The 66,026-nt window shown below is 51.3% G+C and overlaps 2 protein-coding genes and 1 long non-coding RNA gene across 14 annotated transcripts; all 3 read right to left on the bottom strand.

The window, feature by feature from the left end:
* Positions 1-11,417: 11,417 nt before the first annotated feature.
* Positions 11,418-14,740, bottom strand: LOC118626001. 3 transcript variants are annotated; one of them, XR_004958819.1, is made up of 3 exons: positions 14,649-14,740; positions 12,699-12,858; positions 11,418-11,601 (listed from the first exon to the last, which is right to left on the bottom strand). It is a non-coding gene; the product is annotated as an uncharacterized LOC118626001 (long non-coding RNA). The 3 variants fall into 3 exon arrangements; XR_004958820.1 differs by lacking the exon at positions 14,649-14,740 and adding an exon at positions 14,361-14,403; XR_004958821.1 differs by lacking the exon at positions 11,418-11,601 and adding an exon at positions 11,792-11,894.
* A 3,629-nt stretch (positions 14,741-18,369) lies between these two features.
* On the bottom strand, positions 18,370-40,958 carry PDZK1IP1 (PDZK1 interacting protein 1). 2 transcript variants are annotated; one of them, XM_036256257.1, is made up of 5 exons: positions 40,824-40,958; positions 23,203-23,378; positions 20,853-20,961; positions 19,304-19,396; positions 18,370-18,755 (listed from the first exon to the last, which is right to left on the bottom strand). In XM_036256257.1, the coding sequence occupies exons 2-5, from the start codon at positions 23,267-23,269 to the stop codon at positions 18,683-18,685; spliced, it is 342 nt and encodes a 113-aa protein (XP_036112150.1). In that variant the 5' UTR covers positions 23,270-23,378; positions 40,824-40,958; the 3' UTR covers positions 18,370-18,682. The 2 variants fall into 2 exon arrangements, with proteins under 2 accessions (XP_036112150.1, XP_036112151.1); XM_036256258.1 differs by lacking the exon at positions 40,824-40,958 and adding an exon at positions 23,985-24,004 and having other exon boundaries at positions 23,203-23,364.
* Positions 40,959-41,842: 884 nt separating this feature from the next.
* On the bottom strand, positions 41,843-57,806 carry TAL1 (TAL bHLH transcription factor 1, erythroid differentiation factor). 9 transcript variants are annotated; one of them, XM_036255738.1, is made up of 6 exons: positions 57,724-57,806; positions 54,500-54,654; positions 53,085-53,250; positions 50,601-51,041; positions 49,163-49,257; positions 44,855-45,521 (listed from the first exon to the last, which is right to left on the bottom strand). In XM_036255738.1, the coding sequence occupies exons 3-6, from the start codon at positions 53,201-53,203 to the stop codon at positions 45,076-45,078; spliced, it is 1,101 nt and encodes a 366-aa protein (XP_036111631.1). In that variant the 5' UTR covers positions 53,204-53,250; positions 54,500-54,654; positions 57,724-57,806; the 3' UTR covers positions 44,855-45,075. The 9 variants fall into 9 exon arrangements, 7 of the variants coding, with proteins under 7 accessions (XP_036111631.1, XP_036111632.1, XP_036111633.1 ...); XM_036255739.1 differs by lacking the exon at positions 53,085-53,250 and adding an exon at positions 52,357-52,394; XR_004958884.1 differs by lacking the exons at positions 54,500-54,654; positions 57,724-57,806 and adding an exon at positions 41,843-42,013 and having other exon boundaries at positions 44,859-45,521.
* Between the last annotated feature and the right edge of the window lie 8,220 nt (positions 57,807-66,026).

The raw sequence follows: 66,026 nt of genomic DNA, 5'->3' as shown, positions 1-66,026 counted from the left end.
TTTCTACTATTGGGTATTTAACTTATTTGAAGTTTTAAAGACATGCTTATAGGCCATTTGTGTTTATTTTTTTGTTGTTCTCTATGCTTTATACAATACGTTTATCTATGGCGTTGTCTTTTTCTTATTAATTCATATGAGTTCTTTATATATTGTGGATAATAATCCTTGATTGTAACTTTCTTTCTAACTTTTGCCATTCTTTTCCTTTTTAAAATGGTACTTATGGTGTCAGTTACCATATAGAACTTTTAAATTTTCATGAAATAGCATATAGCATATATAGCCTGGCCAGTGTGGCTTAGTGGTTGAGCACTGACCCATGCACCAAGAGGTTGCTGGTTCTATTCCTGGTCAGGGCACATGCCCATGTTGTGGGCCTGATCCCCAGAGGAGGGCATGCAAGAGGCAGCCCATCAATGTTCTTGCTCATCGATGTCTCTCTTTTTCCCTCTCTCTTCTTCTCTCTCTAAAATCAATAAAGAAAATAAAAAATATATACATGTATCCTTTAAAGGGCAGGAGGGTCAAGATACCCAATAATTTTAGACTTTGTCAAACATGCAAAATAAAATTTTCTTTTTTTAAAAATGTTTGTATTGATTTTTTTTAGAGGAAGGGAGAGAGAGAAACATCAATGTGAGAGAGAAACATGGATCAGCTGCCTCCTGCATGCCCCCCACTGGGGGTCAAGCCCACAACCTGGCCTTGTGCCCTGACCAGGAATTGAACCAGGACCTCTCAGTCCATGGGACAATGCTCAATCCACTGAGCCACACCAGCCGGGCTAAAACCTTTTCTTTATGGTCTCTGGGTTTTGAGTCTTGGCTAACAAAACCTTCATTTGGAATATTGTCAAAATAATTTTACACATTTTCTTGGTGCTAACAACTTTTGTGAAGTCTGAATGGGAATTTCATAATGATTTTCAGGTTCATCACTTATTTGATGTTTACGTGCTTACTACGTGTCAGATATTTTGATACGCGTTAGAGATTCAGTGGGTTAATAGACATGCCCCTGCCCTCGTGGAGTTGGTATTCTAAAGCGGAAGATGGGGTAACAGATAGCTAGGAATTGTAGAAAGTGCCACGAAGGAAATGAGTGGGCTGAGCTAGACAGTAATCAAGGGGAACTTACTTGAATTGGGTCGTCTAGAAAATTCTTTTTAAGAAGGTGACATATGACATCCGGTCATGATGGCAGCAAAGGTAAACATGGTATTACCTCCTCCCACAACCACATCAAAATTACAGCTAAACAACAGCACAACTACCCTTCAGAACAGCCTGCAATCAAGCTGAATGGAAGTCCTACAACTACAAAATTAAAGAAGCAGCCACATTGAGACTGGTCGGAAGGAAGGAGGCGCAGACGGGCTGGTCCCACACCCACATGTGGTGGATAAAATCAGGAGGACACCTCGGCTGGGAAGGTCCTCCCCGAGGAGCAAGGGATCCCCAGGCTGCCAGCTCAGGGTTCTAGTGCCAAGAAGAGAAGTCCCCATCACTTCTGGCTGTAAAACCAGCGGGAACTGAGGCTGAGGGAGGCTGAGGCTGAGGTTGAGGGAGCTGGAGCCCCCAGGCAGCTCCTCTTAAAGGGCCCACGCAGGGGTTTACTGGGACTTGCTCCCTCTGAGCTCAGAGGGGAGGCAGCTTGAGAGGTGCAAGAGACTTACAGGGAAGAACTGAGCTGGTTGGCCTCGGGACAAGGGCTGGAGAGGGAGCTTTCTCCTGGACAGACTGCTGTCAGAAGCCTTTGTTCCTTTGGTGAGCCCTACCCTGGGGCGGCAGACAGCCACCATATCTGGGACTCCAGCAACCTGGCTCACACTGGTAGCCCCGCCCTGCAGACTCCCTGAAGCCACGCCCCGCCCAACTTTCAGGCCCACCCAAGCTGTTTCCAAAGGCTTTACCATAGGATTGGTCTGTCTTGGATCCTGCTTCAGAGTTTCCTAAAATATGGCCTTCATGACTACCTGAAGGCATGCACCCCACAGTCAGGATTGTGGCAAGGATGGTCTGGGTACCACTGAAGGCTTTAAGAAAAGAAAGAGACACATTTATTTAAAAGGAAGAACAAAACTGTCATTATTAAAGCCAAGAGGGAGTGACTGAAATTAAAGGGGGCTAAAAATACATGTGTCCTTTGAAGGGCAAGAGGGTCAAGATACCCAATAATTTTAGACTTTGTCAAACATGCAAAATAAAAATTTCAGGCACAGCTACTAAAGAACAGAAATCAAATGTATAAATTCTAAATCTGTAGAGGAAAGTATAGAATATAAAAAGACAGACTGTTTTTTAAAAACTCAATACATTCTCCCAAAAAAGTGCTGGAAAGGAGGAACAGAGAGCACAGGCAGGGAGGCCACGCAAAGCACTCAGTGAGGTGGCAGCGCCGGCTGGAAATACCGCGGGTCACCGAGTGAGCATGCAAAGGGCTTGTGAGTTGAGACACAGAGGCTGTCAGAGTGCACTTTTATTTTTCTTTAATCCTCACTCAAGGATATTTTTCTGTTTATCTTCAGACAGACTGGGAGAAAGGGAGAGAGAGGGAAACAGTGACGTGAGAGGGACACATTGACTGGTTGCCTCCAGCGCTACCCCAACCAGGGCCAGGGACAAGCCGCAACCGAGGTGTGTGCCCTTGGTCAGAATCGAACCCACGACTCTTTGGTCCTCAGTCTGACGCTCTAACCGCTGAGCCAAACTGGCCAGGACAGAGTGCACTTTTAGAATATAAGACATTCTTAAATCATAATGCCATGGAATTATCGAAAGTAAAAGGATGATGAATATATGACAGGAAATTGGAGTGGCTATATTAATATTATAAAATAGATTAAGTAAAAGCAAAAATATTATCTGGGGGGGGCACTGTATTTAAAAGAAAAATATTCAACACACCAGGAAGCTATAAAAATTCTAAACATATTTCTAAAACCTCAAAATGTATATTAAAAATTGATAAAACTACAGGGTCATAAAAAAATCCACAATTTTGGTGGGACCCCTTAATGCATTTGCTCAGAAATCAATGGACTTATATTTATAATTATAATACAGTACATATACATAAGATTCAATCTAACATAATTTACCATTTTGATTTAATGAATATATAGAACTCAACATCCAAAAATTAGAAAGACTCATACTTATGAAGATTCAACAACATTTACAAAAATTGAGCACAAACAACACCATATATCAATTCTCAAAATATTTCAAAGAATTAATTTAATATAAACTATATTCTCAGACAACAGTACAATTAATTCAGAAACCAATAGGAAAGGTCATGTGTGCCTAGCCCCTACTCTGGGTGCAGCTGCTGTCCTAGATTACAGCGGACAACCCTAACAGCCAGGTCCAGCATGCCTGCACCATTCTTGGATTAGCAATCAGTTTGTGGTAACCCCACTAGACCCTCATTTACGTCCAATGGACATGTTCTTTCAGCTAATGTTTCACAAGCTTCACTGAGTATCAAAAGAGAAAATGAATAAAAGGAAAATGTAAACCTACTTTGACACGTACAAAATGTACATGTCATTATCTGAAGGGTACCTCACACCCATTGGGATGACTACTATTTAAAAAGTCAACAGAGCCCTGGCCGGTTTGGCTCAGCGGTTAAAGCGTCAGCCTGTGGACCAGAGAGGCCTGGGTTCGGTTCCCACTAAGGGCACGTACCTCGGTTGCACTTTGTCCCTGGCCCCAATTGGTGTCATGTAGGTGGCAACCATTCAGTGTGTCTCTCTCACATCAATGTTTCTCTCTCTCTCTTCCACCCTCTCTCCCTCCCACTCTATCTGAAGATGAATGCAAAGGTGTCCTTGGGTAAGGCCGGTTTGGCTCAGCGGTTAGAGTGTCAACCTGTGGACCAGAGGATAAATAAATAAATGAATAAATAGTCAACAGAAAATAAGTGTTGATAAAAATATGGAGAAGTTGGAACCCTTGTGCATTGTTGGTGGGAATGTAAGATGGTACAGCCACTGTGGAAAAGAGTATGGTATGTATCTGAAAGAAGTGAAAGTAGAATCTCGGAGAGCTATTTGTACATTCGTATTCACAGAAGCACTATTCACAATAGCCAAGAGGTGAAAGCACCCCCAAATGTCCACTGATAGATGAATGGATAAATAAAATATGGTGAATACATATTCCGTGTATATTACATGGAATGATCGATGTAATAATGAGGTAGAGTTGGAGACATCATTATAAACTCATGTTTGATTTAATGTAGACACAGATGATTACATATAAAGGTATTTATAGATATGTGTATATACCTAGGTTAGCATACAAACACATATCTTTGCTTTGTCAGCTAAGAGGGCCTAAAAGAAATGACAACCCCGTAGCAATGATTGCACCTAGCACTCAGATCTTGGTTTCCAATATCCTTCTCCAATAAAAGGAAACAAGGATCCCTGGAGAAATTGTTGACTCTAGAACTGGGCCAGGATATATACAAGATTTGCCTGGAGTATCGTATAGTACTGGAAAGTAAGTTTTAAAAACAAACAACAAAAAAAAAAAACAGGCCCTGGCTGGTTTGGCTCAGAGGTTAGAGCATTGGCCCTAGGACTGAAGAGTCACAGGTTCGATTTCAGTCAAAGGCATGTACCTGGGTTGCAGGTTCGATCCCTGGTCCTGGTTGGGATCGTGTGGGAGGCAGCCAATCAATGTGTCCCTCTCACACTGATGTTTCTCTCTCTACCTCTTCCCTCCCTTCCACTCTCTCTAAAAAAAAAAAAAAAAAAAAATCAATGGAAAAATATACTCCACTGAGGATTAACAACAGAAAAGCAGCATCAGAGCCAGCTGAAAGAGCTCTCAATAGCTGGAGCCAGAATAATTTGAACAAGATAAATAAGGCAGTATTGCATTATAACCCAAAGTATATAAATTCCTATAAGTCCATACTGATATAAATTAATGATTGAATAAATTAATAAATGGGGAAAAGAGACAGATCTCCCATGCAGAAGAATTTCAAATAATTTATGTAGATTCTCTGCCTCAAGGAAGAGAAGTATAACTGCTCACTCCTTAGTGTGGGCTGTGCTTAATAGCTTCCTTGGAATAAAATTATAAACACAATTCCATTTACAATAGCAGCCAAAAGCATAAAATATGTAGGAATAAATTTTACAAAAACATGTTCAAGCCTATAGATTCAAACTATAAAACTTTGCTAAATAATTCTAGAACTTCCATTTCACTCTTTTTTATACATTAAATTATTTGATGAAGTTCTCCAATATTTCCTCTAAAACACATTAATCATGAATGTGGCAAAGTAGCAGGATACAAACTTAACGTCAAAAAATTGATGGCATTCTTTTTATCCTCGCTGGAGAATTTTTCTATTTTTGCATTTATGTTTAGAGTGGGAGGGGGAGAGAGAGAGAGAGAAGAGAGAGAGAGAGAGAGAGAGAGAGAGAGAGAGAGAGAAACATCGATGTGAGAGAGACACATTGACTGGTCGCCACCCACACAACCCCAACCGGGGTCGGGGACAAACTGCAACCAAGGTACATGCCCTTAGTGGGAACTGAACCTGGGACTCTCTGGTTCCGGACCGATGTTCTAACCGCTGAGCCAAACCGGCCAGGGCTCGATGGCATTCTTGTACACCAATGATGAACTCACAGAAAGAGAAACTAAAAAAAAAAAATCCCATTTACAATCGTGGCAAAAAAATTAAGATACCTAGGAATAAACTTAACCAAAGAAGTTAAAGGTCCTATTGGCAGAAAACTACAGGTCATTGAAAAAAGAAACAGAGGAAAATATAAAAAAATAGAAGCACATACCTTGTTTATGGATTGGAAGAATCAACATCATTAAAATGTCCATACTACCCAAAGCAATCTATAGATTCAATGCAATCCCCATCAAAATACCAATGACATACTTCACAGAACTAGAACAAATACTTCAAAAGTTCACATGGAACCAAAAAAGACCTCGAAAAGCCACAGCAATCTTGAAAAGGAAGAACAAAGTAGGTGGGATCACATTACCAGATTTCAGGTTTTACTACAAAGCCACTGTAATCAAAACAGCCTGGCACTGGCACAAGAACAGGCATATAGACCAGTGGAACAGAACAGAGAACCCGGAAATGGACCCAAGGCAATATGCTCAATTAATATTTGACAAAGGAGGCAAGAGCATACAGTGGGGTAAAGACAGCCTCTTTAATAAATGGTGCTGGAAAAATTGGACAGCTACATGCAAAAAAAATGAAACTAGACCATCAACTTACACCATACACAAAAATAAACTCAAAATGGATAAAAGACTTAAATGTGACCCAGGAATCCATAAAAATCCTAGAAGAAAATGTAGGCAACACAATTTCGGACATCATACGCAGCAGAATTTTCACTGATACATCACCTAAGGCAACAGAAACAAAGGAGAAAATGAACACATGGGACTACATCAAACTCAAAAGCTTCTGCACAGCAAAATATACAATCATCAAAATGGAAAGGCAACCCACTGTATGGGTGAGCATAATTGCCAATGATACATCAGATAAGGGGTTAATTTCCAAAATATATAGAATACTCATACAACTCAACAAAAGGAAGACAAAGAAACCATTTAAAAAATGGGCAGAGGATCTAAATAGACACCTCTCCAAACAGGACATACAAATGGCTAAGAGACATATGAAGAAATGCTCAACATCACTAATCAACAGAGAGATGTGAATTAAAACAACAATGAGGTATCACCTCACACCTGTCAGAATGGCCGTCATCAACAAATCATCAAACAACAAGTGTTGGCGAGGGTGTGGTACAAAGAGGACTCTAGTACACTGCTGGTAGGAATGCAGACTGGTGCAGCCACTATGGAAAACAATATAGTGTTACCTCAAAAATTTAAAAATTGAACTGCCATTTAGCCCAGTGATCCCACTTCTAGGAATATACCCTAAGAAGCCTCAGACACCAATCAGAAAGGATATATGTACCCCCATGTTCATAGCAGAACTATTTACAATAGCTAAGATCTGGAAACAGCCCAAATGTCCATCAGTAGACGAATGGATCAAAAAGCTGTGGTACATATACACAATGGAGTACTATGCAGCTGTAAGAAAGAAAGATCTCTTCTCCTTTGAGATGACATTGAGGGACCTGGAAAGTATTATCCTAAGTGAAACAAGCCAAACAGAGAAAGACAAGTATCATATGATCTCACTTATTTGTGGAATATAATGAATATAACAGTCTGAGGAATGGGGTAGTCCCAGAGATGTGGAAGTGGGGTACAGACTGACAATCCCCAGAAGAGGAGGCGGTGGGGGAGAGATAAACCACAGAACTTATATGCATGTATGCATGAACAATGGGCATGGACAACAAAGGTGGGGACAGGGTGGGAAGGGAGAGGGAGGGGGGAACCAGTGGGGGAGGGGAGGAGAAACATCTGTAACAAAGAGAAATAAATTAATTTAAAAAATTAAGTTGACCTGGCCGGTTTGGCTCAGCGGTTGGAGCATTGGCCTGCGGACCAGAGAGTCCCTGGTTCCGTTCCCACTAGGGGCACATACCAAAAATAATAATGATAATAATAATAATAATGTGAATGAAAAATTTAAAAAACACATTAATCATAGATTGTCTTTTTCTTGTTTTATTTTGCTTTTTGGTCAATTAGACTGTTTCTTGGTATTCTGGTCAGGTTTTTATTAAGTGCTATACATGGAGTACAGTTAATGAATGGTAGAGGCTCTGATTTGTGTTATCTTTAGTTGAAGAAAGTTGGGTTGTCTTCTGGAAGCCACACAGAATACTGGCAGAGCTTCATGGGCAATTGAGAGGAAGTAGGTAAGCAATTTCCTTTCAGTTGCTTGCAGGTTGCTTTGCTTTATAGTAGTTGTAATTATAATTTACATTTACTTTGTACCATCTACTACAGAATTTTTCAAAGAGCTCTAAAGATTTGAGGCTCCGAGACATGTAAGGAAGAGCCAATAGAAATGATCATATGTAGAATGTGCTTTTCATTTCTCTTTCCAAAACAAATGGAAGTGATGAATTACCCAGGACCCATGTCTAAAATTCTTTGAACACCTTTCCTGATGACCCTGGACACCACTATGAAGTGTGTTTTCAGGCACCAAGGCAGTGCCCAGGTAGACAGGTCAGTGACTAAAAGACAGGTAGTGAACTCATCCACCATGACCTATTTCACCCATGAGCATGCTGTTCCACTTTTTCTCTTCCAATATCTCCAGATCCCTCTTGGAAGCAAAGTTTAACGAGACCAAACTCATCCACTTTGGTCAACACACTTGCCTGCATCACAATGAAATGCTTTACAAATTTAACCATCAGAAGTTCCGTTTAAATAAATGTTGCCAGGTGGCCCATGAGCACACAGGTTTTTCTTGGGCTTTGCATTGCCTGAGACTTCTATAAAACAACCAGTTGCTTAAGACACAAAGCCTGGCGATGGATGCTTCCTCTGTGGTGGTTGGACAATATGTAACACACAGGAAGTCCTCAAGAAATAAATGGAAGCTAAACTTGATGCAGGGCAGGGTCAGTTCTAGAATCCCAAACAATTAACTTCCAGCCAGGGCTCTCTCTACTAGGGCCACCACCACATCTCCTCAGGGATCCCACCAACAGCCACTCCACTCAGACGCCCAGCCTGGACAGACTCTCCTCTCTGCACCAGAAAAGGCAGGTTGCTGGTCCAACATCTATCTTCCCAGGACGGTGTAAGCTCTGCCATCTGGTGGCTGTTCAAGATATTGCAAGTAATAGAGAGGAAAAAGAAAAAATAGAAACCAATGTTTGGCAAAAAAGATAACGCTATACTTTGTAAAATACTTTGAAAGTGTTTGGCTTTAGAGAAAACTGGAATCCACTGCCCCCTTCACTGTTTACCCTGTGGTGTAATGGAGTAAATATAAAAATATTCAACGCTTAGGGGAACCAACTGTGAGCATGTACATTACAAGAGCCACAAAAATGCTCATGCTCTTTGATGGAGGCATTCTACTCCCGGCAGTGTCCTAAGGAAGAGTCGTTACTTCAGAGACTTAATGGAAAGGACACAGTAACTGGGGCCATCCAGATAGAGGCAGCGTCAGAGTACGAAGTCCTTGGAGAATGTCCAGGAAGCAGCCCCTTCAGCCTGGCCCCAGGACATCAGGACATCAGGAACTGGGACATCAGGAACTGGGGTGGACGGAGAAAAGGAAGATCAGGAGCGCAGTCATTCAGGAGGATGGTGGGGTTTGGGGACAATAGGCTGAGGCTGTACTTTCCAGGAAAGTGAGAGCCCATTGGACTCAGCTGATCTGTCAACCACCCAGCCCAGCCGGCCAGCTTACAGATGAATTCCAGACTCTCTTGGTAAAGAAGGACTTTTGGAAAGAGGTGTAAATATTTTTAATACCCTCAACTGGGCCAGGTGACAGGAGTGAGCCTAAGGTAGACAATAGCTGGTGGGCAACTGTAATGAGCCGTGGCTGGCAGGCAGGTGGCTGTGCACGGTGGCCCTGCGTCTACAGGATGCCAGGTCTTTACACTGGTCTCTCACCAAAAATATGAAATAGATTCTTTTTTATAAATGTGCATTTAAGGAAAAGAAAACTGAGACCCAGAGAGGTGAAGTGGTTTGCCCAAGGTCGCACAGCTGATCTAAGTGGCTGAACTGGGACTGGTTGACATGTATTCATTCATTCAAAAACACCAAGCAGTCTGGCCAGTGTGGCTCAGCAGTTGAGCGTCAACCCACGCACCAGGAGGTCGCTGGTTTGATTCCTGGTCAGGACACATGTCCAGGTTGTGGGCCCAATCCCAGTGTGGGCCTGCAGGGGGCAACCAATAGATGTTTTCTCTCATTGATGTTTCTATCTCTCCTTCTCCCTTCTCTCTCTCTCTCTCTCTCAAATCAATAAAAGAAAAAAAAAAAAACTTTAAAAATACAGTGATACCTTGGTTCTCGAACGCCTCGGATTTCGACCAAATCGGTATTCGACCAGGAGATTCGAGAAACTTTTGTCTTGGAATCCGAACAAATATTTGGAACTCGAACTTCCGAGATGAGCCGAGTTGAGCCGAATGGCGTTCATTCGGCCCAGCGCGCCTTGCTTGCGCCATCAGTGTGAGTGCAGAGAGAGAGTCACGCTTTGTGGAGAGAGTCACGCTTTACACTGAATTTAACCCTTAGACATACTGTACACTTTTATTTCTTGTTGAGACTTATGTTTTTCTACATATTATATACAAATTAGGCCAGTAAATAGGCATTTTCTGGGGCTTGGAACGAATTAATCCAGTTTCCATTATTTCCTATTGGGTTTCATTGCTTCGGTTCTCGAACAATTTGGTTCTCGACCGTCCTCCTGGAACGAATTATGTTCGAGAACCGAGGTATCACTGTACACACACACACACACACACACACACACACACACACACACCCAAGCATTAGTTCTACGGAGGGACTATGCCAGATACCCTGGGGATGTTCTGCCCTCCAGGAGTTCACAAACATGGAGCATAGCCCACCCAGTGAGTATAACAGAAAAAGAAGTGCCAGAGAACCATGCTGAAGGAGGTGAGGCGCAGAAGGAAAGACCATGAGCCCTCAACATGAACAACACTGAGAGGTAAACAGCCTGGAAGGGGAGGAAGGAGAGATTGGAGTAGGTGGAGTCCAAGAGAGCCTCCAGTGTGGCCATCTAGTGACTATTCCAGATACTGCTGGCAAAGCTGAAAGGAAATGATGGCTATTGCTAACACTCACTGAACATTTACTATACGCTTTCTATACACATTTTAACTCACTGACTTCACCACAAACTACATGATAGCCATCATTTCTTCCTTGGCACTCAGTGGTGGTAGGGCAGAATTTGCCCAGGAAAGTCTGGCTTCCAGCGCATGTCCACAGCCACTGAGCTGCACTTGCTTAGAGTGCGGTTGGTGTCGCAGGCGTGCAGGGCTGGGTCCTGGCTGGCTCTGTGCTTGGAAAGGTCTCGCCAGCGGCAGTGTGGATGGTGGTCTGAGTGTGCAGCAAGAGTGAAAACAAAACATCCCCAGGCAAGATGGAGGCTGGAAGCAGGGGAGCAGGGGAGCAGGGACAGGGGTGAAGGAGGGGCATTCAGCGTGAACCCATGCCTGGTCTGGGTGGATGCGTGGTGATGCCACTAACAGGGACAAGGACTAGTTTGGTCAAGGACCGGGAATCCCATTTTGGGCCTGCGGTGTCTGAGGAGTTGAGCAGGAGGCAACTGGGTACTGGAGGGAAGGGGCTGAAGGTGCTGATTTGGAAGCCAATGCTTCAAAGGAAGTAATGTAAATAACGGAGTGGATGAAGTCCCCATATCATTCTTTGAACAAGTATTTACTAGGGCACACCTGTATTTCCAGCTTGCGCTGAACACACAGACACTATGATAAACAGGACAGATGGGGTCTGTGTCCCGCGGAATTCAGAGTTCACAGTGTTGTTCCGAGAGCAAGGCCGTGACCAACGTGGGAGCCTGGTGAGCTGGGCGCAGGTGGTCGGGAACAGCTCCTCGGAAAGAATGGCTCCTAGCCTATTATGTTGAAAGTAGAGGATCAAATAAGCCGTTGTATCTTGTAACAAGACGACGGGACTATAGTGCCCATGGTGAGAGCAGTCTGCAGAGTGTCCGGCATGAAAGACATGGAGGAGTAAGTGGGAAGGACGGCGGCAGAAACAGCAAATGGCAACCACCTCCCTTAGACACTTGAAGGGACTTCTCTCCGCCTGCCGGGGTGCAGCTGTCCGAGAGGGCTGGGAGAGCGGCATCGGCAAGCATTCTGTTTTCGTCTTCAGCTCCCCATTTCTCTCTCACACACACATACCCTGCAAAGAACCCGGTGCTGGAGTAGAATTAGCCATGGATTTAAAGTCAAAAGACCGGTTTGGCTCAGCGGTTAGAGCGTCAGCCTGCGGTCCAGAGAGACCCGGGTTCGGTTCCCGCTAAGGGCATGTACCTCGGTTGCAGTTTGTCCCTGGCCCTGGTTGGTCTTGTGGGTGGCAGCCACTCGATGTGTCCCTTTCACGTCGATGTTTCTCTCTCTCTTCCTCTCTCTCCCTCCCACTCTAGCTGAACAAAAAAATGGAAAAAAAATGTCCTCGGGTGAGGATAAAAAATAATAATAATAATAATAAATAAATAAAGTCAAAAGACCGGGGCCAACGCCACTAACTGGCTGTGTGACTTTGAGCCGAGCAAGTCACCTCCCTCTCTCTCCTCAAGACAATGGGTCCAGTTATACAACCTGATAGGATCACAATGCAGCTTCAGTTGCAGCTTCAGTCAGAAAGCGTCCTACAAGCCCTATGGCAGCCTTCAGCTGTCCTGTAGACCACCACCGTGCTTGGGTGTGGAGGAAGTCCCTTCCCAGTCTCTTGTTTCCGCTCATTAGCTCTTGGAGTGTGGAAGATGTTTTCATCAGTTTCTCCCCCCCCCCTCTCCCTTTTCCTCTGCCACTGAAGCTCCCTCCCCTCCTTGACTCTATCCCCACTTTGTCAGCACCAGTCCTCACCACCCTCATCCCACACCCCCAAGCTTACAGCTAGAACTGGTTAACGGTCAAGGGTCAAGTTATTCATTTGCAAAGTCCACGTACAGAACCGTACCGGCCTCAGCAATGCAGAACAAACCTGTGCAACCAGCCCCGTTGTGGTGGTGTCTCCGAGGTCCAGGGGAGCAGCTGGGCCCGGCCTCTTCTGTACCCACCAGCCATGCAGACCTCTAGCCTACCTCTCACCCGGACTTGTTACGTGACTTGGGCAGGTGCCATCCCCTCCTTGGCTTCAGATTCTGCAGAGCAAAATGGGATGGGCTTAAGGATTTTGCTAGCTCTTACATACTGTGGTCTTGCATCTAATTCAGTTCATCCTGTAATAATAATAGAAATAAAAAGCAATAGCTAAGCCATGAAGAGTGTCGGCCCACGGACCAAAGGGTCGTGGGTTTGATTCCCAGCCCAGCTGGGGTCATGCAGAATGCAACCATCAATGTGTCTCTCACATTGATGTTTTTCTGTCTCTCTCTTCTTTTTCCCTTCCACTCTATCTAAAAATCAATGGAAAAATATTCTCGGATGAGGATTAACAACAAAAACAAAAGTAATAGCTAATATTTATTATGCACTAACTGTGCTAGGCAATATTCTATGTATTTTTTAAATCCTCACCAGTGACATGTTTTCTTTTTTTAGAGAGAGAGAAGCGTGGGGAAGGTGAGAGAAACGTTGATGTGAGAAAGAAACATCAATGTGAGAGAGAAACATCAAATAGTTGCCTCCTGTACAAACCCCAACAGGGGACTGAATTTGAAACCTAGGTATGTGCCCAGACAGGGAATCAAACCTACAACCTTTGGGTGTACAGGACGATGCTCCAACCAACTTAGCCACCCAGCCAGGGTCTATTTTATGTATTTTATGTGCACTGTTTCTTTTAATTGTCACAACATCTCTTATTAGATAGCCACCATTCACTGCCCCCAATTTACAGATGAGTAAACTGGAGCTCTGGAAATGGAGTTGATTTATCCAAGGTCACAAATACTGTGTCAGGGCGGAGCTGTATCTGGGCTGCCTGACCCAGACCTGGGTTCTAAACCTCCTACTTGAGGGCAAAATCTCTGGCTCAATTAATAACTGCTCAACTAAGCTTCAGACCTGAGCTGTGAACCAACTGTCCTCCATCTCCTGTAGATGTCCCACAAGCTCCTACGTGCCACATGGCCATAAATGCACTGTCACACCCACCCCCACACACTCCTGCTTGTCTTCTGGCTCCTGCCATTCACTAGCCTATATTGGGCTTTTGTGAGAATCAGAAAAAACACCCCTCCCTGCAAGTTGACATAGGCCTGAGCCAGCTTGCAGGGCCTGCTTAGTGGAGGCACAGTCTGCAAAACCAGTGCAGTGTCTCTGGCTCCACCATCTCCCACTTTGCTCAGGACAATATGGGACTCATCCTCCTTGACATAACTCTCTCTCTCTCTCTCTCTCTCTCTCTCTCTCTCTCTCTCTCTCTCTCTCCTGCTTCTCTAGGGGGGGTGAGGTCTGCAGCAAACATGGTCCCAGAAATGTGATCAATCCTTTATCCTCTGAAATAATACCCCATGGCAGAAGCCACTGGGCTCCCAGACAATTTCTGAGAGAAAGGGCCAGGAGGAGGGCGCACTGGAGGCCTAGGTGCCCCTGAAGCCCGTGGGAAGACTGAGCTAGGAGCTGACACAACCTTAGTGGTCCCTAGGGACAAGCTATGGGAAGATCTCTGGTCCCAGTGTTCAAGGGAGAAGGGCTCCACCTGAAGCTCAGGTTCGAAGGCTCTGCCGACTCTGCTCTTCGTGTTGAGTGTGCAGTGACCAGATGGCAGCCAAGGTTACAGGCAGACAGCACCTTCCCCAAACAAAACAAACAAAACAAACAAACAAACAAACAAAAAACAAATTGAAGACCAGACGGAGCAGTGATGTTCAGGAGGGTTTGTCAGGGATCCCACAACCTTCAACCAGAGAGAAAGTGAGTGCACGCGTGTGGGTGTGCCCATGTGTGTACGCATCTGTGTGGGGTTGAGGGCTATGAACAGACTTACAGCTGGACAGACAGCTGAGGTTTAGTCCCTTCCTTTGAGTTTCTTCACCAAGGTTTCCCTTCCCTTGAGTCCAACCCTGTCCTGGGTGCTAGTGACACAGAGAGGGAAGTGAGCCCATCCTTGCCCTTGAGGAGCAATCAGGCCTGGGCTGGAGCTGGACACAGACAAGTAAACAGACAACAAGTTGGGGTGAGTGCAGGGAAGGCTGGGGTAGCCCAGAGGAAGCATCTAACCTGGGTGGGGGAGGAGCTTCCCACAGGAAGTGACATCTAAGCAGAGCCTAGAGGATCTTCTGGCAAATCTCTGTGTGACAATAACATACAGTACCTCTTTCCTCTCTCCGCAGCCCTGCAGGGGAGACGTGATAGAACCAATTTGTCTGGCAAGTGAACAAAATGTCTAAAGACTCCCACAAGCAGTGAGTAACATGGCTGGACTTCGAACAGAAGACCACAAGATTCTCAAGCTCATACTCTTGGCCACTGTGTGTACTTCCGGGGATTGAAAACTGGGAGGAGATGAGGGGGTTGTCCAGGCCCCAGGTCAGATGGGGGGGGGGCAGGTGCTTCCTGCCCTGGTCCAGAGCAAGTCTGACAGTTCCAGCCATCTGATTTACCTGTGAGGTTGGTCCAAGGGGACAGGGCAGAATGTGTGTGACTTGGGTTACATCCCCTCCCAGTGACACTCTGCACCCCACACCTCACAGCTATGCTGGGCTGGACAACACTGCCCAGCAGTAGTCCGGATCTGATGGCTCCTTGAAGCACAATAAGCAAGCAACATTTCCGTTCACGATAACCTGAGCACGAGGGAGGTGATCTTGAAAATCATCTGGATCACCTGGCACCCTGGCCTGTCCACAGCACGTGACACTGAAGACAGAGCTCCAGGCTGGAAGTCCCTCTCCAAATCTGTGCTGCAATCTACCTTCAAATCTGCAGTTCCTGGGTGGAGCCTTCAGTGCCTGAACGCGGGCGGGCGTCATTTACTGTCACCCAGTGAAATTCACACGTTTTAGAAAGGGGAGGAAAAAGAGAGGTGCAAGTCCTATTCCAGGAAGTAGGGGAGCAAGAATGTGCTATAGCAGTGCGAGAATCTTCAGGTCCTAGAGCCAGGGCCTGAGCCACCTGAGCGTTCTGCCCAGACAGCAGGCGGAGGGATGGGGGGATGATGCGGCACAAAACCGCGAGACTCCAGTGAGGGCAGAGGACTTTCCCTGCCACCGGCCACACCGGGGCGGCTTGGGCAGGAGCGGAGAGGCAGGGTGGGGGTGGGGGTGGGGGCACCTGGGAACCAGCTGCAAATAGAGAAAGGATGCAAGGGGGCACGGTGAGCACTGAGCTCAGGTGGAGGTTGCAGGGGGAGCCGGGACAGAGACAGGGGGATGGAGATAAAAAAAACAAAGGCCACGGGACGCTCTCAGAAAGAGACAGAAACAGAGCGACTGAGATCGGAGATGGATAACGGCTGGGAGCGCCTGAGAAGAGACACGGTCGGGTCGGGGTCAGGAGGAGCGGGAAGGCGGGAGGAGCGCCGGCCATTTGGGGTTTCCCCGCACGCACGCCAGTCCCACCGCTCGCACGGCCGCCGGGCCGCCCCTCGCCTGTCACTCCAGGGGCTCAGAATCCCCTCCCCGCAGGGCCGGGGGCGGAGAGCGCACCTCCCGGCCCGCCCCAGCCCAGAGGCTCCCCTCCCGGACCCGCGAGCGCCGCCCCCTCGGGACGGGCTGTGCTGCCCCGATAGATGCTGGGGGGCCCAGCTGGTGCGTTATCAGCCTCCTCCAGGAGCAAGCCCGGGCCACTCAGCGGCTGCCTGTCTGAGATTAGGCCCCCGGAGGGTCATTAAGCGCCGCCCTGGCCCCGGCCCAGCCTCCTTTCCCTCCCTCATCTGGCCAGTCGGGCAGGTGGGAACTAGTGATAAGGATTAGGGGCTCCTGCGGTTCTGGGGCCCGCCAGCCCCACGCCCCCTGCCCCCGTCAGGGCTGGAACAAGGGGCTGGGGATGGGGGAGGTCAGTACCAGCCTGACACCTGCAAGGACCCCCAGAGTTCCCGCCACCCTGGTCCTGCCAGCACGGTGAAGGAGCTCAGGAGTCCCAGGCTGAGTGCTGGGGACCAGCCCCAGGAACCATGGCGGGTCCCTGCTCACCCATCCCACCTGGTAAAGCCTAACAGGTGAGAGGGGCTGGCTTCACTTGCTGCAGGGAGACGGGGGAGTGGCTCTGCCTTTGGTCCCGAGCCAGTAGGGGCCAGACTCAAACCCGCCCCACCCCACCCCTTCGGGACACCTTAAGGGGCAGAAGTGGGAGGAAGTGTGGCTTCATGCAAGGAGAATCAGATCCGGGCAGCCAAAAGGTCCAGACCAGGAGGCTGAAGAGGAAGAAGGGGTATTTGTGGCCTCTAGGACCCTGCACCTCTCCTTCTGTAAGTGAGAGGCTGGGCTGGTTGGTCCCCTAGCTCTTCCCTCTGGTCTAATCAAGAAAGACTTCCCAGAGGAAGAGGAACTTTGGCTGGGCCAAGAAAAAAGGAATATGCAGAGTTTAAACTGGCAGAGGTGGGTGAGCAGGCATCAGCCCATGGGATGCCTTCCCGAAGCACAGCAAGCAGCATCTCTGCTCATGGTACTCCGAGCGTGAGTGAAGCAGTCTCGAAAGTCATCTCAATCACCACGTGAGCAAAAACCTAGAGTGGGGATCACAAGGACTGCAACCTCAATGCGCTGAACTGAAGCTCAGAGAGGAGCGGACTTGCCCAAGTTCACACAGCAGAGAAAGGGTGGACCTGGGGCACAGACCCTGCCATCCCTCTGCTCAAGGCTCTTCCCGCCGCTGCAGGCTGCAGACTAGACCTATGAGGAGAGAAGGAGCATTCTGATGTCAGATGGATCTCCCTGGGGGTGTGTCGGTGAAGCCTTAGAAGAGCAGAGGAATGGCTGTCATGGTGAAGTGAGGGGGCTGTGATAGGTTGGGACAGGTGGCAGAGGGAGATCTTGGGGAAAAGGTGGACTGCCCCACTCCTTGGGGACAAGGAGTACTCCCAGGTGAGTCTGGCTCAGGTTGTCACTCCAGACAGAGAGACAGAGGCTGTTCCCATAAGAATGACAGTCACAGAGGTGAGGGACCTCCAGGGTCAGCCAAAGTTGGAGTCATGCCTCCTCACTCTCCTTCCTGCTTCATCCCCCCTGGGACCCAGACTTCACCCCCACCCAGGACAGAATCGGTGGCATCAATGAGGATGTTTCTGCTCTGGTTCTGTGGTGAGACTGGCCAAACCCGCCACAGAGGGGAAGCTGAGTTCAGAGGACAGTGACTTTTCCCAAAGTCACACAGAAAGTTGGTGGAGGAATGGGGACTCAAATCTGGGCTCCTAAGTCCTAGCCCAAGACGCTTTCCTGGTTCTTCCTTGCCCAAGCCCACCCGGAGGCGGTGTGGAGTGGGGCAGAGCTGAGTGGGTGCGAGGTAAATGGACCCCCTAATCAGGCAGCATGGAGGCAGAGCGGAGGGTGGTACTGCTGGAATAAGGGTGAAGTGGGTGAGTGCCCTGGCCCCTGGGGCCTCCCAGGGACGGCTTCCCAGGTAACCCTCCACAGCCACCATGAGAGCAGCTTTGGAAGGCGATTGTCACGATGCAGACAGCAAGGTTTGGGCTGTCTGGGAGCCTGGGTGGCTATTTCTGAGCCCTGGGAACCTCAGCCTCAGAGGTATAAAACATCTTTATTCACAGAAATAAGGCCATGTCCACAGTGAGGGGAGGGAATGTGAGGCAGGATGGGAGGTGCCGAGCTATCTCCTTCAGAAGGGTCTTCTGATTTGAATTGAGTGGGAGACACCCTCCCAGAAGACCCAGAGCCCCAGCCGAGCCCCAGCTGAGCCCCAGGTAGACACAGTCTGAGTTCCGACATTGGCTGGGACAATTCAAGGGAGGGTGGTGCAGTGTGAGGTTGAAAAAATCGGCCCCTCAATGTAGATTCCCGCTCAGAAGAGTGGCACTGATTACAGAAGCCCAGGATCAGCGCTGGGGGCCACGGGAAAGCGGGGTCACATGGGGGTACTCCGGACCCTGCCCTCCTCCTCGGGGACATTCTCATAGGCATTCTCATGCTCACTGGACCTGAAAGAGGATGGCAGGGGTCAATACACCTTCTATCCGATGCCCTTCTCCCTGCCCCATCCCGCACTTGTGAGAACAGTATCTTTCAGAGTAAACATCTGCTTCCCAGAAGGGGTTCCTCTGACCACATCTGGCCTTGTGCACCTGAGACTGGAGGTCTCTCATCACCACTTCCCTGAACCCCACCTTCCTCCTCCACTGAGCCCCTCCACACAGGCACCGCTGAGCGCCCCCATTGAGGCCATCTCCCCACTGAGCTCTCTTCCTACACCGAGTCCCCCCACTCATCCCTTTAGAGTCCCTTTCCCTCGCTGAGCCCCTTTTCACAGCTGCATTCCTCCCTGAGTGCCAACCCAACCACTGGGCCCCTTTCCCCACCCAGGCCCCGTCCTCCTCCTGGGCCTTCTCCCCAAACTACTTCATTTTCCCAGGGAGCCCCACTGCTCGCCAGTTCCCCCTCTCTCTCCACTGAGCCCTTCCTCACAAGAGCCTGCCCTTCCCCTCCCTCTGTCCCTCGGCAGAAGCCCTTGGCTCTGAGGTCCGCTCACCTGAAGCTGGCCATGGAGGAGTACTTTCCTTCCGTTCCTGCCAGGATCCCGTCTTCCTTGTTTCCAACGGTCACGGCCACGTTCACGGGTTCCCTGGGGACAGGGCTCATCAGGAGGGCCCTCTGGATCCCTTCCCCTCCTGTCCCCCTACTCCCCAAGTCCAGTAAGGCCCTGGCGTGGGCTCTGGTTCTGCCTCCGATTTTCACAGGGCTTTCCTGGGCGGAGGAGCAGCCATGGTCACCGGCCACTGGAGACAGCTGGAGTCCGTGGGGAAAGGAAGCACCTCCAGGGAACAGCTCCTGGCCCCTTATTTAAGACTAAATCCACTGAGTGTGTCCTCTGTCCCCACCTCCCTGGAAACTGCTTTCACGAGGGTCACAGGGAGCCTTACCGCTGCTCATCTTTCCTGGAGCATCCCACAGGCTCCTCAGACTTAATGTGCCCCCAATTAAACTCAGTGGTTGCCCCAGATCTGCTTTTGTGTTCCATGTCTCAGGGAGTGGTCCTGTCAGAAGCCTGGATGTTTCCCTGTCCTTCCTTCCTCTTGCCTTCTGCTGTCTCCCTCCCTCAACTCCCAGGAGGTCCGACTCCTAGGCAGCCTACACCTGTCTCCTCTCTGCATCCCCTTGTCCCCTCTGCCATCCAGACTCTCTCCCGACCGAAGGCTCAGCCTCTGCATCGCTCTCCTCGCCTGCAGGCTGGGCAGCCAGTGCTCCCGCAGGCGCACCTCATCCAGACCTGGGGATTGGCCCTGCCTTCCTCCCCAGCTCCTCTTGGGCCTTTCCATCCCTCTCTCCATCCCTCCTCCAGCCACGACCTGCGACTGCAGGGAGGCAGCAGGCCCCGAGTGGGAGTGGGAGCGCTGGGGGCAGCTGCAGCCTTACCCCGGGTTGTCGAGTGCGGAGTGGGCCAGGTTTCAGCCCACCCTCTACCTCAGTGCCCTGCTTCTCACTCAGGACCCCAGAGGCACTCTTCACTGATTCCAGTCTCCATCCTGTGCCACCCTCTCCTGGGACTGCTCCTCCTCATCCTTCAGGCTGTGGGATAAAGGTGCGGTGGGGGGCCTTCTGCCCCGCCCCAGTCCCGGCTAGCCGATAGCACTCTGCACTCCCCTAGCACCAGCACCTTCGCCTGCGCTGGCTGCCTTCCTGTCCGCCTTCCCTCCTGGTCGGGGAGCCTGTGAGCGCAGGGCTGTCTGTCCCACTGCCCTCTCCCCCCCCCCCCCTGTGGCCCAGCAGCTGACCCGAGGAAAGACGGAACCTTCCTCCCCAGAGGCTTTCACAATCCCCACCCTAGGCCAGGTGGCTGTCCCAACTATGCAGCTAGAAACACTGAGACCCCAAGAAGAGGACACAGTGGGTGAGCACCAGAGCTGAGGGGCCATCAGAGGTGGCTCTGGGAGCCAGTAAGCTGGCGCTCTAGCCCAAGACGTCGGGCCTTGGTGTCCCTTCCACACAGTGAGAGGTTGCTGCTGCTGGAGCCATAGCCCTGGCCCTGGGGTCACCCGACCTGCAGCGGCTCAGCCCCCAGAGCCCCAGGAGGCACTCACGGCTCTTCTTGGCACCAGAAGTGGTTGACAGCAAAGGCGATTGCAACGAGGACCAGGAACACGGCCATAGCGATGAGGCCCTGCATCCAGGGCTGCAGGTTCCCCAGGCCTGGAAAGAGGGGAGTGAGGGGTGCTGCAGGAGTCTGGGCCGCTGTGGGGCTGCAAGTACAGAGGGTGGGCGGCACCCCAAGGGCCGCAACCTGTGTTAGAGGGCATCAGCCAGCTGCCAGGACAAGAAGAGACATTCTGGGTTGGCGGGGTGGGAAGGAGGACCCATCTGACCTTCCACTGAGCTTAAGAAAGGAATGAGGTTTGGAGGAAAGAAGATGGGCGTTCAAAGAAGGAATGAGGAGCTGAGGAGGGAACAGGCCTCAGAATGCTGAGTCCAGAGAGCCCCCACCCCCATCATGGGTCACATGCAGAGCCCCCCAGGGGGTGACTGGTTCTCAGGGACCAAAGGGCAGCCCCCGGACAGCCAGCCTGAGCCCTGCCAGCCAGGGGTGGCTTCCCTCCTCCCTGGCTCCCGTGCTGGGGCAGCCCAGAGCTGTGGCATCTGGAGGATCCTGTTCTGTAACAAGAGGGATCTCTAGTGCTGGGTAGGGCGTGGGAATGAGAGACAGGCCGGGCTACTCAGTTACAGGTGCTGGGGTGCCCAGGAAGAGGGGTGGGACAGGACGTCTTTGGAAGGCCAGACAGGTGCTCTCCTCTGGGTCTGGGGGGTCAGGAAGGAAGCTTCAACACCTGGCCCTTTCAGCTCCTCCAGCTAGGTGCCCAGGGGGCTCGGCCAGAGACCAGCTCAAGGCCCCATCCATGCACTGTTTCTGCCTTTGGACCCTTAATGGTTCTCAGAAGTCTCTGCTGTCAGCCACAGGCGGGCATAAAGGGCTCTTATCTCCCTGGGCACCACTATGCTCCAGGAGCCGGCGCGAGCTGGGCCCTGCAGAGGGCGCAGCAGGTAGAAAGTTCTCAGGAGGGGACAGAGGCCGAAACACCTGCCTCTGGTGCCCTCCTGTATTTTGAGGGGCCGGGCTGGGCATAGAAATCTCACTCAAAGTCCTTCCTGAGCCTCCCCTGACGCGCCCTGCAGCAGGGAGGCCCTTCCTCTGCTCGGAGCTCTAGCCCGGCAGGTGTCGGGAAGGAGGGAGGCGTCCTGCAACTCTAGCCCGTGCCCAGGTCAGACTTTCTTCTCTCTTTGGGAAACAGAAGATTCACAGTGGTTATCCTGAGTTCCATACTTGCCAAAAAGTCATGTTTTGGACTCATCGTTTCCCTAAGAAACAATGGTTTAGACACACTGTTTCCTCAGGTTAGTGGTTGTTCAAGGATTGGGGGTTAAGGTTCAAGCCTGGGAGGCCCCTCTGCAGCCAACTCCCTCCAGACACATGGCTCCGGGGGGAGACACAGAGCAGAGGGCAGAGCCTGGGGCAGGAGACTAGTGATCTGAGCCCTGGCCCTATTCCTCTGCTGTGTGACCCTTGCGATTACTCAACCCCTCTGATCTTCAGTTTGCAAGAGGGAGAGTTGAAGCAGACATGTATGAGAGCTCAGGACACCTGCCAAGGAGGGTGCTCCAGAAGCACCTTTGTTGGCCCCCTCTGGACCCCAATCCCACCTGCGGAGTACCCAGACCTTGGCTGCAGATGTGGCCTCACAGTGCAGGGCAGACACGAAATCTTGGGGTGTGGTACTTCACCAGTGCCAAGCCCTTCTACACCCCTGACACGTCAGCCACCCTGGGAGGTAGGCAGAGCGGGTTTATTGTCCTCATTTTATGGATGGAAAAGCTGAGTCTCAGAGAGGGGCAGTGATTCCCTCAAGGCCGCACAACAAGACCGAGGCAAAGCTGGACAAAGAGCTCAGGTGCACGATGGGAGCCACACTGGGGCACTGTCCCTTACCAAAGCCCAGGAAACTGAAACAGCGAGGACTTAGACCAAAGCCACAGCAAACCAGTGAGAGCTCTGTCCCTCCCCTGGCACAAGTGGCTCGGTGCCCACCCTCACCCTTATTGTAGACTGGACCCCTGTTCTCGGGACCCAGCTAACTCTAGGGAAATTCCTGCTCCTAGAGCTTGGGTCTCAGCCTCTCTCCCAACCCCACACCCAACATGTCACCTGCTGCCTGTACTTCTCACTCGTGGAAACTAGTCACAGGCAGAGGTCTGGCTCCGAGGTCTCAGCCTTTGGAGGTTCCTCCACAACTCCAGTCTCTGCTCCCCTCTCCAAGCTACAAGTGTCGAAGGTAGTGATGGAGGCCAGAGGACACCCCCATCCACACCTGGGTTGCCAGCACCCAGCCTGCACCCAGCCCTTCGCGCCACAACCACCTTGCGGGCCAGTCCTATGCTCACCTTGCTGGCAGCTGGTGGGTGGCACGGCCATGAGCAGGCCCAGAATGACCAGGCTGAGGGCTGACATGGCTGCGGGCAGCTCCTGGCCTTCCCTCCGGTTGCTGGTATCTGGGCTGTGGGGCTGTGGGTGTGTGCTGAGACCGGCCCCAGCTCAGTCTGGCCCTGCAGGACAGGAGCTATTGAGGAAGAAGGCGAGGGAGGAAGGAGGGAAACCGCCCTCCCTCCCATGGTAATGAGCTGCCAGGTCTGGCCTCCCTGGCCGGTGCCCAGCCCACTGGAGCTGGCATTCGAGGTCACCTTTCAGAGGCTGGCTAAGAAAGTGGGTCTGCGGACCCGGGGAGGTGGGGAGAGTGGGGGCCTCACCTCCAAGCCCAAGGCCTCCCCAGAGTTTTTACATCAGCTCCCCCTTCTTAGCAGTGGGGCTGGGCTCTGGGAAGAGAGTGATACATTATTCTTCTGCCTTGAATGAGCCCATTGGGTGGGGCCTCTTGGAAGGCAGACAGGAGGATTAAGAAATGTGCTGGCTGGCTGGGGGGAGGAGGGTAAACCCCAGAGGCTAGGGGAAGGTCAAAGCTGCACTCTCCCACAGAGCCTGGCCTGTTTCCTGCTCTCCTCTCACCTGTTCCTACTCAGCCAAGACCCAGTCCTGGGACACAGCCCTGGCTGCTGTCCCTCTGCCCCAGGCCCCGCGCAGTAGCTCTAAATCCACCCTCTCCCATGGTGGTCAGGACAGAGGGCTGAAGGTTCCCAGTCCCCAGCCTTCCCTACCCAGCCCAGCTGACCTGGCTCAGTTCAGCTCTTCCTCTTGGCCCCAGATGTGGTTCCCGGAATCTGGGTGGAGCCTCCCTGGGACAAGATCTAAGCTTGGTGGGAAGTCTCTATACACACCTCCACCCATCACAGGGAGCCAAGTGGGGAACACAACCCTGCTATGGAGGGAAAGGAAGGACACCCTCAGTGTCCAGGTCCAATCCGGGGCTCTGAACCCCTGGGCCCTCAACCCTCAAGGCCACATGGAGTCCATTGGGCCCCCCAGCTCAGGAACTGAGAATGCCCCAAGTACCTGTCCAGGCCTGCGGCCAAGGTTCTGCTGGGTCTCCTTGCCCTACCTCTCCCCAGGAGTGCGGGAAGCCAGAGATGCTGAGAGTCCAGCTCCACAGACACCAAGAAAGAAGTCAGCAGGCTCGGGCAAAGTCTCAGAGATGGAGGGTCCCCAGAAGTCAGCACATGAGCGAGAAGCCCCTCCGCAGCTTCCTTGGCCAGAAGCCACCAACCTGCTGCTCACAGGCCCTCCCGGGCAGCTCTTTCTACTGCAGGCCAGGTCTTCTGGGGGCAACACTCAGATACGATGCCTCGTCCCTGCTTCCCATGTGTGGGAGCGGGTGTGCACACGGCAGTGCCACGGGCCCATTGCCATCCAAAGATGGGGTGTCTCAAGGTGACCCAGGGGAACTTGGCTTGGAGTTGAATGGCCCCTCCCCTACTTGTATGTCCTGTTCTGCCTCCCTATCCCAGCTTGGTGTCCTCAGAATCTTCTGGCACAAAGTTGGTCTAGAGTAGGCACCATGCATGTTAATGAACAGCCACAGAATCACTGGCTGGAATGCAAGGAATGGAGTTGAATTTAACAAACACCCACAGTGCCTTCTTCAGGGGTTTTAAGCAGGGGGCCATGCGGTGAGGTTTGCATGGGAGAAAACGCCCCTGGAGAGACAGTGGGGAATGAAGGGGACTGCAAGGACTGGACAACGGGAGACCGTGGGGAGGCTGCCGCAACAGCCGCACCACCAGGGCTGGGGCCTGCTCCAGGGCAGTGGCAGCGGGAACAGACTTGAGCCCTTTTTAGGAGGCACAGTAGCTGGGACGTGGCTGCTGGGACATGGTGACTAGCTGGGAGCGGGAGAAACAGGGAGGAGCTGAGGGTGACTCTCCGGCTCTGGCTTGGGTAGCTGGTGCGTGGCAGTGCCCAGGACAAGGCAGAGCAAGGTTCCGGATGTGGAGAGGAGTGATGAGCTATAGGCTTAGAAGTATTGTGTTTGTGGTGCCTGTTGGCCCTGCAGAGGGAAGCATCCAGAAGGCAGCGGGATCCCGGGAGCAGAGAGTTAGGTCTAGGAGCCATCTGTGACGCAGCATCGGCACTGCACTGAGGCATAGGAGTGGGTGGTCTCCCAGGCTGTGTGTGTGTGTGTGTGTGTGAGAGAGAGAGAGAGAGAGAGAGAGAGAGAGAGAGGAGGAGAAGGGAGGGAAGCAGTGAGGGCCTAGGACACAGCCCCAACACATGAGGGTCTTTCACCAAAGAGGAGTCAGGATGGAGCAGGATGAAGAAGCCCAAGAGGAGGGGGTGTCCCAGAAACCCAGAAAGGAGACATCCTAGAAGACATGGGCAGGAAGTCACTGCTGTGAGCCCGGGCCAGCCCATGACTCACAAGAGCGGCCCAGCCTCCCCCACCCCTCACCAGAGCATCACCCCCCACTTCCTTAAAAAACCTGGGGGCAGGACTAGGGTTCCCTGGGCTATGCTTTGGGGATGGTGGGGGAGCAGGATAAGCAGGAAGGACATCAGGTGACCCACAGGAGAAAAACATACCTCCCAGGTCAAAGTCCCAAGCTTTTGAGCAAAACAAGTTGTTCCGGAAAGGGGATGTGGATGGACACTGGTTTGAGGCTGGTCCCTGCTCTCTGGGTGTCCTCATCCCACTGAGGGGATCATCTCCTCAGCTGTATGGTCACAGCCCTGGCCCCCATGGCAACAACTTGGGCCCCCTCCTGGCCTGGCTTGGAGACAAGATCTGGACTTGGCCTCAGCAGCCCCATGGGGCCGGACCCTCTGTCCTCACCTCTGAGCTGCTATTCCACCAATGCTCAGTTCCTTCCTCCTGTTCCCAGCCCAGCTCCGCCACTCCCAGGCACCAGGCTCCCTTAGACTGGCCCTCCAACCAGCTAAACCTTGCGTGCTTACCCTTCAGAAAAGCCCAAGTGGGCCTAGACTGTTCCTCGAGTACCTTGCTCCCCCTCATGCTGCCTGCCATTGCAGTTATTGCCAGCAGGTGGCAGAGTCCAGCTCCAATCCCGGACTGGGTGGGGGTGGGGTGGGGGGGTACTCACCGCTGAAGATTTGCAACTTCCCCTCCCTCCAGCCCCTCACTTCCACCCCCTTTCAGGAGTGGTGTGGAGGAAGGGAGAGTGGACACTAACAAGAAAAGGTCAGCGATGCTGGACAGTGCACAGGGTATGCCCAGGGCTGAGCCGTCGGGAATCACTGAGGGCTGAATTGTTCTGGAAGGCATCCTGGAGGAGGTGCTGGGAAACAAGTTGGCTGAATTGTTGGACTAAGTGGAAAGACAGCTCTGGGAGGGCATCCAGGCAGACAGCTCAGCCTGAGGGAAAGCGAGGAGATACATTCAAGAAGGGTGTTCAGAGTACAGAAATAAAAGCTTTTTTTCACTCATTCTTGTAATATTTTGTATCATTGATGTTTTTGCTGCAAGCCTAAGAGCACCTGGTGACTTTGTTTTATTCATTCAAACAGATCCCGCTTAAACTCCTCAGTGGCTTCCAGTCGCTCTTAAGATCACATGCAAACCCCTTAGCATGGGAGTCTCAACCTGCCACCCTCCTCTCCAGCTCATCTGGCCCCGGGGCCTCCTGTCAGTCCTAACAGCAGCCCAGCTGTCCCTGCCTCAGGCCACTCCACACCTGCTCTTCCCTCTGCCTGCACCGGTCTTCCATGTCCACTTGCCTGGCAGATGCTAACAGCTCCTCCAAGTTTTGCCTTAAACGTTAACTTTCTCCGAGGGGCTTTCTTTGATCTCCCCTACCCCCTATCTGAAATTACTTCTTCCGTGAGTTCTCCCTGCTCTTTCTTTGCAGCCATTAGCACAAATTGCACTTACATACTGATTTATGTGTTTACTCACTTAATGTCTGTCTCCCCAGAGGGAAGGCATCATATCCTGTCACCAGGTACAGAGCACCATGGCTGAGCCCACACCCAGAAAAAACTTAATGAAAGTTCAGTCTCAGTATATCCAGTGCCCAACGCTGGCCTGACAGCTAGCAGAAGCTCAGAGGATGATTGTTGAATGAATAAAGCATTTCTGCTCTAGTTGAGTCCTTCTTTTTCTCTGTCCTCTAGCTGTGGGAACAGAGACTAGGTCTGACTCATCTCTATGTCGTCATAGCTCAGAGAAGTTGAAGCTGCCCAGTCCTAGAACGAGAGTGAGCTCCCCATCCCTAGAGGTATGCAGGCAGAAGCAAAGAACCAGGTCATGCGACAGGGGCATCTGCATAAGGGGCCTGGCCCTTCCAGCTCTGGAAGCCTGTGATTCTGTGACTCCATTAACAGATTATGGAAGATTTTCATTGTAATCAGGTTCTGAGGAAGTGGGCCAGCGAGGACGGTGTGTCCTCTTAGACTCAGCATTTCATTCACCTGGCTCCCCTTCACTCAGCAATCCCTTCACAGGGCCCATGGGCAGAACTCAGGACTCCATGAATTTGCCTGGGGAATACATCACATCTGCTATTCACTAACCTCTAACTAAAAGTTACCATTTTCTCCCGTTAGGAATGAAGGCAACAAACCACAGTGCCTCTGCGATATTCTCAAATCACCGTGCAGTCGTGGCAGATATCGTGCGATAGCATTTATGTTCATACTATGGAAGTATAACAGTCCACTAGACCTTGTTATTTAATACAGTATAAAGATATGTGTAACTAGCCCTGGCCAGTTTGGCTCAGCAGTTGAGCGTTGGCCTGTGAACCAGAGAGACCCGGGTTCGGTTCCTGCTAGGGGCACGTACCACAAAAAAAAAAGACACAGCCCTGGCCGGTTTGGCTCAGCGGTTAGAGCGTCGGCCTGCGGTCCTGAGAGACCCGGGTTCGGTTCCCGCTAAGGGCATGTACCTCGGTTGCAGTTTGTCCCCGCCCCTGGTCGGTTGTGCGGGTGGCAGCCACTCAATGTGTTCCTTTCACATCGATGTTTCTCTATCTCTCTCTGTTCCTCTCTCTCCCTCCCACTCTACCTGAACAAAAAATGGAAAAATGTCCTCGGGTGAGGATAAAAGAAAAAAAAAAAGACACACATAACTTACTAAGTTACAAACATATTTTTAATTTTTTAATAACTATATTTCAATATAATTTATTTCCTTTGCAGTGCTGCACATTTTATTGTATGCATTTAAAAACATGACTCTGGCCCTGGGCAGTGTGGCTCAGTGGTTGAGCGTCATCCTATACACCAACAGGTTACTGTTTCTAGTCCCGGTCAGGGCACATGCCAGGGTGGAGGGTTCAGTCCCCAGTTGGAGTGCATGTGAGAGGCAACCAATCAATGTTTATCTCTTACATCGACGTTTCTCTTTCTAAAATAAATGAAATTATATTTTTAAAAAATAAAAATAAAAACATCACTCTGTGAAGGGGTCCAAAGGCTGCCCCAGGCTGCCCAGGGCACAAAAAGGGTTAAGTCCCGACCCACCTGGGAGCCTGGGGCAGGTTGGCTCAGAGCAATGCCACAGGTCCTCAGGTCAGACCTGGAGAAAGATTAGCCCTCTCTAGACAGAAGTTTTCTGGGACTGAGAGCTGGGAGCTATGGTCAGATTGACCGGGTGCTCACTCCCATAGAGAGTCCCTGCCTGAGAGCTAGAAGGGGCAGAAATGACCCCTCTGAGCCAACCAGCCAAGCCAAGGAATGTACTGGCTGCGACTCCTGGGCCCTAGGTGACTCCACTGGGCCAGTGAGAATTATGACCAGGACCGCCCAGCGGGGGAAGATCACTCCCAGTCCCCCTGCTGCCCATTCACTCTGCCCAGAAGCCAAAGGGCTGGCCCTGCGCCAGGAGCCCCGGCTGCCGGCAGAGGTCCCAAGGCCATGTCTTCACAGTGGTTCCAGCACAGCCCCGCTGCCCTGCCCAAGGCTACAGGCCGGCAGTGGAACCAAGCTGGGTGCTGGTTTCTAGAATCACAGCCTCCCCTGGCCTAAGAGTTCATCTTGAGTAGCGTGACCTTGCTCCTCATTTTTCATTTGGGGAAACTGTGACCTGGAAAGAGTCACTAACTGAAGGTCTTACCTTAGGTTAGTAGGAGAGATAGGGCTAAACCCGAGGCATCCCTTTGTCTAGCTCAGGGCTCAGTCCTTCTGTCAAGCGCCTACTTGTTGGTCAGTTTCCCAAAAAGTATTCTGGCCTCTTTCACTCATTCACTCAACACACATTTAGTGTCTACCAGGGACTGGGAACACAGGAGTGAACAAGGTAGAGCTTACGCTGCACCAAATGTTTCAAAGGAGATGAAATGGTGCTAAGAGTATATAAGTGGAGATCCATCTAGTCTATTTTTTTTTTTTTTTAATCCTCACCTGAGGATATTTTTCCATTTTTTTTTTGTACAGACAGAGTGGGAGTGAGTGAGAGGAAGGGAGAGAGAGAGAGAAACATCGACGTGAAGGGACACATCGAGTGGCTGCCACCCACACGACCAACCAGGGCCGGGGACAAACTGCAACCGAAGTACGTGCCCTTAGCGGGAACCGAACCCGGGTCTCTCCGGACCGCAGGCCGACGCTCTAACCGCTGAGCCAAACTGGCCAGGGCCATCTAGTCTATTTTTATGTAGGAAATAACAAAGAGAGTAGTAAGTCTAGAGTTTATTCATTCGTTTAACACATGTCTATTGAATACCTCCTGTGGACCAGGCACTGTTGGAGATGCCAGGAATAGTCACAAACAAAACAAAGTCCTTGCCAGGAATACAGCCACAAACAAAACAAAGTCCTTGCCCTCACAGAGCTTACATTCTAGTGGGGTGCACCAGGGATTAAATCAACTAATAAAGAGAGGCATTACAGGCCACGTGCTGGCTAACACATTCACAGGAAACAAATAGATCAAACGGGTCATGTGGCAATATGGGAAAGACAAGACGGGAGCATGAGAACGGGGCGCGGCCAGGCAGGGGGTGCTAGTTTACAGCGAAGGCTCCTCTAAGGGGCATCTGAGCAGCGAGCTGAGAGTGAGGAATCAAGGTGCCCAGCTGTCAGAGAGGAGAGGCTCGCAGTCAAGGAGAACAAATAGCAAGTGCAAAGGCCCTGAGGAAGGAGCATGAAGGGCCTGTCAGTGAGACTATGGGAAGAAGGCAGGAGGGGAATGTATTTTGAGGGTAAAGCCGACAAAATTTGGAATGCGAGAGAGAAAAAGACACCAAGGGTGGTTTCAAGGTTTTGAGTCTGCTCAGCTAGAGCAGATGAGATAGGGAAGGTTCAGGAAGGACAGGCATTTTGTTCCAGGGGGGCAGGAATCACGAGTCAGGTTTGGAGAAGGGAATGTGAGGCTGGGGTTAAGAGGCGAGGTCCAGGCTGGAGAAGTACATTTGGGAGCTATCGGGCAGTGGTGCAGGAGCTCCCCGGACACAGAGAGAGCTGAAGTGCTGGGCTTGGGGGCGAGCCGTGGGCAGGAGTGCAGACGGAGGTCGGCCCGGGTGGAGAGCCGAGGATGTCAGAGAGAGGTCTGGAGGACCCTGCAGGACCTGTGAAGAGGTTTGGTCTTTACCTTACAGGTAATATGGAGCCATCACAGGGTTTTAGGCAAGGATGTAACATGGGCAATCTTGCGTTTCAGCAACATTTCTCCAACCACAGCTTAAAGGATAGGTTAGGCAAGGCAGTGAGCACTGAGTGGGTTGTTTTATGGGGTGGGGGTGAGGGTAGAGAGGGGCCCCAAGAGAGAGACAGTGTGGCTGGGACTAGAAGAATGCATAGAGAGAAGTGGGGGGATCAAAGGGCAATTTAAGGGGTATAATTAGCAGGCTAAGGATGTGGGGAGCAGGGGACTCAGAAGAGTAAAGGGGGTACCTAGTCCCCCGTCTTGGACAGTGCTTGGATGTTGGTGCTATTTTTTTCATCAGTTTATTGTGTTCATTAGATTCCACATATAAGTGAGATCATGTGGTATTTGTCTTTCTCTGACCAGCTTATTTAGCTTAGCGTAATACTCCAGGTCCATCCATGCTGTTGCAAAAGGTACGAATTCCTTCCTTTTTGCAGCCGCATAGCATTCTATTGTGTAAATGTACCACAACTTTTGTATCCACTCATCTACTGATGGGCACCTGGGCTGTTTCCAGATCCTAGCTATTGTAAATAGCACTACTATGAACACAGGCGTGCATATATTCTTTCTGATTGGTGTATTTGGCTTCTAGGATATATTCCCAGAAGTGGGATCACTGGGTCAAAAGGCAGTTCCATTTTTAAGTTTTTGAGGAAATTCCATACTGTGGCTGCCCCAGTCTGCATTCCCACCAACAGTGCACTTTTCTCCACATCCTCACCAGCATTGTCTGTTGATTTGTTGATGGCGGCCATTCTGACAGGTGTGAAGTGATATTTCATTGTGGTTTTAATTTGCATCTCTCTGATGATTAGTGATGTTGAGCATTTTTTCATATGTCGATTGGCCATCTTTATGGACTCATTGGAGAAGTGTCTATTCAGGTGCTTTGCCCATTTTTAATTGGACTGTTTGTCTTACTGCTGTTGAGTTGTGGTGCTATTTTTTTTTTTTTTAATCCTCACCCGAGGACATTTCTTCATTTTTTATTCAGATAGAGTGGAAGGGAGAGAGAGAGAGAGAAACATCGATGCGAAAGGAACACATCGAGTGGCCACCTCCTGCACGACCCAGCCAGGGCCGGGGACAAACCGCAACCGAGGTACATGCCCTTAGCGGGAACCGAACCCGGGACTCTCTGGACCGCAGGCTGACACTCTAACCACTGAGCCAAACCAGCCAGGGTGATTGTGGTGCTATTTTTAAACTGGAGAACACTAGCAGAGCAGCAGGTTGGCGGGAAGGAGAGAGCACGTATTCATTCACTTCACAAAACTTTCTGAAATGTCTGTTCTGGGCCCAGCACCATTCAAAGCACTGCAGCTCCCCAGCCGTGCCCTGGGGGGCTCAAAGGCTAGCGGATGAGGCGAGCACCGAGCCACGGGCCAACGAAGGGTTCTGGTGCAGATGGGCTGAGTTCACAGACACAGCTCGGTCTGTCTGGCCTTCCTGGAAGACATCTGAGCTGGAAACAGAGGCTTAGGATTCAATGGTTTGTAGATGGCGACTAAAGAGTAGGGTGCTACATCCTGGGATAGGGAAGGATGAGAAGTTGAGGCAGGACCCGGCCCTGAGCAATGCTTACTTAAACGGACTGGGGGCGGATCTCCATCTGAACTGAAGGGAAAATAAAGCAGCAGCACATGTTGCCTTTATATCACTATGATCAAACTACAAACATCAGGCATATATCACACTTCAGGGCCTTTGGAGTCATGTAACTGATTTTATTTTATCCTAACTAAAATTGTTTTCCTCTCTTGTTACTAATTTTGCCATTGATCTCTTAAATATTTGGAGAAGCTGCTATTTTCAGCCCGAAAAGGAACAGCCTTGGGAGGGCCTCTGTCTCCAAGTATTTGTAGGGCCGTCCAAGATCAGAGAGAGAAATCGTGCTCTGTGTCCTCTGAGCACGGAGCTGGAGAAGGAGAGAGGAGTCACAGAGAGGCTAGAGTTGGTTTAGTGAGAGAAAGGCCTGTCTGGAACAGCTGACGTATTGGCAGACACGACCCTGAAAGGCGGTGAGCTCCCCACCACTAGAGGTATGCAAGTAGGAGCTACAAGCTGCAGAAGGGGTTAGAGCGCAACAAGGGTGGGGTGGGGTGCATGGTCTTAATGCTGGATTCTGGGGCCCAGGGAGGGGTAATCTGGGGTCAAGATCCGCACCTACCACTAGCTGTGTGACTTGAGCAAGTCTATTTATCTGAGCCTCTGTTCCCAGTAATACTGTGCCGAACAGGCTAGAGGATAATTAGGACATATGCAGGATACTGCATCTGAATGACTTGTAGTCAAGGAAACTTGGTAAGTGTTAGGATCACCCAGATCTAAACAGAGCATCACACGTTTGAGCCACACTGCCCCGTCCCAAACCAGTACTCTTCCAGAGCGGAAACCCCAGCGGAGCAATGAGAGGCATCACAGGCTGGCTAACACGTTCACTAAACCCAGTCTCGAAGAAGCCACACCCAAAACATGTGACCATTTCACACTTGAAGCTTTTGTCTGAAAGGTCAGACTTTGACCTTCAAAATGAAAATGACTAAAAGGCTGGAGCTGCAGGCAAAACTTACCCAAAATACAAATAATTTCACAATTGGAAAAAAATGTAGATTTTTTTTCTAAATGAACATCAAAAATGTTCATTGGTGAACTGCACTGAGTTTGTGATTTTTTGTTGTTGTTTTTCTTCTGTTCTTTCCAGGATTTCCATAACAAGGGATGTTTGAGGGTGAGGGTGGGTTTACATAATTCTAGGTTTAAAAATAAACAAAATAAATTTTTATGAAAGGCAAAGTCAGATCACTATTCCACATATTTATTGATGCTCTTATTTATTTATTTATTTTATCCTTACCAGAGGACACTTTTCCATTCTTTGTTCAGATAGAGTGGGAGGAAGAGAGAGGGAGAGAGAGAAACATTGATGTGAAAGGGACACATCGAGTGATCGCCACCCGCACGACCCAACCAGGGCCGGGGACAAACTGCAACCAAGGTACGTGCCCTTAGCGGGAACCGAACCTGGGTCTCTCCAGACCACAGGCCAATGTTCTAACCACTGAGCCAAACCGGCTAGGGCTATTGATACTCTTAAATAGCGCAAAAGTGAACCAGGAGCCTCTCTTTGCCAAAGAATCTGAGAACCGGGAGCCTCTCTTTGCCAAAGAATCTGTTCCTGGCCAGGCAGGGCCACGAGGGCTCTACGGCAGAGCCTAGTTTGCCTGTTTTCTGCCCCCATGATGCTCTTGTGCAGAGGCCTCCCGGGTGCCAGGACACACAAAGGAAGCATCTGGGTCTGCCTTCCTGCTCTCTCATGGTGACAGGGAGACATGTAACTTTAGTAATGCTACCACTTCTTGAAGGAATGCTTACTATGTGCCAGACACTGTGCTGGGTGCTTTAGATTCATAGCTCATTCAATCCTCACAAGAATATGAGGTGAATAATAGATTCTCATTTTACCAACACGAACACTGAGGTTCAGAGAAATTAAACTCAGTAAGTAGATCCAAGATTTGAATCCACATCTATTTGATTCTAAAGCTTTTAAGTATTACATTATACTTCCTCCTCACATTAAAAAGCATGAATTACGCCCAACCGGTGTGGCTCAGTGGATTGAGTGTCGTCCCATGGACTGAGAGGTCCTGGTTCGATTCCCGGTCAGGGCACATGATCAGGTTTCAGGCTTGATCCCCAGTAGGGGTTGTGCAGGCGGCAGCCAATTAATGTTTCTTTCTCACATCGATGTTTCTCTCTCTCTCTCCCTTCTTTTCTCTCTAAAAAAATCAATAAAAACGTATTAAAATTTTTTTAAAAAAAGATTATCATTAAAAAAAAAGTATGAACTACTAAAAAGCAACAAGTGTGGTGGAAAAGGTATACAATTAGGATTCCAAGGAAGGAGCCATGAAACTCCTCTGGGGGAAGAAAAGATCAGGGAAGACTTCCAGGAAGAGGTGACATTTGTGTTCAACTTTGAAAGATGACTAAGAATTTATCAGAATGTAGCACACAACCTGACAGAGTGGATTTTCAGTAGATATTTTTAATTAAATCAACTAATAAAGATTTTAACTGAGCCCTGGCCGGTTTGGCTCAGCGGTTAGAGCATTGGCCTGCGGTCTTGAGAGACCTGGGTTCGGTTCCCGCTAAGGGCACGTACCTCGGTTGCAGTTTGTCCCCGGCCCTGGTTGGGTCATGTGGGTGGCAACCATTCGAGGTGTCCCTTTCACGTCGATGTTTCTCTCTCTCTCTCCCTCCCACTCTATCTGAACAAACTATCAAAAAAATGTCCTCAGGTGAGAATAAAAAATTAAAAAAAAAGATTTTAACTGACTGTATAAATGAAACAACATGATGTTTGGAGTTTGCTTAATAATAATCCATTTCAAGAATAGAGATTGTGGGGAGAAATGGAGATTTAGATGAAATAAGATTATCCAAGTGAACGATTATTGAAGTTGATGATGGATTCCTGTCATTTATTACATATTCTCTCTCTCTCTCTCCACGTGTATACAAAGTAGGCCTACAGTTGTGAGTACACAAAACACAGTTTATTCTTATATTATTTATTAATAATATTTATGGTATTATTTTCCATAGGAACAACTGTAAACCTACTTCTGCCCATATGTGTGTGTGTGTCTGTGTGTGTGTGTGTGTGTATTACAATGAAGATAATGACCCATTTGTGTCCATTTTCCCTGAGGTTCTGACAAAATACTTCAATAAATATTTACTAAGCACCTCCTCTGTGCACCCCCTCATACTGGACATGATGGAGCCACCAGTGGCCAGTGACACATTGTCTCAGTATTGACCAGCTTACAGACAAAATGGAGGTGAGGCCAGGACTCAGATACAGACAGATGGTGAACAGCCCCCAGATATGGTCCAAGGGGCTGTGTGAGCTCATAAATGGGGTGCACCATCCACGGGGAGAGCCCGCAGCTGCAGCATCTGAGGTCCCGTTGAGCACCGGGAACTGCGGTGGGAGTGTGCAGGGAAGGCACCTCAGGTATGCAAAGGCTCAGAGGTGAGAAAGTAAGAGGATGGACATGGAATACTCGGGAGCTCAGCAGTCCCTCAAGACAGGATGTCAGCGGGAGAATAGGGCAGCATTTTTCATTTTGACTTTAAACTGGTGTGACCCTCTTGCTCCCCTTTCCCTCCCTGGTCTCTGTCCACACCGCCGAACACTGGGAGCCAACAAAGTGAGTGATGGCAGGCTACTCATGGCCCCTTGGGTCTGAGGAGGGCCCCTTGTCTCTCTCTGAGGACCCTCCAGCAAGGACAAGTGCAGGACAAAAGCATCCCTCCCCCTCCTGGCCTGCCACTGCCCTCATTAGCATCATACAGAAAACCTGCCAGCCTCACTGCAGCCGGCAACTGGACAGACCAGCCCAGCTTTGGCAGAGCCCCAAATGAGCAGATGTGGACCCTGAAGGGTCCTGTGGCCAACCCTGTCCCCCTCCCTAAAAATAACCAAGCCAGGCAACCACTACCCTGTCTTGCCTGCCCCAGAAGCCTCTCCTTACATTGCAGCACCATCTGCTGCAGGCAGCAAGGCCAGAGGGACGTAGAGAAGCTATGATCCCGAATGACAGCTCCTAGGATGATACAATCTGAGGGCCTTAGAGACCTCAACTTTCCCGTCATTAAGCCCACAGAGTCAAATCCTAGCATCACAGACCAGGGCAATCAGGACCTCGTTTAGACTGCTGCTTTAGAACAGTGCTTTGTCGAATTGCAGCCGCCCAGCACTTCAGTCTTGAGCAAGGCAAGGCAGGTAGCATCAGAGCTGAGACCCGGGCCACCCTGGGGGAGATTGCCTGGGGGCTTGGGGTTGGGAATGCCTGTGTCTGTCTGGATCCCACCTATTCAGGGGTAATGGAGAGGGGGCGTGAGAGTGATGAGGAAGCCTGATAGTCCATTGAACACGAAGCTCCCAGGGGACAGCTGGGCAGGGGGCGGGGCACACTGAGCAGGAGCCATGGCCAGCCTGTGTGGGAACAGCCAGAGGGCAGAAGGCCTGGCCCCCAGAGATCTGGCAGAGCCTGGGACCCAGGAGCACCACACGTCCCAGGCTGCAGCGGGTGAGCTGGGAAGGGCTGAGGACCCTGGGTTCTGGGGGTCTCAGCTGGCTGAGCTGACACGAGGCATGGGGTGGGAAAGGGTTTTCCTCCCTGGTCTCGTCGCTCCACTGGGTCTCAGAAAGGCAGGGGTCTTGAAGGGGGCGGGGTACTTAGTTACGGGATGGCAAGGGGGTGGGGACCAGGCAGGAGGAAGGGATGTTATCTTCAGATTGCCATTTGCATAATAGTCTGAGTCAGGAGGGATTGTGTCTTCTCCAAGAATCAGGAAACACAAAATAACCAATCGCCTAACCCCCCTCCCACAATGTCTGAGGGCCCTCCTCTGACTTCCCCTCCAAATGGTCCGTCCTCACGCTGGGCCTGTGTGGTCCTAGTCTGGAGTGATCCAGGAAGTGTTCAGGGCTTCCCCTGCTATGGGGTGACGGAACTGGCTCCCTTTTGAGCTTGAGCAAATCACTTACCATCTCTGACCTCAGTGTTTCCTCACCTGTAAAATGGGAGTGACTGCCCCTGGCACGGGGTTCTTGAGAGACGCAGCATGAGACCGCAGAACTGAAAGTGCAGCCCTCTGGGATAATCTGCAGACACTGAGTGCAGTGAGGCTGACCTGTGGTGACCCACATCCTCTTCCCAGCTTCCTGGCCCGGGATCTGGGGCCCTCGGCCTGGCTCTGCCATAACCTGCCTTCCCTGAGGATCAACTAACATCTCTTCACTCTGAAAGCTCAGAGCCTGCACCCCATTCCTCCCCGAGGGGAGTGGCATTTTCACAGGTCTGCATTTAAGTTAATTCAGATTAAACAAAATGAAAATTTCAGTTCCTCAGTGACACTAGGCACTTTTCAGGCACTGCGTGCCTGCCTGCGGCTAGTGACTGCCAGTCTGGGCAGGGCAAATACGGCACATGCCCATCATCACAGAAAGTTCTGCTGGGCAGCATGGCGTAAGGGGTGAGGGTGCCAGTTTGGGGGTCAGGAGATCTAAGTCCTAGCTCCAGCTTAAGTCTTAGTTCATGCTGAGTTTAGACAAGTCCCTCTGCTTCTTGGAGCCTCAGTTTCCCCATCCGTGCAGCCCATCCCTCACCCTGTATAAGACAAAGCACAGCCAATGCTCGATAAGGACCTTTTGAGTGATTCTGTCACCCGCATGGACCTGGGGAAGCAGGCAGAGGCTGAGGGACCCACCTGCCTCCCCAGGCTCCAGCAGCTCAAGAAGATACTATGGAGCCCAGAGCTTGCCTTCCCTGAGTTTCAGGGTCTCAGTTGTCTCCGGGCAGCAAAGCTAGAGCCAGGAGGGCAGGTCCTGCACAGGGCCAGCGTGTACTTTCCATGGGCTTACACAGGCCTGAAGATCCCAAACTCATCCTTCCCAAATCCAGAGAGAGGCCTGGGCAGAGCCTCGGGCCGAGGCGGCCACAGAGGCAGGTCCAAAGCAATGGAGAGGCCTGGAGAGGCAGAAATGAGCAGAGGCAGGTCCAAAGCAATGGAGAGGCCTGGAGAGGCAGAAATGAGCAGGGGCTGGTCCAAAGCAATGGAGAGGCCTGGAGAGGCAGAAATGAGCAGGGGCTGGTCCAAAGCAATGGAGAGGCCTGGAGAGGCAGAAATGAGCAGAGGCAGGTCCAAAGCAATGGAGAGGCCTGGAGAGGCAGACATGAGCAGGGGCAGGTCCAAAGCAATGGAGAGGCCTGGAGAGGCAGAAATGAGCAGGGGCTGGTCCAAAGCAATGGAGAGGCCTGGAGAGGCAGAAATGAGCAGGGGCTGGTCCAAAGCAAAGGAGAGGCGTGGAGAGTCAGAAATGCGCTATCAGCACTGCCCGTCCTCCCCACTTCCTCTCTTCGAACGGATCACATCCTGTTATTGTGTGGACAGAGAAGGCCAGGAGCTGGGGAGGGAGGCAGGGCTCGGACCCAGAGAGTGGGGAGGGAGAGGAGGAGCCAAAGAGAATGTCACAGTGGGCACTGGTGGCTGCAGCGGTCTTTCTGTGGCCCAGCTGCCTTTCCTGCTCAGTCCCACCTGTGCTCTGGCCTTTCCCTCCCGGAGCTGACAGGTCGACTGTCCTCACTGTCCGGGAGCCAGAACCCACGCAGATTGCTCGTGGCCCTGGGCAGATGACTGGGCAAGCTGAGCTGCTGTCTCCCCCATAGCAGAGCACAGGCCTATCTGCTCTAAAAACACCACCTCTCCTGGGTGTTTCTTCTTCTCCCGAGGGGCAGTGAGCACTGGCTTTGGACTCAGACCAGAATTCAAATCCTGGGTCCTCTTGGTGAAGCCCCCATCCCCTCACGAGGCCTCATTTCCTCCTCTGGACAATAGAGGGGACTCCCTGGGCGATCTTGACTTACTCCTTTCCTCACTCTGACTAAGGGCACTGTGCCCAGCAGGCTGGTCAGAGGTGCTTGCTGGGCACACACAGCCGCAGCGCCAGAGGAGGGGTGCTGGATACTGGGGAACAGTTCATTGTTTTGTAAGCAGAAAGGGGATAGTGCAGCTATGAGCAGACCAGATAAACAGCCTCCTTATCTTCATCAACCTCCACCTCACTCCACCCAGGTCCAGTACGATAACCAGGCTGCTGGTGTCTACCCCGAGAAAGCTCATACCCTGCCTCCCTACTCCCCCTACCAACAAAAGCAGCCCCAGGCCCTCTGCCACCCCAAGGGGCAGAGCTGTCCACCTGCCCCTTACCAGCGCAGGACCATGGAATTAGGTAAAGGGCTGGAGCAGGCATTTTTGCAGAAATGACCCTGTCTCCCACCCATCCACCTCCCCTTCACCCTTTCATTCCATGTTGCCCTCAAAACCGAGCTAGAATATGTCGTACAGGAGAAGCTTTTCATTCAGCAAACGTCGGCAAGGCCTTGGGCCCGGTCTGACGCAGGGCACCAGAGATGAAGAGAGAAGTCAGACATGGCTTTGCCCTCAAGGAGTTTGTGTTTGAATCGGGAAGCAGACAAGTGGATCAACAGTGGACAGCACAGAGTGAAGGAAAGCCTTTGTGGACACAAAGGAGGAGGCTGACCCCATAAAGTCTTCTGGATGCCGAGGACAAGTTAACCAAATGAAAGGAGGGTGGGAGCAGAGGATGCGTAGTAACAAGAAGTGCAAAACCTGGATAGTTATAAACAGAAAAAATTGCAGCCTGGACCAGAAAGGACAGTATGATGGGAGTGACGAGAACGAAGAACAGAGTGTTAAGAGGGAGTCTGGAAAGATCAGCAGGCCGTTCAGGCACGGCCCCAGGGTGTGGTCCCTTCCCTGTGGTGGGCACCAGTTGTTCTGGGAGGCAGGAAGCCTGGTCCTGCCCTGCCCGCCACGACTGTCATTGTTTATGGGACATGTGGCCCTGGGAAGACTCCTTTCCTTTCTGAGCCCCCGTCTCCCCATGTGGAGATAGGGACACTAGCCCAGACAATCGCCCGGCCTGGGCAGCCTGGGCGTTCGATAGCGTCATAGTCTCTTCCTTGTGCCACCAAGCTGATGGGCTCCTCCTGACTCTCATTCGCTCCTGGGAAAGGGCTTCTGGAAGTGGATGCTCCTCCCTTCCACCTTCCCATTCTCCATCCATGACAGCCGTGCCTCTCCTCTCCACCCCGACACTCTTCTCCCAGAGTCATCAGTGGCCTCCACATGGCCAAATCCAGTCAACACCTGAGGCCTTTGTTCACTTGGCCTCTCAGAGGCGTTGGGTTTGGCTAACCCCACACATTGTTTTCGCCTCTGAAACACCACCTCCCAGCTTCTCCCGCCTCTCACTGCTGCGTCAGCCTCTTTCTCTCTCTCTCTCTCTCTCTCTCTCTCTCTCTCTCTCTCTCATCCTTTCATCCTGCTGCTCCTCAGGCTTGGGAGCACAGGTCAGGCGCTGGGTCCCGGGCCCCCCACCACTACCCCCACCAAGACCCCACTGACCTCCCTGCCCCAGAGCTCCGTCTCACCATCCCAGCTGCCCAGGGACCTCGCCCTGGGCTAGAGAGAGACACACAGTCTTCTAAAAGCCAAAGGGCTTCCCTACAGGTCGGAGCGTGATACCGGCGCCGTTGCGCGTTGGCCCTCGTAGCTACAGTTGGAAACACCCAAGACAGGGCAGTCAAGATCCGAACCTGGTGGGATGAGATAAACTCACCCAAAGGAGCCAGCATTAGCTGTGGGCACCTTAAATTCCCTTCTTGACACATCTTTTCCCTTAATACTGATCACCTTCCAACTTACTATGTAATCAACACCTTTCTGATGGTTGTGCATGTCCGTGTTTACTGTCTCCCTGCTAGAATGTGGGCAACACAAGCACAGGGATCTTCATTTTCATCACTGCTGGGTCCCCAGTACCTAGAACCATCCCCGGCTCATGGGAGGTTCTCAAAAAATATTTGTTAAATGAACATAAGAAAGGATTGGTGCTCCATTGGAAATGCCTGTCTAACCTCCTGAGGTCCTGAAGAGCCAACAGTCCACGTGCAGAGGCCTCTCCAGGGAACCACGAGTCCCGCCTCTGAACAGCATTCCCATTCCTAAGCTTCTATTCACTACCCCAAAGCCTCCCTCGATCCCTGAGCCCGCATGAGACCTGCACCCCCCAGTCCTCGAGAGCCAGGCATAAGAGCTGCAGCCTTGATTGAGTCATCAGGGAACCTGGGAGACTCCTTTGGTGAGACTCTAATCTGTCCTAAATCTATGATAAAAGCAACTGCCCAGTCACAGCCGCTGAACCCAACAGAGTGGAATATCTGTGGGGCAGCCCCAGGTGGAAAGTGTGGGTGCACAATGCTGAGAAGAGGCCCCCTCTGTGAGGCCTGGCAGAGGGGAAGGAAGGGAAACCCTCCTGGGGAAGCCTCAGGGAGGGGTGGGAGTCCCCCTCAGAGTTCTGGGGGCCCCCATTTCAAGGGAGACAGGTTCTTGCTACGCCTTTCCTTTTAATGGGGTGCAACATGCAAGCAGAGTCCAGCTCCCTTTGTAAAACTTTTATTTAGAAATCTTCCCAATATATCCTTATATATATACACACATCATCACCACATGGGTTTTGTCGCTAGAGTCACACGCCCACAGTGTTGGCCTCTGGGCTGTACAAAGGTCAGGTACCTGGAGCGGTTACTCCTCTTCTGCAGAAAAATGCAGAGACCAACGTAATTCATCAATTCATCACGTACAGTACAACATTGACGGAAAGTGCTGGGCCCGCCCACAGGGACGCTGCACTATGCACATGGGCAGGGGCAAGCCTTTGGCAGGGGCCACGTACCACTGGCATCACAAGTACGACCAGACCACCCCCAAAGGCAGAGATAGTTGTCGGCTGACTACAGATTCTGTGCCCTTGGTTTGTTTTTGGAAAAGGATAAAGGTTGTACCATCTTGTCGTTTGCCACTACAAATAAAAGAATATAAATTTTTTTTAAAAGATGGAAGTCCCTCCAGTCATTTTTGTTCTCATGTTTTTTGTTTTTTTTTAAACCATTCCATGTTTTCCCTTTTATACAGATATTATTCTTAGAATGTAGCTATTTCTTCACCGGTGAGGAGGAGGCAGAGGAAGAAGGGTGGGGGGTGGGGTTGGAAATGAAATAAAATATGGATCTGCTCTAGTTCTTACAAAGACTTGAAGCTTTGGGCTCCCCTACCCAGGCCCATTTTAGGTAGCTGCATTCCATTTTACATATTCTGCCCATGTTGCCGTATTTCTTACCTATTCTAACTCCTGTACCTTGCCTTGGAATGAGACAGAAATGAGGTCAATCGTGAGAAATGAGAACAATCTAGATAACTCAGGTAAAAGTGGGTTAGAGCCTAAATAACCCAGAGCTGTGTCATCAGGCAGACTGCCTACGGCCCAGCTCCTGGACTCGGGGTGGGAAATCCCACCGCAGGATTGCCACTGAGGGCAACAGCGTTCACGGTCTCAGAATGCTTCTACTTCCCCGTGGATCAGCCCGCACCACCATCCTAGGAGATGTGTGAGCCAGAGATGGATGAGCAACTGGCCCGCAGAGAGCGAGCTCGTCTGGGTCACACCCTGAGTCCGGGAGAAGAGGGAGCCAGAAGCTTGAGATCATGGCGAAATGTGTGACCTGTCTCCTAAAACCCATCCACCCGTGCACAGTGGCCCCAGGTCTAATGAATCCGCCAGGAAGCACACACAGCCTTAGGACAGTGTGCCGTCTTCGGGCAGATTGCTCACAGGGGCTTCCAAGTGCTGGAGAGGAACTGATCCTAATGTTCATTAAAATATGATTGTGGGGGGCTGACGTGGGATGGACAGAGTGCCACAAGGGTTAACCATAGTGTTCCCATCCCCGTGAACTGGACCTCAGAACTTAAAAGGGAAGGGAAGGGAGCAGGGATCATCCTCTGTCTGCATAGGGCTGTTCCAGGCCGGACTCAAGGACCCATCACAGGCGGGCAAGCCCTGAGCTGAAACGCAGAACCTGCGGGGGCCTTCCCAACAGCCCAGCCCTGGGTCTTCCATGTGGCCACGACAGGGCAGGGCCGTAGCATCGTTCCCATTGGACCTCCAAGGCAGAGCCTGTGGGAGACGACGGGAGTGACTGGAGGTACAATGACAGGTACATAGGACTTGTGTGCAGTTTGTTTCACAGGCTCGAAATGCGGGTCGCAGGCAGGCCTAGCCTTATGAAACTGTGTCCCACCACTTGGATCGACACAGGAGATCAAGAAGGAGGCAGCGGTTCACTCTACAAAAGGACTTTTCACTTACAAAAGGACTCGTGGTAGTATTTCTTTAAAAGATGAAGGATAAGGATTTGATTTACAAAAATGCCATGTACAACTTTTGGAGGGGGCACTCCTATTGCATTAAGCCAGCCTCCCATGCACACCCGTGATGACTGAAAGCTACACAGTCGAGGATGTTGAAGATTCTCTCAGCGAATGTGCATACATTCGGGTCTCAGCGAGGGCCTGGGCTCTGACTGGATTCCCCATGTCCTGGAAGTGGGGCTGGATCCTGGGTCATATCAAGACCTAAAGATCTCACCAATCACTGAAGTAAAAAAACAAAATCCCAAGTGCCAGGGGTGGGGGAAATCCCAAATGCCAGGAATTCCTAGGACAGAATGTGTGATTAATTCGGTTCAGAACACCAACCAGACCAGTAGCTAACAGACATCCTGCCACAGGGAGACCCCTCTGAGCATCTTGGAGAATGCACAGAGGGGGCTCCCACCTACCCTCAGCACCAACGCCTGCCCATCAGCACACATGGGTGGCCAGAGTGCCGTGAGAGTTAACCACAGTGCTCCCGTCACCGTGAACTGGACACTGGCATTTGCTCACGGCTGGAGCAGTGATGTGGAGCTGAGAATACAGGCAGGTAGCTCTGAGACACTACTGAGATCTGAAGCCCACATGCCCAAATAGCGCTTAATTTCCTCTAATCATTTTTCCTTTCTCTGCCTTCACACAGAGCCCAAAGGGCATGCTCATAGCTGCAGACTTGGTCCCCACAGCACAGGGATTGGGAAGGCAAATTTCAGTGGGGAGAAAGCAAAGCTTTGGCCCCCAGGGCAAGAAATAAGGGCTACTGGGTTTTCTGCCTCTCTGGCCCAGCTAGTCGGGGCAGGTGGTCCACTGGCCGTCTTCAACCAGGCCCTGCCGAAGGCACCTCGAGGCTTGTGACTCTGCAGCAGTTGGTGAGCTGAATGGACCAACATGGGCCTGGGTGAAGATGGGCTCGAAAAACGGGCAGCTATTGGGTACCTATATATTTGGACAGAGTGGCTACAAAAGCCACCCCGGCCAACTTGGGAGGGGCTAACGGCAAGGCAGAGGCTGCTGAATCCTCCGGTGAGCACTGACAACCCAGGTCTCAGCACAGACAGGGCTTCCGCGCTCCAGGCCAAAAGCAGTGCCGCCCGAGCCTCCCACTTGAGAAGTCTTAGGGATCTGGGGAAGGGGGAAGACTGTGCCGTCTTCACAACAAGTACCTACCACTTTGCTCCATTTTTCGTTCTCCCACTGAGGCAGGAAACGAGAAAGCCAGCCCCGGGGGTAGTTTGGGCTTCCCAAAGTTCAGGCATCAAGGAAAGCTCATCAAGTCCATTGACCTACTTCAGAGCTGCCCAGTCTTCACCCACCTGCCCTGAAGCCCACAGTCCCAGTGGCCTGAGGGCACCCTCCTGACTGGCCCAGGCTGGTCCCAGACCCATCACCGAGGGCCCACTCCATCAGTGGCGGGCAGCATGGCAGGATGGAGGCTGTGGGCTGTGTGCTTGGGTGCGGGCTCCTCTGTGTAGCTGTCCGGGCTGGCTGCCCCATCCAGGGAGCTGCCACAGCTAGAGTTGGGGGACAGTACATCCTGCAGGAGATCGTCTGGAGGTGCACCACCCCCTCCCCCCCCACCCCCTCCTCCAGCCCCCACCACGGGGTCCTTGGCTCTCTGGGTGCCCTCCTCCTCCTGGTCATTGAGCAGCTTGGCCAGGAAGTTGATGTACTTCATGGCCAGGCGGAGGATCTCATTCTTGCTGAGCTTCTTGTCTGGGGGGTGCGTGGGGATGAGCTTGCGGAGCTCAGCGAAGGCCCCATTCACATTCTGCTGCCGCCATCGCTCCCGGCTGTTGGTGAAAATGCGCCTTACGACTTTGGTATGGGGACCTGGAGGGCAAGAGGACAATGGTTAGGCGAATGGGTTGGAAATCTCCCAAGGATCTTCTCCTGTGGAGAAGGAGAAAAACCATTCATTGGGAAACCTGGAAAATCTAGAATGCCTTCTGTCCTTTTACTTAGAAAACTCTTACTCATACTTCAAAACCCAGTTCATCTGTTTCCTCCTGAGAACTCCTCTCAACCCCTCCAGAGAGATCCAACCAACCACCATGGCCCTATAATCCCTGGATCTCTGTTACTCTTGATCATTACTGTATGTTTCTATGCTGGTCTCTCTTCTCTCTGGACTGTGAGACATTTGAGGACAAGGACCACATATCATTCATTCACTCATTACATAACTATGAAGACAAACTCTGGGGCCAGACTTTCTGGGTTCAATTCCTGACTATTACTTACTAGATAGTGACTCTGAGCAAACTACTCAACTCTCTCTGCCTTAGCTTCATCATCTGTAAAATGGAGATAATACCAATCACTCAAGTATAAGATTATCACATGGATCTAACAACTAACACAGGCAAAGTACTTAAGACAATACCTGCCTCAGATTAAACATTCATTCAATAATTGTTAGCTATTGTTATCTGTGCATCAATTATTTCCAAACAACCAGGCACTGAGGAATAATGGTGACCAACACAGAGTGACTGCCCTCCTGGAGCTTACATTTTAAAGGGAATGAAAGATGATGAACAGGTAGCAAACAGATAACAGACAGGAGGCTGACTATAAATAAAATTGAAAGGAGCTACTATTTTAGCCGGGTTGGTGGGGGATGGCCTTTTGGAGAAGGTAACATCTATAAGGTAAGAACTTCAGGCTGAAGGAGAGCCAGTCAGGTATGGGAAGGGGGAATAGCACGTGCAAAGGCCCTGAGCTGAAAAATGGTTGAAGCTAGCCTGGCTGGATTAGTGTGGGTGAGATCAGAGTAGGCTGAGTCCAACCCCATAGGGACCTATAGTAAGTGTGGGGATTTTACTCTCAGGGTAAACACAGAGTAAGGGTTTAGTAAATGTTTGCTGACTGATCATGCTGGCAGCTGGGGAAATGGAAGAGAGACCAGAGACCAGAGGGAAAAGGACTTACACTGGGCTCTCTCCCCCAGGAGAGTGGAGAGACCACCATGCACAGGCTCAGCCCGAGGCTCTAGGCAGGCATCTGAGGGCTGCCTCGGTCTTTCCATGTCTACACTGCACTGATTATAGACAGGACTAATACTCACTGCCTTCACGTACTAAGACTTGCAGAGCAGTGACAGACATCAGCATGCATGTATGGTGTGTAAAGCACTGTGTTATGTCACAGCCTGACCTGGGATTCCCAAAGCCGGGGAAGACAGGTGGGCCTGCTTGTGTTCCTGAGCTCCTGGGTTGGGGTGGTCGCTTCCCTCCCCAGCACAGAGCTGGGCTCCCACTGGAAGCTCTGCACACTGGAGGAACTGCCAATACTGGCATATTTATTTCTTCTCTTCCTATGACCCTTGGAACCAGAGCTCAGAATGTGGAAAGTTGGGCAGAGGAGAAGAGGAAAAGAAAAGTCAAGACATCACCTAAGACCTACTCTTCATTTCACAGCTAAGGAACCAAGGCCAGGACAGAGGAGACCTTGCCTTCAAGGTCAGTCTGTGACCCAGCTCATCCACGCCAACACTTTCTGCTTGATCATCTCTCTCCTACATGTGCGCGGATGCATGCGCGCGCGCGCACACACACACACACACACACACACACACACACATTTTCCTGGGGAGGACCACTCATCCACTGCCACAGTGCCTCTGAAGCTGTCTTTCCAAATCCCAACAGGCCCCAGGCCAGCTGACTCTTTGTCAAAAGCCAGACCCAGGCTGGGAAAAACACAGCACACCTGCTAGGCAGTCCTATCCTAGGTGCCTCAGAGGAAGTAACTTGCTGTTCTCTGCCTTCAGGCAGGTGGAGGGGAGTCCCTCAGCTGTGACCTAGGGAGAACCAGTCCCTGCTCCATGACTACTGCTGGCTGATCTTGAGGTAGCTCCTGGGGTTGGGGGTGTCATTATGACTGCTGTCACAGCTAGAGCTAGACAGGCTCCAGAAGGAGCACCTACCCCAAGCCAGGCCCTAAAAACACTTTACCCCACTGTACACTTTCAATAATGTGAGGAAGCTATTATTCTGCCCACTTTATGATTGAGAAAACTGAGGTCCAGAGAAGTTTAGCAACAGGAGCCACATCAAGTCCTGACTTTAGACCTTGCATTAGTTCCACTACTACGCACCCTTTTAGGTTAACTTGCTGATTTCAAAGTCCATGGACTATCCTGCACCCTCACACCCTCTCCTTCACCCTCATTTCTGTCTATTCTTCTTTGGCTCCTTCTGGAGAACTACCCACCTCTCCACACCTTCCTCTTTCCTGAATCTGTCCATCCTGCACGCCCTCCGTCCCTCTCTGGCCAGTCACTGAGTAGGTGCTCAGCAAATATTGTTAACATTATGGGTAACAGGCTTCCTTAACCCTCCTGCACTCCCCCAAACCCTTGTCCCCTTCCCCTCTTTTTCCTCTTCTCTGTGCCTGGCTTCCATTGCTTCTGCCCTTTGTAGAAAATGCCTCTTCCTTGGGGAACTTGAGGACTGGTCCTGCCTACTTCCTGTTTGGTACACCCACCTCCCCTCTCTATTCTAGCAGCACTGATGCCCCTTCACCCTTCCCTCTTGGCCCTATATCCCTGTGACCCAGGCTTGTTGGGTCTTTTGAGGTCTGTTCCTTGCCCAGACTCCAGGCCCTCTCCTCTCCAGAGACCACAGAGGGTTCCCCTCCAGAAGGTCCAGCTCAATGCACATCCCTGCCACCTGCCCCTTGCATAAATCTCAGTGTTGGCTCCAAGGCCTCAGGTGCCCTTCCTTCAGGAGCCCAGGCCCCAGCCAGGCTGAGCACTGGAAGCTCCAGGGATTTCGTCAACATCCCTCAGCTCTGAAGAGTCTGCTCTCCTGCCGCTGGTGGTGGGCCCCGTCTGCTATATCAGGTCAACCTTGGGAAGAGGGAAGGGGTCTTCCAAATTTTCCACTCATTCAACCCTTCCCCCAAGTTCAGGGCCAAAAACTACCCAGACAGTACATAACAGAAGAGCTAGGGTCCTTCTGGGGAAACAAAGGGGCAGTGTAGACTCTATAATGCCAGGCAGGGAACTCCAAGTCTCAGCCCTGAGTGTGGAACAAGGAACAAGAGGGCCCCACATGTAGGGGCTTGGAGGAAGACCCTTGAAGGTGTAATTCCAGGCAAGGAGCAGACTCAAGGCTCCAAAGAGGTCGTGAAGGAAGAACAGGGAATCCCTAAGGGTTAGTGCTTAGTGTAGAAGCGCCTTGTGTTTCTGCCCTCCCCAGGATCATTGCCAAGTGTAGGAATGGAGCCAGAGTGGGGCCTGCGACTGGCCCATAGAGGTTTGGGCTAAATGCCACAATGTGTCTTTACCTTCATGTCCTTTCTTCCCTAGTCCCAGCTCAGTTGCAAGGTGACTTCCAGCAATTTGGGGTTCCAAGGTAGCCTGCCCAGCCACATGAGACACCTAGGAGTAGCCCTCAAAATCTCTCCTTCAGGGGGCTCTAACCAACAGGAGGGCAAATAACAAAGATGGAGGCAGACAAACTCACCATCAGTAATCTCCATCTCATAAGGAGAGGGTCTCCTCTTCACTCGGTTGTTGGTGGCAAACATAGGGAAGGCATCTGGCTCCCCAAAGAACCCACTGTGGGAAGGAGAAGGCAGATCACAAGACCATATGTAGGGTGGAGGTGAGAGAGGCTCCTTAGCAATCCTCCTGCATGCCCTTGAGCTCCCCACCCTCTGGAAAATAAGGGCAACCATGGTCCCTTCACACCTGAATTGGGATAGAAGGAGCATGAAACACACACACACAAGCATACACAGAATGCTCCCACCCACTTTGTGGTGAAACAAGCAAGGGGTGAAGGGTCACATACCCATGCATCCCTACACACACACACACACACACACACACACACACACAATCAGAGGTGAATATATGGAACAAACACAAGAATGAATACACACACCCCTCACAGATAGACATACTCCCCTCCCCCAATACAAGCACACAATCCACACACAACCTCCACTCTCACAGGTGCTCGCACAGGCAGGCATGGCCTTCACACTTGGTGGTGTGCAACTCCAGCACCACAAAAGGGCACACTGTTCCCTCCCCTCAACCTCCCTCCACTTTCACCCTGGCCCCATGGGGCCTGTGGACAGACAACAGACAGGAAACCCTGAGTCACCACCACTGGCATGCCCCCCCATCACCCACTTTGGGAGTGGATCCGCTATGGACCCTCTATAGCTTCTTTTTGAAGTCTCCTGCAGACTCCATGACTGTGCCACACTGTGTATCCCCACCCCAACTCGGCCTTCATTTCTCTACCTTCTCAGTGGCCTCAGCAGGGAAACAGGACACCCTCACACCAAAGGGTGGAAAGGCTTGGAGCCAGAGACCACAGCTAGGGGCAGAGGGGCTAGGAATAGGAGGAAGGGATCCACTCCAAAAACGGACCCCAGAGCAGAGATTCAGATGTAAAGGAGGTGCCTGCTCCCAGTCACCCTCAGATCCTTATCTCTTACCTGTCCCCAGGGGGCTGCAGCTTCCAGAATTTCACAGTGGGGCACATTCAGACCCACTGTTGCCTGGTACTCACATTCATGAGACTCCCTCCTGTTGTCCCGTACCTCCCAACCACACAGCACCCCGTGCTTCTGCTTACACCCAGTCATATCCCTGCACTCTCCCTTCTCGGCTTACCCACACCCCAGCGCTCTGCAGTCACAAGGCACCCCCATATTTGCGCGCGCGCACACACACACACACACACACACACACACACACACATGCTCACAGCAGGCTCCTTTCTCACTCGCATACGGGGCTTCTAGACTTTGCCGCCCATTAATTTAAAACACCCCTCTCTCTTCTCGCGCTCCAGCCACGCGTCCCCGAGGTGCAGACGCGGAGCCCCCGGGCCGTGACCGCCTGCCCGCCGCCCACTCTCCCGCGCCCTCCCGCTGGACACTGACCTGCCGAGCGAGGCCAGCGGCTGGCTGAGGCTGTAGAGCAGCGTGCGGCCGGGGACGGCGGGGGCCGCCAGCGCGGGCGGGCTCAGCTGCACCATCCGGCCGTCGCCTGGCAGCTCCGCGGGGGCCGGGGCGGGCGCGGGTGCGGGCCCCGGAGGTCTGCACAGCTCGGTGGTCGGCACCCGATGGCGCGCTTCGGCCGCTGCCGTGTCGCGGCCCTTTAAGTCTCGCGCGGCGCCGCCCCCACCGGCGGGGCCGCCCCCCGGGCCCCCGCGCGCGCCCAGCTCGATCACAGGGGTCTCGGCTGGGGCCGCGCGGCTTGTCTCCTTGGCGACGCCGTTCAGCAGGACCAGGTGCGGGGGGGCCATGCGGGCCTCGGCCGCCTCCCGTCCCTCTAGCGGGGGGTCACTGTGTGCCGCCTCGCTCGGCGGCCGCTCCGTCATCCTACCGGCAGACAGACAAACACGCGGACGCCCGCTCTAACCACCGCCCCTAGTCCACCGACGTGGGGTGCGGTAAGGGGGTGAAGGCAGAAAGAGAAACTCACGCACCGAACGTGAGAAAAGGCGACAGGCTCAGAGCCACGTGGACACACACTGGCCCTCGGGGCCTAAAGCCCTGGTGGGGCTGGGGAGGGAGGAAAGGGGGTCTTTGGTTGGGGAGAAGAGGCGAGGGTACCTGGGAGACACAGAGACTGAGGGCCAAAAGGACAGAGATGGAGAAAGAGGGCAGAGACATTGGAAGAAAAGGCATAGCCAACGAAGGAAAAACAGAAGGGGAAAAAGGAGGAAGGAAATGTAGAAAGAGGCGAGAGAGAAATATCACCCCGTCTCTCTTCTCAGGCCACAAGGGAAGAGGAGGGAACAAATCCCCGACCAAGTTCCTCCCCCATCCCTCCCCCCCTTGGTTTTGGCGGGGAATCTGTCTCTCGGTGGTGGGGTGCTTTAAGAACCTCTCAGCAATACCTCCTCCAGCCTACAGCCACACACATACCTAGAAACCTGGTGGGGTGCAGTAGGAAGTTTAGGGAATGGAGGCCACAGGACCTGGGGTCTACTCTGTTGGAGCTGCCAGAGAATTAACCCCAGGGAATCAGCACCCCCCTTTTCAACATATATTCACCCCCTGCAGGGTGTTTGTCTATACTAAGCAAATCCACGGTATTCTATGTAGCTGCTGGAAACCCTAGCCTCCCTTTACTCCCACCAGGACTGGAGATGAGACATCAGGAAGGGAAGATGATCTGGGCCCTACCTTCTTGCACACTCCACCCTCTTCTGCTCAGCTGTATTCAGAAGTGAGGTGGGGTCTGCTAGGGAGGCCTGACTGGAGCAGTATGGAGCCTGCACATTCAGAAGGTGCCCCTGAAGCTATTGGGGTCTGGGCTCCCATCCACACAGGAAGGGGTGTCATAAAGGCTCTTGAACTCTTCCAGCACTCCCCCACCCTCTTTCTGCTTTGGTTTTGTCCTCTGAGAAATACCTCCTTATGCATTTAAAAGCACTGCACAATGGCTCAAGTAAACATCATTATTGACTTGGAGACTGTGGGCCATCCAGAGGACTGTTGCCCAAAGTCACAAGGATTCGTGACAGCGCAGGACCAGAACTCCGATCTCACTCTGCCTACTCCATATGTGCCCTCCCAGTTATACTCCACCAGGAGCCAAGGACACCCTTCTCCTCCACAATCATATGCCAGGATGACCACAACCATATTCCACTGCCCCACAGAGCATTTGTTCAGTTTCTTCCATCACCTTGCTTTGATGCCAGTGGAGCCAGGCCCCATCAAGAACTAAAACAAAAAAAAAAAAACCCATGAGACTCTGGGCCTAGAGGTTGGGGATGCCTTTAAGTTGTTTTATATAAGAATATATAATCAACTCGACAGGCATCATAAAATGTTCAAAATAAGATTTCTGTTCTCAGAATTATATAGTTGGTGTATTTTATAGCAGAAAACAAATACACAAAAATCCAATTCAGCCCCAAGCGGTGTCCATCTAACCATTCATGGCAGCCATTGAGCTTCCGTTCTGCCACTGCACTGCTCAAGACCGGAGTCCGCCTGGGCACCATCCTCCTATCCCAGAAGAGAGACCATACTTTCTAAAATCTCCTGTGAAGCACGGCTCAATGGCCCCCAGATACACAAGCAGATGGAGAATCGCCATTCAGACTGTGCTCCTTCCCTGTGTCTGCCGGCCCTGAGGCCCAGCCCAGAAACAGCACAATTCCCTGAGACCTGGTGCATACGGCTGCAAAGGCAGTGGGGTCCACAATGCTTCACTGGAAGCGAGTTTACAATTATGGCGGAAACAATAGATCTGCATCCACAGAATGGGACCGCCAAGACACTGCAGCCACTAGAAATGGACCCAAGGTATACCTGTAGGTCCTCCTGGCTCCCATGCAGCAGTGAAATGCACCAGAAATATACCATTTCATGACAAAAGGCACAAGCCCCAAGGTGCTGGCTCCCTACCTTACTGTCCCAATGTGTAGTGTGCTCAGTGACACGTGCTTCAGCCCAGTTTCTAATCGAATGACAAACGATGTGCACTGCAATCGCTGGACTGAGCTCAAGCTCTCCTTATAACACATTTATACCCTCTGATTAATTCCAGGCTCCCCCACTCATGGAGCAGATCCTGGAGGGACAAGGGAGAACATATTCTAGATGAGTTGACCCTGGCCCCAAATGCCCTCTCCAGATGCCTATAAATATCTATATCTCCCAAGCTCCCTGCAGAAACCTTAGATTGGTCTCCGGGGCCTGTGGCGGACCACTCCTTGCCCCTCCCTGGACCTCAGGAACACCCAGCTGGCACTTCTGCCACTCATATCACCCAGGCCAGGGGTCTATGCTCCAGAAGATGCCACAAGAGGACTCACAAGCAACTTTGGTTGTCGGTTTTCAGCAACTAAACCCCATCACTTGACTTCGTTTAAGATCACTAAAAAGAACGCCTGAGTGGTTTTTGTTTTTATTGGGGGAAGATGAAGGAAAGGGGAGAGGTTTCAAACTGAAGAGCACTAGCAAGTCCCGACCATTACAATTCATCTGTCTTTGTGCAGCCAAGACCCAGCTCGCAGCACCCAATACCGGATTTTCATCTCCTGCTGCCAACCGCCAGAACGTTTCCGTGTGCCTGAACAAGTCAGGGGGTCCCAGGAGCTCCTGAGAAGGGGGGTGGGGAGGCACCGGGTCTCAGGCAGTTCCCAATTCCGAAACAGAATTTCTTATATGAAACCCTCCCAGGTGTCTGGGGCTAGAGCGACCGCCTTAGACTCGGCTTCCAGTCCTCACACTGCACCCACCACCGCATGACCCCCTGGGGGAGCCCCAAGCACGCTCGAGAACCAGCATCTCCAGTACCAACATCTCCAGTAAACAGAACCGATTTCCCCGTGCAGGTAGGGGAGCGGAGGGGAGTTTCAGCGCGCCCCACCCTAGGCTCTAAGCGCGGCTCAGGGCCCACCCGAGCTGGGACTGCGCTAGCCGGGATGGCTGCGGCCTTCTTCCTGCTGCCGGATCCTCTGGCGCAGGCAGCCTGCACCACCCGGATATAGCCACCCCAAAGTTAGGAGCCTTGGGAAACGTCCACAGAACTGATGACAACAGCCTGGGGGACTAACGTTCTGGTTTTATTAATTGTACAAAAAAAAAAAAAAAGCTGTTTTTGCTGAGAGTCGAAAAAGGAAAGGGCCCTTCTGGACGCCACAGAAGCACAGAGGCCACAGTCAGCAGCGGAGTCAGATTCCGGATTCCTGGTTCTGGGTTCGTCCTCCCCTCCCCCCTCCATCTGAGCCTAGACTGTCCCGAGCCTCCTCCACCCAGGCCGGAACCCAAGGCCTTCCTGGACACCATTTCCACAGATACTGGTCCCGCAAACTCACCTGGGGCATATTTAGAGAGACCGGTCCCTCTGAACAGGATCTCCACTACTCCGCCGGAGAGGGGCGGGAGCCGAGGTCCAGGCGGTGGACGGGGGTCTTTGCTTCCCCCTCTCTCGAGAGACCAGCAGTTAGGCCGCGGTGTGGTCCTGGGCGGTCTGCCGCGCCCAAATCGAGTTTCCAGGAAAGATGGGGGTGGAGAGAAAGAGGGAGGGCGAAAGGGAGGGAGAGAGAGAAATGGGGGTCAATGGCTGGGAATTACCTCACGTCCTCGACAACCAGCCCAGGGAATCGCGAACCGCTTTTCCGCCCCCAACTTGCAGGTGTTTGAAGCCTCCCCCAACCCCATAAAAAAAAGAACCCTACACCTAACCAATCAGGAATAACTATTTAGTCCAACCACAACAACAGCCCGGCTGCAGGCTGCCCGGAACATTTTCGGACCCGCCAACCGGGATGTCGGGTTCAGTGTGACCGAGCTAAACACTGAGGTGTCTACGTGGTTGGCCCAGGAACCGGGTCAGGCTGGAGCTGCAGCCACAGCGGCGGAGTGGTCCGAAGCCTGGCCAGAGTGTGTGGGGTGTGGGGTAGAGGTGAGATGTGTGTTGGAAAAGGGGAGTCCAGTTTTCAGACCCTGGTCCTCGGGGCAGAATCTCTGAGTCCTCCATTCTCTCCATGACCCCCACCTGCCCACCTCCAGCCTAAAGCGAAACCAGAACCCAATTCAAAGACTGCTTTCCTGCAGGAATGGAGTCCGAACCGCGCGGATCCGAGAGGAATTGGGGGGCGGTGGGGGGAGTATCTGATCTACCCAGGACACGGTTTTTTTCTTCCTATTAAGAAAAAAATGGAAGAGAGGGAGGGAGGAGAGGAGGGAGAGAAGAAAGAAAGAAAGAAAGAAAGAAAGAAAGAAAGAAAGAAAGAAAGAAAGAAAGAAAGAAAGAAAGAAGAAAGAGAAAGAAAGAAAGAAAGAAAGAAAGAAAAGAGAAAGAAAGGAAGGGAGAGAGAAAGAAAGGAAGAGAGAGGGGGAGAGAGAGAGAGAGAGAGAGAGAGAGAGAGAGAGAATCTGGATGAAAAAAAGACTTTGGGCCATGAGCGCACTATGCACTATGCAGATGATGTTTTGAATTGTACACTTGAAACCTGCACGGTTTTATTAACCAATGTCACCTCAATAAATTCAATTTAAAAAAAAGAAAGAAAGAAAAAAACCCTCCTCCCCTCAACCATCCCCACACAACGAATTTCGATTTTACGGTGAGCAGACCAGCAGAGACGGGGAGAATTCTAATAATTCCTCGCAGCAATAAACAAGGCAAAGGGAAGGAGGGTAAAAACAAACCCACTACTGCTTCCCAGGGTATAGCGGTAGCGAGATTTAGCTTGCCCACCCCCCCTCGGGAGGGTTTTGTTTCATTTGTTTTGCCTAAATCATCCAGTTTATGATCATACATGGAAGTTTTGGATTGACTGCATAGGCCTCCATCTTTTTGTCCGGCTCTGGTGGAAATATAGGAACAATTCTTCCCTGCGGTTTCAATCCAATGCGGGAGATTTTCTTTCTCCTCTTCTAATCCACATGGGGGAGGGGTGGAAAGAAGGGGAATCCACTCATTCTCAGTGTTTTAGGTCGAGGTTAATTTCTGCTGTATGATCAAGTCCCTGTGTCCATCTCTCACCATTTTCTCTCCCTACCCTAAACCCAGCAACTTTAGACAGACAAACAAACAAACAAACAAACAAACAAACAGAGAGCTGCTAGGGGGAAACCGTGCGGCTTTGTTACGGATCCAAAGAAGCTACAAGGGAAAAGCCGCTTTACTCCTGGACTATCGTTTTAATTAAAATAAGATGGTGATGATGGCATTAGAAACCACACACACACCACACACACACACACACACACACACACACACACCTTTCTTCTGGAGCTAGGCCAGCACTGACCCCGTCCCTGGGAGCCCGGACCGGCGCACCGATGCGACGGGTACCCGACCCACACGGGCATGTCGCTCACCGGAGGGGAGTAAGAAAATGTTCCTTAGAGATGATCCCGAGGGGCCCCACCCGAGGCGCGAGGCCTGGAGAATATACCCATTGTCTTTTCCGGGCCTCACCGATATACTCAAGCCGCCATACCCGCGAAACTAGCCAGAAATGGACAAAGCCGGAAAGCGAAGAGAACCCAAACCCGGGCTACCCGCTGCAAGGCGCGGGCCTCCGCGAGCGCTGCTCTGCTTGAAGCCTGGAAGAGCCTCCCATTCATTATCAAATCCCTGAATCACCGAGGCCTCGGGACCGAGCAGCCACCGATCGGGCTCTGTCTGCCCAAGCCCATGGTGGCTTCCCAATACATCATAATTTGGAATAAAATGTGAAGTTCGTCTCCCTGCCCCCATGCCGCCTCCTCAATTTGCGCCTCCATCCCCGGCTCCCCTTCCCCCGCTACCCACCAGCGATGTGCAAATGCACTTCTAAAGGACACAAGCACACAGACACACAATCCAGAGGACAGGACCACACACGGTCCAGCCCCATAGAAGGGAAGCAGCATAAACACAACTCCACTCTGCCCCACAAACCGAGATGGTCAGGCCCGCACACTGTCCAATATGACCCAACGAAATCAGTCAAGCGTAATCTCTCACGGACACACAACCCCACCTAGTCAAGATCACACACGCCCAACACAACAACGAAACCACCCAGACAGAAGCGCAAAGGCCATACAACTCCACACACAGAACCAGACCCGTGTCGAGAAGGCAAACTAACAATGATATACAACGCTGAAAACGCAGGAGCCCGAAGAATCCAAATCTACACACCCACACAGCAAAGACACCATCCCACTCGAACCCCACAACCGATCGCCAAGAAGACCGCACTCGGAAGAAGTCAACACTGCCCACTGCTCACACACGCACTCTCACAATCCCACCGCATGCACACAACCACGAAGAAGAAATGAAAACCAACCACCGCCTCGCGCATTTCTGTATATTGCGTAAGGAAAAGGGGGAAGGAAGGAAGAGAGTCTCCGAGGCGGGAGGGGCGGCGGCGGCGAGCGCGACGGCGTCCGTGGAAAATGCCCCCCATCGAAAGAAACCGAAGGAAAAGGAGCGAAGGGCTCTTCTGCGAATGGGGAAAAAGAAGGAGGAAATTGATGGGGAATTCCTTGGGAGGCCGCAGGTTGCTTTCCCCCAGAAAAAGGCCAGAATGCTCACGTTTTGCAGCGACGGGGGGACGCGTGTGGCCATTTTGAGGCCCGGTCTTTAGTGCGGAGGCCCTCCCCCGCCCCTGTCCCCCGCCCGCCCGCGCGCGCGCCGCGCACGGCTCCTCCACTAACTCGCTCTAATCCCGCTCACGTTCCAGGCCTCGTTAGCATGGGCCGAGGCGCGCCGGGGCCGTGTGCGCCGCGGAGATAAGGCATTGCCGCGGGTCCGCTCGCCCTCGATAAGCACCTCGGCCATTATGGGCCAAATGATTCATTTTAATTTGGCAATTTCACTGGAGGGAGTGGGGACTGGTGGCTGGTGGCTGAGACGGGCTCCGGAATGCTCGGTGCAGAGTCAAGCGCGCTGTCTAGGACCTAGCGAGTCCAGCCCCATTTCTGATCCTGAGGCCTCTTGGGGGAAATGGGCTCCCCCACCACATCAGTACCTCCCTCGGCCTCCCAACCACCTTTCTTCAGTGACTCCCATCCCAGCACCTTGTCCCTGCCTCTGAAGACTAGGATACCAAAACCATCACTCCCAACCCTTCCCTGCAACACCGTTTATTCTTTCTCCAGTGTCCTAGACACCCAGATTGCACCGGGCAGCTCCTCCTTATTATCCCACCTCCTTCAGCCCTGGCTCTTTTCTGCTCCAAAATGGAGCCTGCTTGCCTGGGACGTCATGGACTGAGCTCACCCCAGGGGCTCCATGGAGGCAGGACTGGTGTCACTGGAGAGATTAAAATGTCCGTTCTACTGTGTTTCAGGCTGAGACCAGAGTCCAGAAACATCCCTTCTCCCATACTATTTTAAAGTTTAATCTTGCTACAGAAGCATTGTTCTAAGCACTCTACAAATATTGACTCATTTAGTTCTCATAAACAATCCTAAGAGGATTGGTGCTATTATTATCCTTAATTTACAAATGAGAAACCGGAGGCACAGAAAATAAAAGTAATTTTCCCAGTGTTACATATCTAGTGAGTGGTATGGATCGGAAGCAAATTGAGCACCAGAGTCTTCTCCGGAGTCCAGCTGATGAAGGGCAGGGGGAGCCTAGGCTTGGAGGAGGAGTCTAGGGTCAACTCATTGAGGAATCAAGATCTGTACTGTGGAGTAGAAATCTGGGTTGAGGAAGGGGTAGTCGACTGGGGTCAGCCCATGGAGGGTGTCTGGGTTCACTGTTTTGTAGGGGATTGGAAATTGGACAGGTTCAAGGCTTACAAGTCACTTAGCTCTGAACCCCTGTTTCCTCATATGTAAAATGGGGAGATAATACCTACCTCACTGAGTTGTTGTGAGGATTAAACAGAATGATCTTTAAAAAGAGGTAGTGAGGACAATAATCTATGAAATCTCACCCAGCCCAGAACCCAGGATGACATCATATACACTTGTATGGGGTTCTGGCTGTTATTACAGAGAAAGAAATAAAGGTGTGGGGAGATGTGACTTGGCCAAAGCTTACAGTGACCTACAAGAAAAGCCAAGACCCAAATTCAAGTATCCAGTTCCCAGTCCCCAGCTCAACCCACAGTGCCAGGCTGCTTTGTCCTTCCAGATTCTCTGGTTTTGAGCTCCTTTTGGGACCTGAGAACTAGGGAAAAGCCCTTTGACTGGTCACAGACTGAGTTCCAGTCAAGAACCGAGCCCACAGTGTGACTGCAGTCTGAGTCCTGGCTCCTCATGGGTCATCAGGACAGCTCTCCATGAAGATGCAATGAGGTTAGTGCAACCTGTCTGTCCCCTCTGTTCCCCTTGTGTTCTCTGGTGGAAGTTAGGGTGCTGTGTGGAAACAGGTAACTTTTACAGAATCCCATGGGAAAAAGGCCATCCATTTCCTGAAAAAAAGAGTCTAATTCCACAAGAAATCCCCTGGCCCAGCTACATCAACTGTTCAGCAGGGACCCTGAAGAGGGGCCTCTGGGGTCTGGTCAGCCCCAGGTCTCACTCTCATCCCATGGTTCCAGCCCTGCCTCCTATACTGTTATCAAATCAAACTCTCCCTCCATTGTGCCCTAGTTTCTGCTGGTCCTTCTTCTGCCTTATTGTCCTCCTCCTCCTCTCACATTCATCCTTCCAAACTCAACCTTTCTGCCACTTTCTGCCTGAAGCCTCCCTGCAAGGGATTGGCTTTCATCTCTCCCTCTTCAGGTCTCCATTGCCTTTGCCCAGCTGCACCACTTAATAGAAAGGGTTTGGGTCATAGAATTCTGAGTTCAGAGCCCTGTCGGGCTGTGGCATTGTTGGCAAGTCATTTCATGTCTCTGAGCCCCTGCAAAAAAGGGGCTGGCCACTCCCAGAGAGCCCAGCCAGGGAATGCTTTCCTGAGAAAAGATGCCTGGATTCAGATCTAAGTGTGGGTAGAAGAGTGAGCATCTAGAGCCTTCCAGGTGGGTCCAGGACTAAAGCAGAAGGGCTTCAGGTTAATGAAAGGAACAGAAAAGAGTCTGGTATGACTTGAGCAAGCCTATGAACAAGTCAAAGGATTTTGAGAGAATCATCTTGTTTATTTGGTTTGAGGGTAGATGTAGGGTCCTATAGAGGATCAGATTTGCATTTCTAAAATGTCTTTGGCTTCAAGGTGAAGAGGTGTGTGGGGGTGGGAAGAATGTGGGGAGACTAGTCTGGGAATGGGGTGGTCCAGGGAGCATGAACTGGGATGCTGGCAGAAGAGATGGCAAGAGGCAGATGAAAATGACCTGTTTGGGATACAAAACCTGGTCTGTAAGAATTTGGGGGGTGAGAGGAAGGAGAAATCCAGGGACCCTCAAGGTTTCTGATTCTCCTTTCCTTAGATGGTCGCTTGGAGGCCAAGGGACACAGGGAAGGATTCTGTATTTGGTTTTGAATTCCTTGACTTTAGGTGCCTTTGAGGCAACAACAGGCTGTTGCCTTGACTTACAGGGTAATGACCCTGCCCAAGCGCTGTGGGGAAGAAACAGGACCGAAAGGCTTTCTCAGCCCTGCCACACACTGTGTCTGGGGAGGTGATGTCCACCATTCCCCTCTATTCTCACCTGCCAGCTGGTCCTAACCTGTCCAGGGGGCTCGTGATGTCTACTCCCTCCCTCTCCCCTGTTTCCGACCGTCGGTGGAAAAAACGGAAACTGCGAGCAGAGCGGGGCTCCGCCCGAAATAGCATCTGGTGCCTGTCGGTCAGCGCTCTGTCCCAGAGTCCGGGAGCTGGTGACGCTTGCGCCGCGCCAGGAAATACCAGCCCTCCTCCGCCCGCCCACCCCAAGCAGGGGCCTTGGCAGGCAGGAAACCCGGAGCTCCTCGGTTGGGGGTGTCAAGGGGGAGGGGAGGTTGAGACCCAGGCGGGTTGGTCTGGAGTCTGGTTCTGGAGGAGAGCAATCTGGAGAGAACAGCTTAGCAAGATTTGGGCCTGAGGCGTTGTCACCACTCTCTGACCCTTTCCCACCCCCACCCAAAACTGGGTTCTTCTCAATCCCCAAATTGGAGGCTTTTGAGTGTTTCTGCCTACCCTGACTCTGTGTACTAGCCGACCTCTGAGCTCTCTTCCCAGAGCTTGACCCCCGAAGTGCAGAGAGTGTGCACTCTGGCTGGTGGGCCACCAGGTGTATTTTCCGTAGGTACATTTATATGGCAGTACTGTGTGCCAGGTTCTGACCCAACCACTTCATAAATATTAATTCAGTGGATCTTGACAACAAGCAGTGAAGTAGGGACCTCTATTTTATAGGTAGCCAACTGAAACACCGAGGGGCTGAGCGTCTTGCAGAGAACACCCAGCTGGCCAGATGGTGGAGCCAGACTTCATACCTGGGGCACCTGGCTCCAGGCTATGCTGCTTCGGGGGCAGCAGAACAAGTGCAATAGTCAGGCAATCCAGGCGCCCATCCCTGCTCCCCACTTGCCAGCGCTATGCTTCTAGGAAAGTTACTTCAGCTCTGAGTTTCACGTTCCTCATCTACAGAAGGGAGGTGATAATTGTCCGTATGTCATCGTGTTTTTAGGGTTATTTTTAACTTGAGATGCCTTTGTTTCCCCTTCCCCTTCCCCTTCCATATGACTATTGTCTCCATTTTTGTCCCCATTCCTTGCCCTGGAGGAACCCTGCCCCATTGGTAAGCAGGCCTGAGCCCGGAATTCTGAGCTTGAAATGTGGGGAGAGTCATCCCCGTGCTTCCAAACCCCAGCACTGCCCTCATGATTCTCAGGGATGGAAAGGCTTTCACTCTAATTCAGTGATTTTCAAAACGGACCATCAGCCTCACCTGAAACTTGTTCGAAAAGCCAATTTTCGGGCCCACGCAGGCCTCCAAATTAGAAACTCTGCATGCGAGGCCCAGAAATAAGATGTCCAGGGATTTCTGATGTGCACAAAAATCTGAGGCTCATCGTGCTAGTTTATAACCCTCATCTGCAGCAACAGCCAGCGTAACTAGTTGAATGCATTACGAAAGCAACTGTGCTTCCTAATGTTTTGAAGCCATGTCCCTATCCCTTACCCACGCTTCTTACAGGAGCATACAGAAGACCAAAGCTGCCCCCCAGATTTCTGGAATATAGTGCCTAAGCTCATCCATCCTCACAAGCAGAGAAGCCAGGCAGCTCCGCCATCAATGGCTTTGCACCTGAAGCTGTGGGAAAAGGACAGAACAGGTTTGTTGCCCCCAGCCCCCTACCTAGCAAACGTTTTCTGGCTGTCAATCAGACAGGCCCTTGTGTACAGTGAATACTTGTGGGCAGGGCCTTGAATCACTGAGGAGGACTATAGGTACTGAGCACCTGCTGTGCTGCCTGCCCCTCTCCCTGCTCTGTTCTGTCATTTCATCCTCCACACTAACCCCGCCAGGCTGCTACTGTGACCCCAACCTTAGAGATGAGGAAAAAGACTCATCTCACCCAAGGCCACTCAGCTGGTCGGCACCCACATCAGCTTGGACCCAGTGTCTTCTCCATTCCCGCTGGCTGTAATGAAATATTTGCTATCTTGAGAAAACTACTTCAAAGTCTTGGATACTTTGGATAGCACTGTGATATGTCCTGGTTTAAATCCCTTGTGACTCTACAGGAGGTAAACAAATACTCCAAATCTCATAAAAAGATGCTCAAACCCGCATTAGGAAGTGCAAACTAAAATTGTGATAACTATGACACAAAAGACTGGCGATAGCAAGCATTGCTGAGGATGTGGAGCAACTGGAATTCTCTTACATTGCTGGAGGGAACGCAAAAATGACTCAAGCACTTGGAAGAACTCTTTGGCAGTTCCTTATCAACATACACTTAATAGCCCTGGCCGGTTTGCCCAGCGGCTAGAGCACTGGCTTGTGGGGTTAGAGCACTGGCTTGTGGACCAAAGATTGCGGGTTTGATTCTGGTCAAGGGCAGGTAACCAAGTTGCGGTTGGTCCCGGCTCCCTGGTTGGGGTCGTGCGGGTGGCAACCAGTTGATGTGTCTCTCTCATGTTGATGTTTCTCCCTCTCTCTTCCCTGCCCCCCCCCCACTTTTGAAAATAAATAGAAAAATATCCTCGGGTGAGGATTGAAAAAAAGAAGAAGAAAGCATATACTTAATAAACACACACTGACTTGGGAGAAGTGAAAATATATACCCACCAGAACTCTTGTACACAAATATTCATAGCAGCTTCATTCATAATAGCTAAAAACTAGAAATAATCCAAACACCCGTCAGCGGGTGAATGGATAAATAAATTGTGGTACATTTACACAATAGAATACTACTTAGCAATAAAAAAGAACCAAATTACTGATACATGCAAGAATATGGAATAATCTCAAAAATATTATGCGCAGTGGAAGAGGCAAGACATAAGAATGTGGAGAAATTCCAGTAGAAAAGAAGTTCCTGCCTCTGGCTCCTTCTCCTGTGTCCACTAAACATCCCTCCAATATGGTGCTGACGCACGTATCTGGGTGTCTGTGTACCCCACCAAGCTCCTCGAAGACAGGAACCGGCTTATCACACAGAGTAGGAGTGCCACAAATGTATGTTGAACAGAGACAGACCTGGAGGAAGAAATTCAGAGAGAGGGACACCACCCACAGGAACCTGGGCCATGAACTTAGAGGAAGTGGAACTGGGCAGCCCTCTTGGTCCTAGAAACCAGCCACAGAGAACGTGTGAGTGTATCCTGTAAGGCCCCTGTCGGAGAGAGAAAGGCTTCCATGATTATACCAGCTGTGAGCCGCAGCGCCCTTCTGGGGCAGCCCCCAGAAAAGGCAGGCCTTGATGGGGGTGGGGGCAGTAGACTCTCCCTATCTCCATAGATACTCTCTGCGCTGGGTGGGGAGAGGAACAGGCAGGGGGCTTGGAGAGTCACAGAGCAGGTCCCTCTAGGGTGGTTCTAGAGGTTTGGAGCAAGTCACTCATTAGGAATGACTCAGCTATAGTCCTTGTACCTGCTTCCCCTCTCCCCAGTCTATGGCCTGGTATCACTTTACCAAGGTAGGAACATTGGGTTTTAGGGAACTGAAACACCTCTTACTTCAAACCTCTTTCCTCGAGAGACAACGAGGAGAGAAAGGAGGAAAAGAAAACAGGGGCTCTGAGGCCAGGCAGACCTGCGTTCAAATCCTGACTTCACCTGTGTGACCTTGGGCACATCACTTTCCTGAGTCTCCATTTCCTCTCAGGGATCATCCCAGCATAATGCTCAGGTTAAGAGCAAGGGCCAGAGTTTGAATCCCGGTTCTTCATATTGGCTGCGTGACCTAGGAGAAAATTACTTACCTCTCTGTTCCTATCTTTTACTCCATAAAATGGGGGATGATAAAAGTATCTACTTCATACATTTGTTGTGAGGAATAAGTTAACTAATGTGCAGGGCTTAGAACATAGCAGGTGTGCTCAGTAAATGTTATAAGTGTTACTACTTCCCTGAGCTGTTACGATGAGTAGATAAGAGAACAGATGTATATTGCTTTTCTCCTATGAACCTAATGATCCACCATGCAGCAAGCAAACAGTGCTGGCTCCATAACAGATTATTTCTGATCTTCAAAAAATCTCAAAGCATAATCTCATCTTTCTTTCTCCCATCTTGTCCTCACTCTACTGTCCTGAACTGGAATCAGTTGCAAATCTCGTCATCTGCCTTTGTCCTGAGTCTCTGTGGCTGTGAGTACTTCTCTGAGTGTCAGCGTCTGGAAGTGCACATTTGCTTCTGTTACTTCACAGGGTTCCGGTGCGGTCTAAATGAGATTCTGAGAACTTTGAGAAATCTAGATGAGTATGATTCTGCAGAGGTGTCTGCGTATGCATAAGTGCATTTGTACAAAGGCAGGGTCTAACAATGCCTTCTCTTTCTTCACTCTGCTCCCCAGGGTCTATCACAAGGCCCCAGACATAGTGGGCACATTCTGCAGACCTTGTCCCTGTGACTATTCACTGGACAAGGGGATCATACATACTCCCTGCCTTTGAGGAGCTCCCAGTGACAGGTACGCATAACCTACAAACTGGTTGTAATAAATCTGTAAGAGGACAAAGAGAGGTCCAAAGGGTTATGGAAGACTCTGAGATATCTTGCAGGATGGGGAGAGATTTGGGATGGGGGTGGTCTTTAAGCTGGGTTTTGAAGGGTATACAGGCTTTGAACCTATGGAGGGTTTGGAGGCAAAGGGAGTGATGTGAGCAAAGCAAGGAGTGAGTGAGTGTGTGTGTGTGTGCGTGTGTACGCACACGCATGCGTGCACTGCCTTTTCTTTCCTTCATGGTATAAAGGGGAACAGAGTGGGCCTAGGTTTGACTGCTTGATACCTAACTTACTGACTTAAATGCCATGGCATATGGTTGTATGCTCTGGGAAGCTAGAGTCCCGAGTTCTGGTCCCACTCTGCTTACTAAGCTGTGTGAACTTCGCAAGTCCCTCCTCTTCTTTGGGCCCCAGCGTCCTCATTCGTACCACAAGGACCAAGTGATTTCTGAGGGCCCTGCAGCTTGGATACCTGACGTCATTGTTTCCATTACGAGTTTAATTAGTCCCTCTTACCCTCCTGGTCCCAGACCTCCCCTGAAGAGACAGGACACAGGGCTCTCCCCTAATCTGTCCTTTTCCTGGAGCTCAGTCTCTGACCAGGAAGTGGGAAAGCAGGATTTCCTCTGAGGATGTTCTCTGTGACCCAGACAGTTCCGGTTGGGGAAGCAGAGAGGAGATAAGGAACTGATCACTCAGGCTTCCAAACCCTAAAGCCCCTTTCCGTGGGTTTGATGTTTTCTTCCACACTGGACTTTGAACTCCTTAAAAACAGGGAATGTGTAGTTCAGAGCTGGAAAAAGGCATGTTGGGATCCCTTTGAACAGATATTATTACTCTAC

This window comes from Molossus molossus, unplaced genomic scaffold, assembly GCF_014108415.1.
Source record: "Molossus molossus isolate mMolMol1 unplaced genomic scaffold, mMolMol1.p scaffold_m16_p_12, whole genome shotgun sequence".
In the NCBI taxonomy this organism is placed as follows: domain Eukaryota; kingdom Metazoa; phylum Chordata; class Mammalia; order Chiroptera; family Molossidae; genus Molossus; species Molossus molossus.
This window is presented reverse-complemented; position numbering and strand designations above follow the sequence as displayed.

Bases quoted from the DNA above. Each gene is read 5' to 3' on its own strand.
- PDZK1IP1 (XM_036256257.1), bottom strand. From the start codon at position 23,269: ATGTCAGCCCTCAGCCTGGTCATTCTGGGCCTGCTCATGGCCGTGCCA. The intron at 20,962-23,202 runs GTGAGCATAGGA...CCCTCTTTCCAG, and splicing joins ACCCACCAGCTGCCAGCAAG to GCCTGGGGAACCTGCAGCCC. The intron at 18,756-19,303 runs GTGAGCGGACCT...ATCCTCTTTCAG, and splicing joins TCCTCCATGGCCAGCTTCAG to GTCCAGTGAGCATGAGAATG.
- TAL1 (XM_036255738.1), bottom strand. From the start codon at position 53,203: ATGTGTTATAAGGAGAGCTTGAGCTCAGTCCAGCGATTGCAGTGCACA. The intron at 51,042-53,084 runs GTAGGGAGCCAG...GTCTGCCGGTAG, and splicing joins CTACACATTGGGACAGTAAG to GATGACGGAGCGGCCGCCGA. The intron at 49,258-50,600 runs GTCAGTGTCCAG...TCCTTCCCACAG, and splicing joins CCGCTGGCCTCGCTCGGCAG to TGGGTTCTTTGGGGAGCCAG.